A 65,059-nucleotide genomic window follows, 5' to 3' on the forward strand; every position below is an offset into this window, starting at 1 on the left:
AGATAGGATGAGCCTGAGCCACAGTGCACCAGGAGAAACCGGGGAGAAAAAAAGGGAGCCAAACAAAAGCATAGTTTGACAGCAAAGTGGGCAGTCTCATTTCAGTTGTATCCCAGCAGTGTGGAGGCGAAGGGCTCGAGTCGCTGTGGCAGCCCGTCGAGGAGCGCCCGGAGCTGCCGTCTCGTCCCCAGGGCTGCCACCTCACAGCCCACCTCCTGCCCCGGCGCCGTCTAGCCCAGCCGCCTGCTCCCGGAAATACCCTTGAGGGGAAGAGGCGGCAAGGGATGGAGGTGGTGGTCCTCAGGCGTGAGGCAGGCTTCAGGGCTGTGGTACGGGGGTGTGAAGGGACTGTTGGGGGTTTGTCATGAGAGGCCGGTGGCTTGGGCGGGCAGGTAGGCTGTGGAGCAGGCCAGGGTGAAGGGGAGGACGAGTAAGAGGACAAGGAGGTTACAAGGTGGAGGGTACAAGGAAGGTATTGCTGCTACCTTTTCTCTGCCCAGTGCTAGTGTGGTTGCTTGGCTCAGCCAAGCCACGTGCATTGAGGGAGCAGTACCGAGTCCTACCCCTGGCCTGCAAAGGAAGCCAAGAAGCGTCCCTGCTCCTCCAGTGAGAGGAGAAATCGGGGGCAAGAGGGGAGTCTGCTCCTCAGTTCCTGTGCTCACTCACTGGGTTTTTTTATACATTTATGCAGGGAAAAGAAGGTCAAGTGCAAATCTTAGGAATGCTGTATTTCTGATAACCAGAATGAGGCAGTTCCATGCAAGGATTGGGAAGTTGTGTCCATGACCCTGCTCCCACACAGGGGTACCTGCTAATAGTGCCTGGGGGAGAGTTTCATCAAACCAAAGACCCAAATCCTCCCATCTCTGTATCCCCCTACCCTATTTCTACCTATTCCTCAAGCCTCCCAAAGCCTTTTAGCCTTTGAGCTTGCTCTTTCATCCCACCCCTAATCCTGCCTCTCCGGCCAAAAGCCGTGTCTTGCAAGCTCGCCTCAGCCTTGCTACATCCCTAACTGTTGTTGGGCTACCTCCGCCCTGCCTGCCCCCTCCTTTCTGTCTCCTTCGACATTCCTTACCTTAGGGCTAAACCCACTGGCTCTCACTGTACAAGCAAAGATGGACACCCTCTCCAGCTGGGCTTTTGGAAACCTGAGTGCTATGTTAAATCATTTTTAGGGGAAGAGGCAGTGTTGAGTTCAAACTCTGTTTTGCCAAGGAAGAAATCTAATCCAATTTTTCTTTTCCTGCATAGCTGTTCTAATCACTGGGTTTGGCTATAAAAATCAATGTTCTTGAATCTATCTTTGAATGTCTGAGTTTACTTTTTTTTCCCAAAGAAAACTCAGCAAATTTGACAATATTTAGTGAAACTGAGTGTATGACACTTGGAGTTCAAAAGTAATCTTCAAAATTAAAGAATCAAAAGTACAGGTGGGAGAAAGTATACTTAAGCTTAAAGGTAGTAAATCCATTTCTAGTTTCCTTGCCTTATAAATTCTTCAGAAATATTGATATTTAACATTATTAGGCCCAGTTAACCTGAAAAATAACATGCTTTTAAAGCAAAAATTTTCTTTTTGTGAAAGGCAGAACCAGTATTTTTTGTTTATTTCTCTTTCTTGGTAGCTTTTCTTCATTCTTTCAGGTTCATTTTATGTACTGATTAATATTTGTAAAATAATAATTTCTGAGCGCTTGTTTTGTGGATTTCCCTCCCTGTGAATGCTTCCCTAAGCATACCTTTTTTTTCTGCTTTGCCTCCCTGTTGAAGGTAGAATTTTAAGAAGTTTAATTTTTGTGTAAGTAAGTGCATTCAAACATTTGTCACATTGTTCTACTTGTGTATTTTTACTTTGCTTTAGTTTGGTGATGTTTTTTAAACTTTTATATAAAGAGCCAGTAGCTGAGTTATAAGAGACTGTCAGAGTAATGGTCTGTTAAGTGCTCCCTTGAAAATTAAGGCATTATAATAATTCTCTTCTTTAAACTTTACTTTGCCTGTGATTACTTGAAGGAGCACAAAATGAAACTGGTAATTAGGTGCTTATACGCCTTTAAAAATTACAGTTCAGAGTGCCACCGTAGAGCTGTGACTAAGGCTCTTAAAAACAATGCAGAGAGCCCAGTACAGAAAACAAATTTTATCACTGCAAGAGGCTAAAGAAGGTGAAATTTGCCCTTTTGAATACTTGGGATATTTTGGGTGATAAAGCATTACTTTTACGAGACAGAGAAGTTTTGCAACATCTGCCATTTGCACAATTTTAATCATATTATTTACCAAATCTTCTTGAACAGGGATATCTATTGTTCCCTGACTAGGTGGAGCTGTTTCCATGGAACTGAAGATTCATTTATTTATTTAGCCACAAAAGGAAGACAGGAAGCAATTGTGGTCAAGCTCCATGTCTGTTATCTTGCCAATAGCCCACACACCTACAACATTCATGTTAATTCAAATATACCAAATGCCATTGCAGTGATCTTACTAATTTGATTGACATTCCAGCTTTTTCGTCATGAAAATATCAAATACAAAGACAAATCCTGTGTTTCTGGGTGCTCCCCCTCTTCCTGATCTTTCTGTGTCTTTCTGCAGTCCTTCTGTCTTTGTACAATATTGTTGATGGGACAAAGAAGTGGATGTCAAGAAAGAAGCAAGAAACTAGAGCTGGCACTAAGCGAGCCCATGATGGCAGAAATAGATGCACAAAATAATGAAGAGGAAGCTGAAGAGCGGAAGGCCAAAGACCAGAGGCTAACATCAGTCTTTGGTGTGGCAGACTTAAAAAATGGTAATAATGTTTTATCTATTCTTTACTCTCATTTTCTGTTTCTAACATCTGCTGTTCCATTCTCTGTCCTTCAGCTTCATTTTCTCCTATTCTTTACCTCTTTGTTGAGGAATATACAGATGATTCTCGTTTTGCTCTGCCAAGTGGCAAACCATTTTGTTTTTTTGGGCAGGGGTTACATGAGGATCTTGGAGCTTTTTCTCCTTTTAAGTCCTCAACTTGGCCATTGCAGCTGAAAAGGTCTAGATGCTGGCCCTGTCTCTTTCCAAATATAGCCAGCATTGCTTCTGGATTTGGTAAACTGTGGACTAGGTCCTAGTTATTCTGCTGCATCGCTAGACTGGCCTCTCAAAAACTGTCGGTCATCAGTCTTTCAGGTGTACATACTGTTCTATCCCAGCTATTGCCCACCCTTACCACTGACTGTATACATTTCAGAGTTGTTCTGAGTTTTCGTTCCATGTCCTTTCTCCCTTTGGTGATGACTTCAGAAGAAAACCTAATTTCTGACCACAATTACTTATACCCCTTTGGGTCACAGAATATGCCGTCTTTTTACATGCAGTGTGAACAGCTGTGACTTGCTTTTTCCACTTCTCTCAGGCTAGTTCCTTTCTTTGAAACTGAGACAAAGAATACCAGAGGCAGGCTGAAGGGGAAATTTAAAGCCTATCTGGTAGACAGCTAGCACGTGGTCCCACATGTAGCTCTTCATTTTGTTATTAGGCCTGGATGTGTAAAAGGCTGAATAAAAATCCTCATAGAGGCAGCCTTTGACTTCTGTTCTTTAATTTTATTTTATGTTTAGATGTGTTACAACAGGAATGGAAATAGAGGAACAGGGAGACATTTGAGTATCATAATCCAGGCTTACTTGGATTTTTTCTGTTGGTTGCCAAAGACAAATAAATGTTATTTGCTTGAGGAACATAAGAATAGATTGAACACTTTCTCAGATCTGACGAAGATGCTGGGCCTATGCACTGAATGGCTGAATATGTGCAATAGGATTTTGCCACTTCCAAATCATTTTCACTTTCTTTTCTTGTACCTCTCTCCAGGCATTACTTCCTCTTTTTTTTTGTGCCTCCAGGAGCTATTGGACTGTACAACATCGGACAGAGCTGCTGTCTGAACTCTGTGCTCCAAGTGTTCCTCATGAATATACACTTCACTGGGATACTTCGAAGGTACCACCTCTTTGAACTATCTGAGAGACTTCCATTGTTGCTCTGTCTTCACTCTTTTTTTTTTTTTTTTTTAATATGGGATGTACATTTGAAGGCTTGGATCATCAAGATGCTAGCAAGGTGCTTTCAGCTCACTCAGCAAGATATCTGCCTTGTTGTGTCTGTCATATACAGACTAGTGCCTGCAAAGGTAGAAGTTGCAGTTTTCTGACAACAAGTCAGAAGTCATCTCTGATTCATGTGCCGGTTGTATGCTGGTAAGCTGCAATCCTGAACACTGAGTCTTTATGACTTGTATCTCTCTTTTCTATAACAGGATATGATTTTATTCCAGGTATGCTCATAGCCCTTTTTAACTAAAGGTTGTGTCGTGTGTAACCGTATCCACTATTAAGTTTGTAACATGAAGCGTATAAGCATATTGGTGATCCATAGTATCTGGCCCCCAGTTGTCCTGGCTAACACTTGATAGAGAAGAGTAAGTGTTGTTGCAGAGAGCAAATATATAGTGTTATTTTGTTTTGCATGACTGTGCTGTCTACTTGTTTGTGAGGAGGATTTGGGCTTCTGCATTCTTATCAACCACACTAATAACTGGTTTGATTTGTTTTCAGTTTGCTAGGTTCACTGCAGCTTTAATCATCTAAGTGGATCATTCCTGTTCAGTCCTTCTTTCTCCAAATTTCTTAACACTCTCACCAGTGTGCAGAGGGGGAAGAGGACAAGTTACAGGCATGCAGAGATGACAATTGTCATAAATGGGTAAAGCTAAATAATGTAGACAGTCTACTATTGAGGAAAGACTTAGAGAAACCTGTGGACTGCAATAAATTTAGGGAGGATAAAGAGCTTTCCACTTGGCATAAAGTTTAAATACAAGCATTATATTTGCATTTAAATGCCCATGAAATTATGAGGGTATGTTGAGAATGAAGGCGTGAACAGGTGGGAGGCAAGAACAGCTCTGAAACTGGCTGTAAGTAATGTTGTTTCTAGAGCCCAGAAGGCATTTCAGGTCCTGCTTGGTTTGCCAAGGAACAGACCAACTTAAAATTGTGGCCTTTTACTTTAGAACTCTCAGCCAGCACTGTGGGATAAACTAGTATAGGTGTCTGCTTCCCCCTTTTCCTTCTTTTTCTGAAAACATGCCCATTCTGGTTCCTCTTGAGTTGCTATCTGTGCTATCCACCTCTGCTCCTCCAGGTGTCATGTCATATTTCTCTGTTGTACAGAGTGATTACCATTCATGTTGCTGCTTCTCTTTGTAGGATCACAGTGCCACCATGTGCTGCGTGGAAGAGGAAGAATGTCCCATACCAAATGCTCCTGCTGTTGGAGGAGATGCAGCGTGGCAAGCAGAAAGCTGTTTCTCCCATAGACCTTGCTAGCTGTCTTTCAGCATACAGAGTGAAATGTAAGCAGCACCACCTCATGCCCACCTCTGTCTGCAGACCAGGGATGTTAATTATCAAGCACTAACAAGCAGTGCAGACTCTGACACCTCTTGCAGAGACTCAGAAATGTGAGGAATTAGGTGCACAATGACATAGTACTCTTTATAGCTGCCTCCCAGTTGTGAGTGAGATGCTGTGTCTCACTTGTGAAGAGGTGATAAAAAGCCCCTGCCAGATATCCTTGCTGATGTCCAAAGGGTGAGAAGACTATCAGACTGCTAGAAGACTCAGCTGCTGATACTGGCCAGAGGAAAGGGCTGTGCAGGGCAGAGAGAGGACAGCTTATAGATTGATTTGTCTTGCTATACCAGCATGATAATAGTGAAACAGCTGCTATTTCTTACTAGAAGGAAGGGTTTGGGTGGAGAAGATACTGAGTTCGCCCAGATCCCCAAGGATAGAAACTATATCCTTCTTGTTCCTTGTTACAAGGGCAGAGAGAAGAATTTGCTCGGTTAACCTCCCACCTGGGCAGGGTCCCAAAGGACAGAGATTGTTAAATGCATGGGTGATGGGTGACAATGGTCTGCTAAAAGTATTATCCAAAAGCTTTTAGAAAATGCCAGAAAGACTGTTCGATGTGTGTTTTTAACCTTTATATAAAGGGCATGCTGTGCCAAAATTGCTTTTTATTACCTTAACCAACATTACCCACAAGAATATAGTAAAATGAACAATGAAACATTCTGGAACATTTTCTAAAACTGCATAAAATTAAAGTTCTCAGGACTGCACTACCGTGACACCATGTTTATAATCACCCTGAATATGTTGAGAGTCAGTTTATGTGTACAAATACACACAGTATATCCAAATGCCCTATCATATAAAAGCCAAAACGGGACAGCACTGAAAAGGACAGATGGTAGCCAGCCCAGACCTATATTAAGGAGGAACATGAGATAACCTGAATATTTCTGTTTGCATCGTTTTTCCATCTGAGACTGAATGGCTCTGCATTCTGCCTTCTCTCTTCCAATTAAAGAGAGATGCCCAAAGAAAGTCTGTAAAGCTTGACAGTTTCCCATCTTGTCCTTCTGCTTTAAAATTCAGGTGTAGTTCATAAAGTCCTATATCCCAGCAAGTGATGCTTTACCTGGATCGTAGATATGCTATTAGACATGAGGAAAGGTGTATTTTTCTGAGCTTCATTTAATCAGGGATATCTGTAATCATAGTAGAACTCAGTTGAAATCAGTACCTGCAGACTTGCAGGGAAGTTGAAAGCGCTGCCACCTCAGGGTGTTGGATTATTCCACAAAATTTGTTTCATCTATGATCAAGCATAGAGGTAGTCCAGAAATATCAAGGTTTTGCTAAACTATGTGTAGTTTTTGTCCAGTTCCTAAATCTTGAGTTCATCATGGGCTGAGAACATTAGTTCTTCACATTCAAGGACATGGATTCCCCCCTTCTGCCCCCACTACATTCAATCTTGAAGCAGTTCTCTGCTGAGCCATTCTAAGCAAGCTGTGCATTGAGCTGTATCCCACCATCTTAGGTTTCTTAATATGCCAGTTTAGCCAGAGTGGAAAACCAAAGCATAATGTTACTACATCATCCTTGGCTTCCTGTGCTGAAACTATGTGCTTTTTCCCTGGGTAGGGATCAAGGGGTTTATACCATTTTGTGGATGAGACATATGGATAGGCCTCCCTATCGTTTTTATCTCAGGAATGGTATAGCCTTAAAGAGCGGATGGGGGAGACAAGTCTGTGGAGTAACAAAGGTGAAAAAGAGAGCAGAATCTTCCCTGTATTGTTTTTAAGGACTCAAATAAATGCAACCCTCAACTCAATGAGACATCTGAGCCCTGGTAGTTATTGGGTATACTCTTGGCCCTGCATCCGGTGACGAGGACATGACTTTTGCACTGGGTTGCGCAATGGGGCCACTCAAGCCCTCCCATCTTTTCCTTCTGCCTGCTGCAGGTCACATGGAGACACTGCAGCTTGTCTCCAGCCTAAGCTCTGTCCGTGGTTGCGAGTGGCAAGGGAGCAAGAGACTGGATCTAATTGGGGACCATAAATCTCCCTTTGCCATCTTCGGGAAATCTGTGCATGGTGCTGTTCATAATACTGATGGGGTTGTGTTTTCTGTTTGTCCAGTGTTTGTGCAGCATGATGCTGCCCAGCTCTTTCTGACTCTCTGGAACTTGATAAAGAGGCAGATGAAAAAGCCAGAGCTGGTAAGGACAGTCACTGAAATGAACACCAGGTACTTTGGGCCTTGTCATGTGTGGTTTCCTCTGCTTCTTGAAGAGGAATTCTGTTCACTGACAATTGTCCTAAATTAAATTCTTAAAGTTATGCCCTATTTGGATCTTTCCTCCTGTCTTTCAAATGGGAGAGGGAATCTTGATTTCATAGGCTTGAACACTTTGAATCACAGCTAACCTTTGTTCACCCTGCTTTTAGGACATGTCATGGTCTTCATTCTAATGGGAGAGCTGATGGATTAATAACAAAAAGATTGGTCTTTTTGCAACACTGAATTTAGTTACCTAATTTCTGTAAGCATTTATTGGCATGTCTTGACACAGCTCCTCTGTTCTTGGAAGTCAGCCACGTGCATTTTATTATTAGTCACTGTTACTATGTTATGTATATGACAGTTCAACCTGGGGAGCTATGTAAGGTAAGAGAAAACTGACTCTTCCCTCACCCACTGTCATAGTTTCATTCATATAGAAGACAGGCTCTTCTGGAACTGTTGCAGTTCCAAACAAAACAATACAGTTCAGCATCAAAGCAAACATTTAACTGTCTGATCTTGTTATACGCTCTGTCTTTCCCCTTTGCTTGGGGACGAGGGAAAGGAGTTGTTCTCCTTTAAATAGTGGGAAGTGCCCTGTCCACATAAGTCAATGTCAGATGTGGGTTCAAGCCTTAAAGCAGTAACATTGCATAAAGTAACGTGTCCACATGGGGTTTCCCACCCACAGAGGGAAATACTTCACCTGTGTTCTTCATAAACATTGTTTTGGCCTATTTTTACCCTTCCAGGTTGAAGACCTGAGTTGTTTGTACACTATCTGTGTACAGGAGCACCTGGCCTGCCAGAAATGCTCTTTTGAAACAAAAAGGAACAGCAGCATGTTAACCCTTCCACTCCCAGTGTTGGATTCCAATTCTCACATGCTGAAGAGTCTGGTAAGTTTAGTGGCAGCACTGTTTCCTTAGGAAGAAGATTGCCCTTTGCTCACAGTGAAAGCCTTCTCCTTAAAGCACTGGTGTCTCCTGGGACTCATGTAGAATCTCTGCAAGAATCTTTGCAGGGTGTCTGGGGCTTTGAGGTGATCTTTTCTCATTCAGACTTCTTTGTGTGAGGGGTTCTAAATTTCTTAGAAAAAATGTTTGATTTGGGGGTGGAAAATAAAATCCTTGGATTGCCCTTCTAAAAAAGTGTTGACTAAATACTCTGTAAGACTCATACTACACAGTGATGTGTACCTGTGAGACATTAGATACCACAGTGAGATGCCCTAGGTAACTTGTAATCTGTGGCCGGGCACACTATATTTGCCCAGAGCAGTGTTCATTTACTGTTAAATCAGTACTGCTGTTTGATATCCAGAGACAGCAGTGATGGTGGCTATGTAGGTGCTGCCTGCATGACAGTGGATTTTTCAGGTGACACTGAACCACTGGACCTTATTTATTCTCTGACCACTTTATACTGTTTCAGCCTAAAGGAACCTCTTTCAAAACCTCAGAGGCTTTGAAGTGGGTATAAAAGACACTTATGCATCAACATCTTTTTTTTCTGGAAAATGTGGTACTCTGTTTTTTTCAACTAATGTAATCACAGCAGCAGTTAGGAAAAAGGGGGTACCTTTTTTTAGACTGACAGGCAATCTTTTGTCCTTTGAATAAAACATGCCTTCTGTAGCTTTGCTGTTTGCATGCACCCTGTACAAGTAGAAATAGAAATCCAGCTTGAAGGAATTCAGTTGAAAGAAATCTCTGTCTTCTTAGGAGGATTGTCTGCAATACTTTTTCCATCCAGAAGAGTTGACTGATCACAACATGTGTTTCTGTGAACAGTGTGGAAGGAAAACACCTTTTTTGCAGGTAATCAGAGAATTATTTCCCATTATGTCTCTTATACTCAGAGCACCCCTTATGACTGGGAAGGGTAGGGAAAGGACTTAACCATATCAGTTTAAGAGATCATCAACTCAAAGACTTGTCAGCACAGCAATGTATGCTAGGTATAAACCACATGCATCTTTCCTGTTAGGTGTAGATATAGCAACAAAAGAGTGCTTTCCTGGCTTTTAATGTAAGTCACCGGGGGATGTAGCATTTCTGTACCAGCAGAAAAGCTGCTGGTACCAACACAATGTTGACTTATGTTGTGTTTCCGCTGTGGGACTTCACACCACTGTGTAGCTTCAGGGGTAGACAAGAATATGTTACTGGAGCTGTGCATACACACATATAAAGGTAGGCTACTGTAGGGTGATTTCCTTTCTTCCTTGCTCTCCACCGGGCTCTGCATTTTTTACAGTATTGGTCTCTGCCAGCCAGTGAATTAGCTGTTTTGTGAAGAGGCAAGTACATTGAAGAAAGAGGTGTGCAAGGGAGACTGCCTCAGCTCAAGGCTTGGAGGAGACTTTCCACATCATTTTCACCAGTGGGCCACCTCTGATGCCACAATGCATCCGTATGTCCTGGTGGCAACCATGGCAGCAGCACTAATATCAACAAAGTCTGTGCTGGAAAGAATGAGCTGTCAGCTTGGCATCCTCCATGGAGCTCTAGTGGCCACATGTCACAAGGAAGTTGGCTTGCCTTTCCTCACCAAGCTAGTACTACCAACCTAGGGTTAAGAAAGTAGATGAGAAACGAAGCAGCCCATGAGACACCCAACGCTGGGTGCTGATCACGCTCAAGTTGAGAAACTTGGTTATCACAGCTCTGTATGTGTCTCGTGTGCAGATGACCTACAAAGGTTTGGGCTTCTGCTGTCTGGTGGAATTGGCAATCATTCACTGTAGCACTGACTGCTGTCCATGCTACATTCACTGGGTGGCAATGGCTGTTTGTTTCCACCCCACCTCCCCAAGGGTTTATTCCTTAGTTTTTAATCGCAGTATTTATTGCTTTACAGAGCATGAAGTTAGTCCATCTGCCACAGACTCTGACCATACACCTAAAGCGCTTCTGCTTCGAAAAATCAGCCTACATACACAAGCTTAGTCACTATCTGCCATTCCCACAAGACCTTGATTTCAGTGCAGTCTTGACAGAAAATCAGTGCCAACCAGGTGACAATGAAAAGGTGAGATACTCCTAACACCCTGTTTAAAAAGGGCAGATTTTATTCTCCCCTCTGCTCAAGTCTTATAAAAATATAAGAGGTTGCACCAGTACTTTCTTCAGTTCAAAGCACCTGTCTTAAAAGTGTATGTCTCAGCCTTTAACTGTGCCTGGTGTTGTCTCACATCCCATGGTTTTAACAAGTTCAGGTATTCAACTTTCTGTGCTCAGATTAAATCACCAAAGGCATCATAACTGGAGCTTTCTGCCATAAGAACAAAAACCAGGCTTTAAAAAAAACACAACCAACCAATCCCTTTTTTTCTGAGAGTGTTTATCACAATTTTTTCTTCGATTTCTAAATGTACTAAAGAAAAGATGAAGACATAGTTCATTTGGATGACCAAATCCAGACATTGTAAACAGTGCCTTAGAGGCAACTTCTGTCCTGTGGTTCAGCCTCCAGGGCAAGATGGCCTCAGTAAGCAGCAGAGCTACTGCTTTGAGGAGGTTGCTAGTCCAAGACAGGGGAACTCCATTCTTGGCAGTTTCCCATGCAGTGTTGTTTGCCACAGATCTGAGGTTAGCAGGAAGACAACAGCTTTGCCAGGCAGCTGAGAGTGATCCACCGCAATGTGGATCTGTTCCCCTTACTGAGAAATAACAAGGGAAAGTGTGGCAACAGCAAAACCTTACTGGTGCAGTGTTACCCCTTTGCTGCCCCTTTGCCATCTTAACTGCCTTTTTCACATTCCTGTGACCTCTAGGGAGGCTGCCAGCCTGTTGCTGGCAGGCAAAATTCTGAGGATAAGAGTCAGGATCCTCAAGGCCAATCTAATCTTTCTCCTTTTTCCTTATGAAATGAAAATTCTTGCTGTCCTGGCTGCTGCTTCTCTTCAGCCAGTGGCAAATGAGAATTGCTGCACTGAAAGTTACTCTTTGTGGCTCTTCACAGGCTGCCTGGCAGTATGAGCTTTTTGCCGTTGTTGCTCATTCAGGATCAACTAGCTGTGGACACTACTGTGCCTATATTCGCAGTCTTACAGAATGTAAATGGTATTGCTTCAATGACTCTGAGGTTCGCCAGGTGAGGACACAAATCCATGTTTCTCTTGTAGCTTCCTAGACACTCCTCCAGATCTCATTCAGTCTGACTGATTGCTGATTAAAGAGAACCAGGAAAGAAAACTGAAGCTGCAGAGCTTTGTGCACCTCATTCCTCTGCCATGGCATACTCTGAGCTGAGGGCAAAGCAGCTCTGGCTTCTGTACCAAACAAGGCCTTAGGTTCTGCTTTGCAATTTGCAGAAGGAACCATCTGCTGTATACCCTACTTTATGTACTTCTGCTTAGTGTATGTGCTCAAAAGAGGCAAAGGAACTGGTTTTCCTTGAAGGGTAAAAGTAATAAACTGATTTATTAATAGGTGTTTAGCTCCTGGAAGTACCTCTTATACCACTCTTATGAGAATTGCTGTGCTAGTATCACAGTATGTCCATCTCTTAAGAGTTTCTACCAGCCTCCCCTTGCGTGTTTTTCTTCTCTAGGTATCATGGGATGATGTTAAATGCACCTACGGACATTCCAAGCTCCACTGGTAAGCAAACACAACTCTGTTTTTACCTAGTGATGCTCTGGGGTTTGGAATGAGCATAGCAAAGAGAGGGAAGGTGAATGATTTGAACTGCATGTCGCCTGGGATATACTGGGGATGCAGGAGAGTAGAAGAGGTATCCTTGTATTCTGGTTAGTCTGATGTGACTGTATATGACAGTACCGGGACCCTGCAGAATTACTGAGTAGTCGCAGAGGGGGCTGCGAGAGTGGTCTTGTTTACTCATGATTGCCACTTGGACCCTACATCCTGACTGAAGTTAGATACATCAGTCAGGATTCCTCCATGTTTTTTGTTTTGATGCATCGTAAGAAAATGAGCCGTGGAGAGAGAGAATCCGTCTTACAAGCTATAGCGCTGCCAAGGGGTCAGCTTTATATGCTGCCTCAGGAACATTGGAGAGGGCCAGTTCAGTTGACCTAAACCTCAAAAAGTTGAGCAGGAGCAAACCTGGGAGGTTACTTGCAATGTAGATCTTCAGACATACATCTTGTTTTGCTATTTCTTTGCTTCCACAGGGGAGAAACAGCATATCTCTTGATTTACATGAAAAAACATCCTCAGTAGCCTTATCCAGGAGTATGAGAATGTCTTGGGAAGCTGTGTGTTGTCCATGGAGCTCAGCACCTCTGTGCCAGTGTGGACCTGTACAAATGTTCCACAAGAAAGACGTTCTGCAGTCAGTCAGTGACCTCTGCCTTCACATTTATTTACGAAAAAAGTGCAGGAGATGATACTCAGCTAGAGAAAGAATCTAAGATCTGTGGCACCTAGAAACTTTTTCTTTCATATGTTTTTGATATTGTCGTGGTTTAACCCCAGCTGGCAACTAAGCCCCACACAGGTGCTTGCTCAATTTCCCCACCCCCAGTGGGTTGGGGAAGAGGAACTGGAAAAAGAGGTAAAACTTGTGGGTTGAGATAAAGACAGTTTAATAGAATAAAAAGGAAGGAAGGACTATAATAATAATGATAAAAGAATATACAAAAAAAGTGACGTATAGCACAATTGCTCACCACCTGCTGACCGATGCCCAGCCAGTTCCTGAGCCATGGTGCCCCTCACCAACCTCCCACCCCCTCAGTTTATATACTGAGCATGATGTCATATGGTATGGAATATCCCTTTGGCCAGTTTGGGGCAGCTGTCCTGGCTGTGTCTCCTCCCAGCTTCTCGCTGGCAGGGCATGAGAAGCTGAAAAGTCCTTGACTAGTGTAGGCACTACTTAGCAACAACTAAAACATCAGTGTGTTATCAACATTATTCTCACCCTAAATCCAAAACACAGCACTATACCAGCTACTAGGAAGAAAATTAACTATCCCAGCTGAAACCAGGACAGATATTTATGTGATTCTATATATTAATTTCCTCTTAAAAGATAGTTAAAGTTAGTCCTTGTCTCTGCTGACTTACCACTTTCTTTAACGCTGATACCTAGATTCCAGTACAGGGGAAGTGTTTGGCCTGAAAGCCTGCGTGGTGTTCCAGGGAGACACGTGGTATGGCTGGAGGGCTGTGATAGCCATACCTAGCTAGTAAGACCGTAAGAGCTCACTCTGCCCTTTTAGCACCATGTTAGATGGTGGCAAGCTGGGCAGGGGACCCCCAAAGTCTTGAGAAACAGCTGGAACCAGAACCCTTATGACACATGTACCAGTGATGTTTGTTTACTCCTTAAAACCTTCCTGAAAATTAATCACTGCAGGGGTTTAGATGTGTTTGAAAGTTGGTGTCAGCGTAAAGAGGTGTTTTTAAATCAGGAGCTATTGTAGTAGTTCTGATTTACAAGATGGTTTGATATATATTTATGCAGTTGGTTATTGTTTTAGCATGCCTATCAGGCATTTATATGCATTTTCTTTCCTGTATAGAGGAAAATAGTCAAAGCAACAGAGATTCTGAAGCTAGCTAGTGATTTTGCACAATACAGTCCATATACTTTGATAAGAGAAGTGAGATGCTTTGATGTGCTTGAACTTTTGGGATTTTCCTTTAGTACTCTTCAGGTGGTTGCCAGCTGGAATTTTCTTGCTCTCTCCCTTCCTTCACTGCCCATGAGTGGAGATGTCCCTCAAGCACAAAGTGATCTGGAGAGAACAATTCTATAAATACAGTGAGTAATTTTAAAATCTCCTGTTGAGTCCTGTCACTCTGTGCTGTTGGTTCAGCCTGTGCTCCCATGGCAAGACTGCACAGCTGGAGGGGAAATGTAGAGAGAGCTAGAAACGAAGGCTGGTAATGTGACAATCAGAAGAAGAGTGTTCTAAAAGCTCATCAGAGACTGAGCTGTGAGAAAAATTACTAACTTTGATTGTGATGCTTTTAAAGCACTCATTGTGGTAAGTCTTGACATACCACCGTCTGTGAAAGGATCAGTGATTCCAGTAGTTTCAGATCTAAAAGTACGTTCTAGCCTAACATATTCTTTGACTGTATCTTGACAAGGGTGCTATTTTTGTGTGACTGAGGACATATTTTAAAATTACTAATATAATAGCAGCTATATATAACTTAATTTTATTTTGATAATGATGATGACGTTCCCAAATCGTGTCCATTTTCTGTTGGTATGTACATGGAAGGTGAATTGAGAAATCTTGGAGCATAGCTGTGAAATTACGTTTTTATGAACTATCAGGTACTTATGTTACTGAACTAGCAAGGCCCATTATTCTGTTCAACTCTCTCGTATTTGTACTGTTCATTCTGCATTAAAAAAAATAAATCCCAGTGTATTTTTTGTCAGCAGGATGAGGAATTTTCAGCCTATTTCTCTTCGGGGCTGTGTTACATGCTTTCTAAAGAACCTTGCAATGGGTGAGCAAGAAAACCAAGTTCCTGTCTGCTTTATTCAGCACTTTGCATATGTGAAGTAGCTGAAAGACAGTGCATTTCCAGCAATTCATAAGCTAATGAGTTAAGAGACTGAAAGGACATAACTAATTTGATATAACCTGAAATTTAAAACCAAGCTATGCTTATGAAAAATGCCTCAAATGTGTCATAAATCTTCCAGGTATCATCAAGATTCCATCACCCATCAAGAACACAAGTACTGAGATATATTAAGAATCTTTTCAGTCAGTGTCTCAATGAACAGTAGTCGAATTTTTTTGAATAAAATAATATGGGATAAATTTCCTAGAAATTAAGTCTTGTGGATTATTCTTGGTCTGTTTTTCTTAGACACCATAAAAGTGTGGTGTGGGAGGTGGGAGGCTACAGGCCACGTGCACAGAGGTTGTATGCTCAGATTAATTATTCAGGCTAGAGCTACTGCTAATGTTTAGTTTCAACAGCTGAGGAAATGAGGCTAAAACTTACCAGGGCACTTTGCCCTCGTGCTGCAGACACAATGGGTTTACTGTCAGCTTTGCTCTCCTGTGAAAGCTCATACTGCTTCCAGATCCAGACGGGCTGTAGGAGGAACGGGAGGTGTGTGAACCGGCTGGCGTATAGATTTAAAAACTCTGCCTAACCTGAGCTGCTTTTGCAAAAAGTCACCTTGGCTGCCTCTGTCCACAGCAAAGTTCAGTTGTGTGCTGGATGAACTGCCTGAAGATGACTTTTAGCCAAGTGCAAGGGATTCAGCGCTAGTGTGTCGATACACAGTTATAACGCGGAGTTCACCTTGCCCAGGGGCTGGCTACAGAAAAGCACTGAAAAGCACCACCTGCATGTCTGCCAGAAAAAAATTCTCTGCCGTAGAGCCACCACAAAGGACTTACTTGGGATTATTTGTCCTGTGTTTGAGCCGCTGTGCGAATGGAGCCTAGCACAGGTAGCAAGCGCTTTGAGAAGCTAGATAAAGCCAGGACTATGTCTGTGGAGAGATCATTGTAGGTTCTGGTAACTCTTCCTTTCCTTTTTTTGTTTGTTTTGGGATTACCATGTTTTTAAGGGAAGGAGCAGTAGCAAAATACACAACCTCTGCTTCATCTCTGACAGGCTGCCCCTCAGATGCAGATATTCCCCACCTTCAAGAAACACGAAGAAAAATAGAAAAAAGTAAATATACACTATATGTATAAAAAATATATATATCACACATGTATAATCTTTAAAACTTCAATGTGTTGTAAATCCCAAAATTATACATGAAAGTAATAATTTTTTTGATACTTCCAGTATAATTTTAATTTACAAGAGTCACTTATCAACTATTATCATTGGTATTTACACAAAAATGCTGCACATGAGATCTACATTTAAAAAAGACCTTCATAAAGGACCTATTCTAATAGGGATTAAAAAACATGGGTTGGTAAGACTGTAGTTACTCTAAACTACAATGAAATGTGTAAATCATATTAGGACTTAGCATTACTAGTAATTTTAATAATAATGTCTTTACTGGTAATTTTGTGGATCACAATAATCTGTTGTGTCTGATAGATTCCAATAGCGAATCCTGTGATGATATTCCTGCAGGGGAACAGCAGTAGTTTTAAGTCATCAAAGGCATCTTCTTCCAATGGGTTTAACCTTTGCTAAGCAGATCCTCTCACCGGCAGTCACTACCTTTTTGTCCTGATGGACACGTCTCGGTCTTGACTCAGCAGCCTGGGGTTCAAACGGTGCCTGCAGCAGCTCCCTGGGGACAGCTTCAGGTTTTGCCCTCTTGGAAGCCTTCTGATAACACAGCTTGGGGCTTGAAGCTGTGAGCGGAGAGCAGCACTTTCCTAACAAGTGCAAACAGAAACCTCAAACAACCTTTCAAAGTTATTTTTACGAAGCAATTAGTTTTTAGAAGGGAGCTATTTAGCTCTGACTCCGTGCTGTTTCCCACGTGGCTGGCTTATATTTTACCAGCTTCAAGTTGACAGGCTCAGCGCTGTTTGCACCTTCCTGTGGAAATGTGCCCAGGAGTCACCAACACTTCAGAGAGCTTGATAGATTAAAAAATAAATTCTGGCATATATGAAGTCGAGAAACTGGAAGAGAAATGCTTCTGAGTTAAATCTACCTGAATTAAAAAGAAAGTCATAAGTGCTGTGAAAAACTGAGCAAGGACTTAAAAATAAAGGCAAAGTGAACGAAGACCTTCACACAGGCTTAAGAAAGGGTGCTCTGACCTAATGCTTGTTTTGCTAAAACAGACTAATGACTGAAGTTTCAGCAGTTTGATTCAGTATGAAGACGTGCTTTGAGGGATAGCGGGAGCGCCAAGGGGGACAACCCGCCCTGTGTTTGCCTTGGTGATGGGCAGAGTGGAGGTTGAGGAACTGGGAGAGTCCCTCTCATCAGGGAGGCAGCTACTTGTCACTGAAGGACAGGGGACATGACAGCTGTCCTGGAAAGCCATCCTGTTGTTAATCTACATCAATTTCTGCAATGAGCTGAAGTGAATTTCTTCCCATCCTTGGTTGCAGATCAGCCATACAGGTACTTCGGCAGTCTCTGTGACCAGGACATCAGGTGGATGATTGAGAGTGTCATGGTCATTGTATATCTTTCCTCTACATAACCCATTTTTCTCACAGATAAGGAGAAAAACACGTAAGTGCATCAAATCTCCACATAGCAGCACTGAGCAGTACAACTGGTGGTTACACCTTGCGTTCATTGCAGAATTCAGGTGGAAGAGGACTGGTCTTTTTTGACCTCAGACATAAAATTAAAAGGGTTCTCCTTTGGCTTGTCCTAAGGAGACAAGATCCTTGGATGCAGGATTGGGGTGTCCCTGGCCAAGGCCGGCTCCGGCTCTGACTGCTGGGGAAAGGCCAGGCTGTAGGATGGAGCAGCAAGAAGGTCCGTGGCGTTACAGCCGTGCGGGAAAGGTGAGGCTGCAGGCAGAGGCGGCTGCTGCTCGTTGAGACGGGCAAGAGCAACGACTTGAGGACGCAAGAGGAAAACTACCCAACCTGAAAAGATACAAAATCCTAAAGGAAATCTGGTGCTGGAGGACAAGGGTTTGGTACCACTGGGGACTTGTTGTAGGGAGCAGCAGGGTGGACTGATGTCCACCTGAGTGATGCTTGCTGGCCCGCGGGGCGTCTTTGTGTGTCTGCCCTGGGAGTGCTGAGCGTGCTCATGCTCAGCCTCATGGCCTGTCAGGCTTTGTCAGCTTTTATCTGTGTCAACTTCAAAACACCAGCTTTACGCTTTCAGGTTGAGCATATTCGGCATGCGAGGTCTGCACGCGGTAAAAAGTGCCTGAACGAAGCGACCTGCCGCGGGTCGCTGGGCATTCGAGACGCTGCGTCTTGAAATGCGCTGTTACCCTGGAGCTGGTTTTGCTTGTAACAGGCAAAGAAATGACAGGGAAGGAAAAGTTCCCTAATGGCTGGATAAACAATAAATGCTTAGTACTCATACCTTTAAAATGAGTTCTTGCAAAATTTGGGTCAGGGTTCTGAAAACAGGTAGCATGCCAGCTCCTTCTGGCAGGACACAGCTGGGCTCAAACCCACTCTGCATAAAAACAAGAGGTTTGGGATTTTCCAGAATAGGCTGCTATTCCTACAGAGCCTTGTAAAACTGTTTTTTTCGGTTTATGCAGAAGTAGTTTTTTAGTTGTGAACTGTAAAACAATCTAATGTAGGACTGCATGCAAACAGAAGAGGCCATAAAGCAACACTAACACAGCATCAACGGACAAGACACCCGAAGATGTCCTGAGAAGTGGGTAAGTATAGAAAATGACACAGCGGCCACTCCAGGAAACACAAAAGTGCCACAGTGGGTTGTTAATTTTCATCAGTCTTGCAGATTAGGTAGTTTTGATTTTGAAGAGTCACAAAAGAACCAACACAGTGGATCTTGGGGGAAAAAAAAAAAAGCTTTATTTATTTCTTAACTCCTCTCTCAAGTCAGGTGAACCCGTCCTTGCAAGGACCACGTTGTCCCTGTGTCCCCGCAGCTCACGAGTGTGAGCCATAGGCTGCAATGGGGGTAGGGGAGGGGATGTATATAATATGGGTGCCCAGTGCTGCGGGGATGAAGCGCTACTGGGAATTTTTTTAATAGTGATCCCTCCTGTGGGCAGATCTGTGCTTCCTCCTGAGACAAACAGCTTTGTGGCTTCCTCTGGTGATGTGTTCAGGAGCAGAGAGCCGAGACGAGAAATGGTAGACTTTTTCAGCAATCTCCTCTTCAGGTCAGGAAAATGCAGCAAATCCTCTGTGCAGCATTTCTTGCCTTTTGAAGTATTTCAGGTATTGCAGGTATTTACACCTGTCCTTCAGGAAGTTTTATTAAGTTGAGTAGGTAGTGATGACAACGAGCTTTTTCTTTATATTTCTTTATATTCTACAAAAGTAAAAATTTCTGCCTAGTCTGTTTTTAGTTTTGCTTTTGGCACTGGGTATTAATATCCCAGCATGTTGTGTAGGTGTCATCGTTGGTGAGTGCATGTAGATATAGGAACTTCAGCGGCAGTGAGTGGATCTGGAAATGGGAATTTACATTAACTCGTAGAGACTGGGGATAACTTATTTGTATGGCAGCAGATGAGTATACAGCACTTTGCAGGAAAATAGTTTGGGTAGGTCTTTGCCTGCAGATGTTATGTAATGGACTTTTGTTAAGAGGGATGATTTAAAGATATCCTGAATTATAAATGTAAAAGGAGACTGAAAGTTAACTGAAAATTTTAAGAAAGAAAAAAAATTGTGGATTGTCCCCTGGATTTGAGACTGGAAACTAAGTATGTTGAATTGCAAGCTGCCAAGTCTATGCCACGCTGTGCAGTCAGCATAAAAGTATCTTAATTTCTTCTTGCTGTATTCTTTAGTCAGCTGCTGCTAATCATCACATAACATGCACATATGGGGCTGAGTTTGTTTAACCCTTTCAATCTTGATTGGTCTGATGACAGAAGGCACTGAGAAGCCTAAAATAACTATGTAGACCTTAAAAAAACAGCGTGCTCGTGTGGGGCCTCTTAGGGCAGTGAGGCTGTGACGGATGAGCTCTCTGAAGGAACCTGTTAGGGCACCGACAGCAACTGGTCAGGACTAAAAAGATGGAAAATTTTGGACACGTGATCCCTGCCACCACACAAACCTCTTGTGTTAACGCACGGAAAAGATGGCCCAAACCCCCTGCGATTACTTAATGACAGCTATTAGATCGCAAGGTTCCCACAGTGGCTGGCGACGCGACTCCCTGTGTTCCGGTGCGGCGACGGGGCCTCTCCGTCACCCAGTCACTCAGCCTTGAAGTCCTGCTCGGTGAGCAGCGTGTACAAGGAAGCAATGGATTATTTTCTCTGAAAAACCTCTCGCGTTACGGGGTTTTGGGTAAAGAAAATCGTCACCTTTGTGACTCCTCCTCCACTCGAGGGCGATGCCGATCGCTCCTTGCGGTGGGGTTTTTTCCCCAGGGAGCGTCGGCTCCCGCGCGGCAGCTTTCCCACGTTGCGGCAGCACCCAGAGATAACGCCCGGCGCTCGGCCGGTGCCGCCGCCAGCCTCCTTTCCCACGCTGCCCTCGGAGCGGCAAGCGTTTACACCTTGGGAGGGACGGGATGGGGAAAGGGGCCGCAGAAAGGAAAACCTGTAAAACTTTAAATTGGCTACTCGGTTACGTGTAGCCTGGTGGAAAAAAACCCGCTGCGGTTTCTCTGTGGTTGTTTTAAATTTAGGTGAAGCAACTACGCACCCTTCGATGGGAAATACTTGGAGTACAGAAGTCATTAAAAAGAATATGATGGGTGGGGATGTAATGAAGTTGAATTTCGGAGGTGGTCGCAGTTTTGAATCATGTTTCTGTTTGAAGTGCCATTTTCCAGAATCAGTATCCAGTCATCAAACAACTCTTCAGTGTTTCCAAGCCAAGAATCTGAAGGGATTTATTTTGCTGTTAAACACCAGGCTGTGTATTTTACCCAGGAGGTGGCACTGTCTGTGGTGTTTCTGCTGTCCTCTCACCTCCCTTGTCCCGTGTCAACAGGAGCCGGCTGGTTTGCGTGCAGGGCCAGCAGGCTTTCCAGGGGTGATTCATTTCCTCATGCTGCCAGTATCTCATACTAAAATTGCTTTTAATATCTGGGCAAATTAGAACTTATTTTGACATAGCCTGGTGTCTGAATGGGAATGTTCAATCCTTAGAAAGGGGCAGATCAGCTCAGGCAACTCATCAGTGACTTCCATGGCCAGTTCCAAAGGGCTCATTTTATTTCAGAAAACTAACGAAAGCAAGATCCAGACTGGGACACCGCATTATTTGGGGGCTTAAAGTTTCCAGATTTGGAGAACAACAAACTTCTTTTTCTGCTATTTACCGAATTACTCACTTTTCTTCTTGTTTCAGTCTCTCCAAGGAACAGCGAGAGATGCAGCAAAGTTTGCTATCGACGTTGGGTACCACCACCTTGATGGTGCCTTCCTGTACCAGAACGAGATTGAGATTGGGGATGCGCTACGAGAAAAAATTGAGGGGGGTGTTGTGAGGCAAGAAGACCTCTTTATTGTCAGTAAGGTATGTCCTTGGATAACTTGTGTTACACGAGGCCAGCTCTCGGGAGGAGAGACAAAGTCCCAACCTGCAAAGTGCCAGGGGATAAAGCTGGTTTGGGAATTACCTCCTTTCTGTCAGGGCAAAGCGTTCTGTGGATGGAGGGAAGGAAGAGGTCAACTCTTGAAACAAAAAAAAATGGCTTGATTTGAGAGGGATTTTTTTGTAGTCCATATCCATTGTCAGCCATGGAGACAGGAACTGAAGCCGTGCTCTCCGCTGCCTCCGAGATAGGAAGCATGGCTATTGTATTCGTGGTCACTCCCGCTGCGCTGCCGGCCTCAGCCTGTTAACTCCCATATGTTATGCTTTGTTCTGTTTTTTCCCCCAACAACAATGGTAGGAAAAATAAAGTAACTTCTATCTGCTGGAAGCTGGCGGGTTGATTTTCACCAGTTTTGCTTTTTTTCTTCATTTTGTTTAATTGTTGTATGAATGGTTGGAAGTTTAGCACATCTCATTCTCATCTCACTTAACTGACAGCACCGCCAACAAAATAAGGTGCACAAAAGTGGTGCTTCCTCAAGACAAGAAGACGTGCCATACGGTGAGCTGCCTCTCTGCGCCCTGTGCTTCCCTGCCAGGGGTGCTCCGCGGCCATGAGGCTAGGAGAGCAGCTCCCAGGCTCTGCGTTACCCCTGCAGCTGTGGTCCACGCTCCATGAGAGACCCATGGTGAAGGAGGCACACCAGAAAACACTTGCTGCCCTCCAACTGGATTATTTGGATCTTTACCTGATGCACTGGCCCATAGGATTCCTCTGTCAGAGCTCTGCCACTGCTTTTTCCTTTGGGGCTGCACATGCCCTTAGTCTTCTCTAATGAGGAGTGTTGTTAAACCTCATTAGGACATAATGACAAACCTCTGTAGGGAGTGCTCAGGAGGAAAGGGGAAGTCATGGCTGCTTAAATTAGGTCTTGTAGTACAAAAATCACCTTATTTTACTCTGTTCAGCATTTCCATGTCATGGATCAAAATACCATCCAGATCACGTTCCTCTTAAAGCCTGGGATTTGGCTGTCACTGGCTTATCCAGGATCAAACAGTTGTGAATTACTTAGTTCCTATTTTTCTCTTCTCTCTCTACCCCCAGGTTAAATCAATCCTCATTTCCCTGTCCTGTCACATCCCTGACCTTCCCTCAACCTGACCGAGGCACTTAAAGGTCTCTGCCCTTCCTCTGCCTGCAGGGCAGGTTCTCAAGAGGCAGATTTTTTTTGACATTTCTCTGTTGCTGCAGGTTACTGGTTTTGGCCACCTCTCTCCCTAACACAAACATAAGCCAAAGTATCCAGCGTGTCTCCAGCTCCACTCACTTACAGAATTTCTAAGTGATTTCTTTAACTACTTATGATTCAGCCTGCCTTAAACCTGCTGTTCTTTTGCGATGCAGGAGAGGAGCTACTTCCTGCAGATGGAAATGGCATGATCACTCCCAGCAACACAGATTTTTCTGGATACATGGGAGGTATGTTCATTGACAGGCTGAAAAATTCTTGCTAGCTGAAAATAACAGCCTGAAAACTTTAAGCCTTCCACTTTGGGAATTGTTTTGAGAGAATTTCCAATGTGAAGTATCCCAGATTGCTGATTTCTCTGCGCCCATGGGCTCCTTTTTGTGTTACTTTGCCAAAATTGAGGTATTTTCATGCCTACTGCCTACGAAAGTGGCTGGGTGGGTACAGCAAGAGGAAACCTTTGACTGTGTGTGTACCCTGCAGTGGCTTGGGCTGATGTACGCCATCGCTTCAGTCCCCATGCCACACTCCAGGCATTTATCAGTGGCTTTAGCTGTAGCCATGCTCATCCCTAGTTGCACTTGAGCTGTCCAGACCACAGCAAAGCCAACATGCCTGTGCCGATGTACCAAGAGCATCCCAATTTCCCCCTCTGGAAAGTACCGGAACTCACCCAAAGTCCTTCGCTAAAGCTGTGTGTGCAACGCAAACAGCCACGAGCACAGGCTGTCTGGGCGTCAAGCCTTGGGCCCAAGTTCAACTGTATCTTCTTGGCTGATGGTTTGGGCTTCCTTTCTCCTCCACCCCACAGGTGCTGAGCGTAGCCAGGTTGAAAGAGGACAAGAGACTCACCAGAGTCAGAAGAATTTGCTGATGCTTTTTCCCTTCTGTCAGATGAAGAATAAGGCACATTTTTGTTGCTCATTTGAAGGAAGAAAGTGGACATTTCAGGCTGATGCTTATGATAGCAACTTCCAAAGCAGAAATAATTTATATTTGAAGAGGTGTATCTTCTGCTGTAACTGCTGGTAGTAGATTATTTTCTCCTATTTCTTCTATGCTGGAGGTGACAATCTAATTAGGGCTGTCTAGCTGTTTGATTGCTTGCTAGTGTGAAAGAAAATAAGTGGTGGTGGGGGGGAACACAGCACTGCTTATACTACACTGCCACTGCTAAATGGTACATCTCCCTTGGGAAATTAATCCATGTTGTTGATCAGGTATCCTGCCCCAACCTTCTCAGAACAGCTCCTTGTCGAGCTGTTCCAAATGACAAGCTTTTTATTATAATTATTTTGTTAGCTGAGGAATTATCCTAAAAAAACCTCTTTTCTTCTAGAGCAGAAGGTCTGCTTGGGGACAATATTTCAAAATAGTTCTTTTCTACTGAAATAATCATAGCGCAATAATTGTTAATCTTGAATAATGCTGTTATTTATTTTATGATGATACGTGATGTGAGAGCCTGAGTCTTTGACCAGGGTCCCACCATTCAATGTGCTGTACATCAGAAAAGGATTCCAGCCATGATGATTTTTACCACCAAAGTCTTTGCACAAGCATTTTTTCCATATGAAAAAAGATCTTAATTCAACAGCATGTCTGATTCTGTAGTGTTTCTAGGCTGTGGAAGAGCTGGTGGATGCGGGAATGGTGAAGGCCATTGGAGTCTCCAACTGCAAACAGATAGATTGGTTCCTGAGCAAACCAGACTTAAAACACAAACCTGCAAATAATCAGGTAAATTGTTCTCAAACTCATCAGTACTGACATCACACCTGTCTGGGGTGTTGCATTTGATGGAACTGAGCTCATCCAGGCTGAGCGCTGAGCTCTCCAACGGAGAAGGTGGCAGAGCTTACGTTTCTCCTTTCCTACAGACCCAGTGCCTGTCCCAGGAGCCAAGGAAAAAGAGGCTGTGTGACTAGATAGGACCAGAGCCAGGCTACACTGCTGGGGTGGATAGGTGGGACTGGATGATGTGAGACGGGTGTTTCAGCTGGATGTAGACAACTGGACCTTGGAGCCCCTTCATATGGGGACTGTGAGAAATCATGAAAAATGAGGCAGGCAGCTGGAAAGAGAAACCAATGTGTGAAGATTGGGCCTTGTTGGAGGCAGGGTTGGGAAGAAGAGGAAACAATCTGAAATAGTGGCTGACTCTCTTAAAAACCCCAAAGCTGTAAAAAGAGCAACCTTTACAAAGCCGATGTGGGGCCTGGTAAGGTCACCATACTGATGCTAAACCTTGAAGTATCTTTTGCTTCCAAAGAAACCTAGTATTTTTGTTTGAAGATTGAGAGCCACCCCTATCTTCCTCAGGAAGCGCTGATTAAGTTTTGCTAATCTCCAGGGATCTCTGTCACTGCATATTGTCCCCTTGGAGAGCCCAACTTGCCATGGTAAGAATGCTTTGTGAGACTTCTTTCTTAGACACAGATCGGAGCCAATACAATAAACCAGTCTTGGGATGCAGATAAACACTCACAGAGTAAAACTGATGTAATTAGAAAAATATTTACAAATTTGTTAAAAATTATAAATACATAGAAAACTCTCTCACACTTACTGTGATATTCAGTCCACTAATACCTGTGCCATTATGGGAATTTCATATTTAGGAGAAAAAGGATCAATTGGTTGGTGAAATAAATAGTGAAGATAATTCCTAATTGAACTTGGGTGAGCTTATTAAACATGTAAGAGAATCACAGAATCATTAAGGTTGGAAAAGACCTTTAAGATCATCAAGTCCAACCATCAACCCAACACCACCATGCCCACTAAACCATGTCCTGAAGTGCCACATCTACACATTTTTTGAACACTTCCAGTGATAGTGACTCCACCACCTCCCTGGGCAGCCTGTGCCAATGTCAGAAATTTTTCCTAATAAATAGTCTAAACCTCCCCTGGTGCAACTTGAGGCCATTTCCTCTCGTTCTATCACTAGTTACTTGGGAGAAGAGACCAAACTTCTGAACTGAAAAACCCAAACAAACAACCCAAAACAAAGCAGCACATGCTTATGAAAAATGCAACTTTGCAGTCCTGCTGAGTGCGTGAGACGATGCTTTCTTGTAATTTAAGTAACATTCTTATACTACAGTGCTTGAGGGAGAAGATAGTGGGCCATCCAAGTGCTGAAGCCTGCTTTTTATTTTCACAGGTCCTAAGTTCAGAGAACCGTCGCCGGAGACCGGCACGGACCTGGGCTGAAACCTCTGCCTTGAGGATCAGCCCTTCACCTGTTAAGAAATGCAAAGGCATTTAACGTCAGTACTTCACGGAACTCTAGGGGAACATTTTAGCAGGTACCTTTGTGTGTGTATATATGTGTGTATATATATATTTCTTCATAGATGTCCTCTTACATATATATCTCTATATCTACATCTGTGTGTATGTAATTAGAGAACTTTATTGAGTTCTTAAGTTGTTAAGCTTTATTGGCAAATTATATAATCTAACATTGTGATGTGCCTTAATAGTAAATTTTAAATTGCTGTCATTTTATATTAGATTTATATTTAGATTGTTGCCATTCTAAAGTAAGTCATACAAAACACAAACTCATATGTTGAATCACCACACCAAGATCCCTGCGCTTAATCGCTTTAGTCATAAAATGTTCACCAAGTCTGGGACTAGGACTGGATTCAGTGGCCCCTAGTCTCTTCTGAATAGGAGTTTAGAAAGCAAGGAGGTCCACTCTTCCTCATGACTCAACGGGAAGGTCTCCCTCACTTTCTTTCCCTAGTCCACATATAAGTCATACCAAGCCAGTTCGATTTCCCTGACTCCATAAAAATAATTTCCCCTGATTCATGTGTAAATCATTCTAGCCCAATTCTAATCAGTTTTCTGTTTGTATGCTTTTTCCATGTTGAATAAGGAATAGGGTGGACCTTGCCATTGAATTCTGTTAAGTCATGCTTTTTACAAATACTAATATTACATATTAAAATAATTGTATTTTTTAAATATTTCCAGCGGTGATTCTTTAAGCTGCCTAAACCACTCATTTGTGACAGTAACCCAGCTGTTTGGGACCTTCATTTAGGTGTTTGACTTTGAATTGGCTAAAGAGGAGACAGAAACCTTCCTTGCATTCAAGAAGAGGTACTGCATCTGTGCATTAAGCAAATGAGTACCTCCTCCTCCATGATTTAGCAAGATTGGGTTATCATTGGATATCCTCTTAACAGACAGCATTTGATAGCCCCACCTAAAAAAAGAGAGGGAACCTTAGCCAACACCTGGTCAGCTCCGTACCTGCTGGAATCCAGCACTAGGATTTATTAGAGCATTGCCCATCTCGTACAGGTTGGTAGCACTGGGAATTTTGCAGGTATGTATGTTGTGTGTTAAGATATCCCTTAATGGATGCATACCAAACTGTTGTCTGAAACAAAATTGGCTGGAAACTCCAAAATAAATAGGCGGCTTTTTTTTGTTTGTTTGTTTTCTTTGGCTACCTTATATGAGACAGTCAGTCTGTCTCTTATATAAACAAACTCAATTTTAAGAATAAGATAAGTTTTTTTGAAGTGAAAAGCTGTGCCTGTGTATTTATGCCAATGCTATTAAGGCAGCATCTAGATAATAGAATGGTTAGATACAGACTTACCAAGCTCTGCAATTTATTCTCTTTTCCCAGGTTACCCACTTATGAAATAGCATACTGCAGACTTACAAGTTCATAGGAGAGTAGTTTAATACCCCAGGGAAGTTTGGCAATTTCAACTAAGCAAAAGGTAACTACCTTTTGAGAACGAGGTCATTGATATATGCAAAGGGTACAGAGCATGAACTTCCACTGCCCTGTGTAAACTAAGCTGACTCATGTTAGTGTTTTTATTGTACTTTACAGTTTTAGTTCTGCAGAGCTTCTGTCAGGGGAAAAAAGCTGCTGCTTCTTACTTAGCCTTAAGACTACCTCCTTAACTTGTTTTAATCATACTCTCTTTTTCTAGATGCAAAAATCACAAGGACTATCCTGTTTTGGAACACTAACATAGGTAGGCACCATCTTCAGATTCTCCAGGGATCAGAACTGTATTTCATTGTTTCCAGTGATTTGTAATACTTCATGTGTATTAAACCACAGCATAAGTAGAATAAGTATTACAAGATGGGACAAAGGTAGCATTCTGAAGAGTAAGCTTTGAGCACGCATGAGTTCGCTTCCTTTATAACCAACCAGTTATGTCAGTCCTTTATCTGTATCTTTGCGTTGCAAAAAGTAATGATAGTTAAAGTAGTTCAATAAACCTGAATTTTTAGGACTTGTGAAAAGCAGCCTTTGTCATAAATCCTAACACATTTTTAAAGAAATTCAGATTCTCCTAGTGGCTGTATTTTTAGACAAAAAGTAAAAATATATGCTAACTATCTTTTAGTTGTTAATACAAGACAAGCCATGTAATATCAGAAGATCTTTATGAGAGAAGACAGTATGCTGCTTGAGATCCTTAGTTCAGTAATTTCAGCATAACAGACTGAATGCTCTTTAGAGGACACTGCTGAATTATGTTTCAGGAGCTGTTTTCTTAATGAGGTTTCCTATTTATGAACTGCTAAAAACTAATAAACTGGTAGGAGATTTGTATGTTTGGTTTATCATATCTACAAGAGTATATAAATACTGCCTTTATCAGTAGAATGGCTGCAGTTAAGGCTGTGAATCTCTCCCAGCAAATCCAAACTCTGATAAAGGAGACACTGAGGAATTATTTTGCTTGGCAACTGTCTTATTTAACAAGCAGAAAAGCTGGGCAGCTTCATAGAAGCCAACGGTAGATTTTCACTCTCTTGTACTGCTCCCTAGATACTGTCTCCTTGTGTTTTGACTCAAAGGATGTCACTGGATGTTTTCTCTGGTAAAAGAAGTCAGTGCTACTGCAGCCCATGCATCTGCTGGAGTTTTAATGAGGTGTCTGTCAATCAAGACTTCTTGCTCTTGAACTCTAACACATGACTCAAAACTCCTGTAATTGCTTTAGGCTCTTCCAGCCCAGTAGAAAAACAATGTGGATCAGCACTGCCTGCAGAGAGGAAGGATGATTGTGTAATTAAGGTTCAGAGCTAGGATACACACTTCATGGATATCCTTTTCCAACTGATTTTCTTTGTAGTTGGGGTTTTTAAGTCCCTAAAGGAAATGATGACATACCTTTCAGCTACTTGAGACTTTTGTAAGATGTTTAGCTAACAGGTGCCCTACAAATGGCAAAGCAATTCCGTGAAATTTTATTTCCTACAGCACCTCTTCTGAAGAAAGAGGTCTGAAAAGCCTATCAGCAATTGATACCAAACAGTTATAGTACAGTGGTATGGAGAGGAAGGTGCCTGTTGTAGGTGCTCTTTTTTTCTCTCCCTGAACATGCTAAATTGAAAAGATCAGTTATGGGATATTATCATAGCTGCAGTTAGAAAATGAGCTACATGGAAGGTGCTGTGCTTCCAGGCATTCAGACTGTGGTCAGGTTGCGTCCATCTACAGCAGGCTGTGGTGTACAGCCTATCTTGAAATATTCTCTACTTCACAGGAATTTTCTAACAACATTCCAATTTAATCACAGCTATCAGACTTGAAGTTATTTACAGGATGTTTATAGACTGCAGTAGGCAGGAAGCTGGACTAGATGATCACAGTAGCCATATAATAGTAAAAAATTCAAAACAAGGTAGAAGCCAGAGATTGTGGGTTTGTTTAGACACAATGGATTTTTTTCATCTGCAGCAACTTTAGCAAAGGTAAAAAGAGAAAAGCTCGGATGATGGCAGTTACTGCAAAATGAAGTGCCTTCTATTCTGCAGCAGAGCCAGAGGCATATGACTTAAGACAGTTTTTGCCTTTCTAGCAGACCACTGCTGCCTCAGAGCAAATCACAGCAGCCTACAATGGCAGTAAGCATGCTTCTCAAGCAGCTTATAGCAGCAAGCTTCCATAGCTTTACCACATCATCCACCCCACACATGTGCTGCAAGGGCACTGCTCTAATTATATCTATCTATAGATGAGAAACTACTAAGCATGATTTCCCCTGTATTCAAGTTTTGAGGATTTAAAAAAGTCTTTTAACATCTTTTGTAGGTTTATTTTTGGATTTCCACCCTCCTCCAAGGTCAGATGTGGCTTTACAAGAAAACAAAAATTGCCATGAGAGGCTAGGGTAAAGACTTGGGCATGTTTTACTGCTATTGTAAATTCAGGTGACTAAAGAAGAGCAAGAGAAGAATAGACAAGCTGCAACTGTCTTCTAAATAGTTTTATTTGTTCTGTCAGTGTGGTGACCTGCAGCAGAGGTATTGCCTCTCACTGAGAGGTGGTGGAAATTTTCTAATTTCATCTGAACCCTGTGTTAATAAGGAAGTGTATATTGATGGCCATTTTCTGCAGTTATGACTAATTCAACTGCATGGTGCTATCAGGGTAGCCTCAAGTGACAGTTGCAGATGCAGTGACAGTCTGTATCTGCATAATTTCAGTGGCCCATGGAACATTTGTTGGTTACTAATCCCCAGGCTGGATGGATGTCTAGCACAAGAAGCAAATATGCAAGAGGCCACAGGTCTAGCATGTCATAGACCTGACAAAACCAAGGCCTCTCAAAGCCAGGAGAGAGCATGCCATGCTACAAACAACATGCTTCAAGAAAAGAACATGGGTATTCTCTCAGTGTCAGACGCAGCATAAACAGACTCAAGTCACCATGACCAGCTCTAGGGAGTGGAGGAAGTTTCTTGAAGGACTAGCAGTTTCTTTTCCTGTGTGCCTACTTCCTCAGCAGCATAATTGACTTTCTCTTGGAACTACAGAAAAAGGTTTGTTATATACAAATAATTTTCAAATTTTTTTGAAAATAGTTTTCATCACCTATGTAACAGTGGTCTTAATCCAAACCCACAGATACATCCTTTCCTAGTCAGCAGTGATATTATCTATGCCACTGGGCTGAACCCAGTAAATGGAAAACACCTTAGCTTAGCATTTTGCCTTTGTATCACATGTTGTCCCATGACTTGAGCTTTTATTGTGCAGTTTGTCCATTCTGGTATAGTCAGACTTCATTAAGTTCCAAAGGGGCTGGGTGAAAAAAAAAAAAATGAAGTGTTATGCCCATGTTTTAGAGCAAAACCAGGATAACATAGGTAATGAACAATAGCTAAGATTCAAAACTTTTTGGTGATCATTGCTACTCAGGTTTTTCATCTATTATAATTCCAAGCTTTCTCATATTGAGGTCAATATAATTCAAAAGCAAACAGAATGACAAACAAAAGAAACAGTAAGATAGTGACACATTCTATGAACTTTTTGCATTCAGTCCTGCACAAGGAGTTCTGGTCCATGCCTTCCTCTGTATCCTAAAAAAGATTTATAAGAGATTGACTAGGATGATCAACAGCATAAGAATAATTTCTAGAGGCAGCAGTTAAGAAGGCTAAGATTTTCCTTGATCAGACATGACTGTAGGGAGCTAGGCCAGAAGTTTATCAAATCTGGAGCAGCTTGGAAAGCATGACTGGAAATAGACCAGTTGCCTTCCCCTCCACTGTAAAAACCAGGAGCATGAAATGAATCTAGCAGAAGACAAGGCCAAAACAAAGAGGTAGCGATTCTTCACAAGATGTGTGTTTATAGAAAATAATTCCCTTGGAATGCAACAGACTCTGAAGATAACTGAACAAGAAAGAGTTAACTGATGGCTGTTAAACACAAAAGACCTTATACTGCTGCCAGAATGTTTAAAGAACACACTACTGCAATGCTCAACTTGCTCATCTTCAACAACTTGTTTGGGCCACAACTAGAGACAGGGTGCTGCAGAAGGTACAGCATTTAGTCTGATCTGGTTCAGCTGTTCTTATGAGCAACTATCAGCTGGCTTGTAATCAGACTTATTTTAGTTCAGATAAGCTAGATTGTATATTCACCTTGATTTTTTTTTTTTGGCTTAAGAATTTGGAAAAGAGATGTAGTTTTACAGAAGTTTGTACTAATGGTCCTGTACCATGCACTTTAACAAAATAAAATGCAGGAGCAACATGACCTATAAAAGAATTATAAGAGCTGCCTCTCAGCTTAAATGAACAAGATCCTGACAAAATAAGGCTGGCCTCTGTACTTTTTAAGTGACCAAGGACAAGGCAGAGGGAGGGATGACAAACTAAGGGAGTATTAAGTGATTAAAAAGAAAAAAATAATTTGTCCCGAGTAAAGCGTTCTGTGCCCCAATTAAGCAATAGACTCCAGATTTCTAGTCAGATCTTCAACATTGTTAATACCGATTAAAAATCCAAATACAAGGTTTTCTTTTCCTGTTTTGAATAACAGTTTCCTGTGCCCCAGATTTCACAACTCTGCGCAAGTGTTACAGTATGCACTTGTGTCAGTCTCGTGAGCTCATCAAGGGGAAAGATCCTGCCTCCCCTTCTCCAGAGAAGAATAAAGACCAACTTACAGAGGATCATATAAGAAGTAAATACACAAGCCTGCCTGCCTGGCATCATGTTTCATTATCAGAAGTCAAGCCATTTTCTCCCAAAGGAACATCAACTGCAACCTGAAACATACTGTGCCTGTAAGACTATTTGTTGCATCCTACCTCCAACCAGCAAGATGCCAATTCCAGCTGCTTCATGCTTCCTCCTCTACTACAGAAAAAAATTCTCAGAGAAGGTCTCTTGCCTTCTCCAGCAAGCTAACTGCCAATTTTCTCTACCTGTTTTCCCCAATAAATCTATTCACCATCATTCTTTGCTACTATGGAAATTAATCTGTCAGAGCTGTTTTCTGTTAACATTAAAAAAGGCCTGCTAATCTGGTATCATTTGAGGAAGTAAGAGTGCAGCTGGAAGTGAAACAAATTTTGACTGCAAGTACCAATTCTACAGCTCCTGAGAATGTGATTTTTTTACTTTCCTGCTCTTAATTTTTCCTGTAGGCTGGACTCTTTCTAGGGTGTGCTACAGTATCCCACTAGCTTAACTGCTGTAGCAAAGTCCTGAGAAAGTCTAGTAAGAGAGGCCAACAAGGTGGAGCTGAACTACAAGTTCTTAAATAAAACACACAAAACAAAACCAACCACTTCTCATTGGAAAAGCTACAAGATTATATTTGTCCTTAAAAAGTTTCTTTGATCAGAAACCCAGAGAACTGTCAAATCACAATACAAAAACAAATGCTGTGAACAGCTATAGCAGGAAGAGCTCAGTTAGCAGGAATGCTAGGCTCCGGATATATAATTCTTTGATCTTTCCACTTTACCTTTTAGGAGATGAAAGGAATCTCTACCCTTGTAGAGAGAGAGTGTGGCACAAGTATGGGAATACAACAGCCATTTATCTTACTGTCACAATCCCCAGATCAACCTAGACTAAATGAAGACTTGGCTGCAATCTAGACCACTAACTCAGCCTTATTTAATTATATCCGGCCTTGAAGAAGCAGTCCAAAAATCATTACGGGTGACAGGGTTTTCTACCGCTCCCTTCCCACACCTCATCCTTTCTGACAACAGCCTGCTTTCTGTTCAAGCTTTTGTATCGTTGCCTCTTCCCTCAGGTGCTTCTTTGTTTTTCCTCTATTCCCACTCTCATATTTCACCAAGCATCCAAGCTCACTGCTGGTTAAGTGCTGCACTGTATCCCAGAACAACTCTCTCCAAATTCTTTCCCACTAAGTCATCCCACAAAATACAGAGAGAGCCTGTTACAATACCACTCCACCCTGAGTGCTAGCTAGTCTTCCTTCTGCTATGGAGCAGTCTGTCTGAAAGTCATCTTCAGTAAAATTCCTACGCAGAATGGAAAATTTCAGGCACACACTTTCATAAAGTTACAGTGAAATGAAAACAGAGGAAATTAACAGAACTTGATGTACTGTTTTGGAAACCCTGACTATCAATGTAACTTCTTGACAGAAAACACTTCCCACAAAAATGTTATTTCCAAGCAAGTCAACATTACCCCAAACAGTTTTCTATCACAGCTCAGACTAATCTAAGAATATTAGCCATCCTGCTTCTTTTAGATGCCTTTGGGCTTTTATTTATTGCATTATATATACACATAAACACTTGCAAAGCTGAAACTTTTTGTATTTGCTTTTAAGCCCAGAATTTAAAGTGATTATAATCAATTTATGTTAGGAGAATCAGCATTAGAAGAGAATATTGCTTAGAGTCAGACACCGTTTCTCCCCACCCTCCTCCTCGTGTTGTAGGTTAACTCAATCTTGTCTGTTCAACCTATCGCAAATTATTCTGAGCAAAAACATGTTGCATGTAAAGTCTGGCCTCAGCGACAGTGGAAAGATTTAAAAGCAGCATTTGAAGATAAAAATCTGTTTTCTCAATAATGGTTAGTATTTATCAGGAAGAAAAATTTTAAGTTAGGGCAGCTCCTTATTACCTTTTTATCAGTACCAGGAAACAAACCACAAACAAGCTATTTCACAAACAGTTTGAGAACAACTGCATTGTGCATTTTAAGCTAGCTCAGTTCCCTTTAAGGTATGCTGTGCTTTGCAGTTATGGAATCAGAATCCTACCTTACATTTACCATTTAGGGTTGGTTATTGCATTAACAGTTCTGGTGTCTCCTTTCTTTCACCTGTTCAGAAAGAAACCTCTTTCTGCCAGGCCTGCACAGCCTCCTTCAGGGGACAGTTCACACTCTAGACCAACTCAGGCCTTGGGAAAAGAAAAAAATTTACAACAACACAACAAAAGTCACCCCAGCACTAGCCACTGTTTTTCCCAGTGTCCAAATGCATTTTCTGAAGAGTCTTAAGCAGCTCTCAGAAGCCAACAACTTTAAAACCATTACCTGCAAGTATTGTCAATACTATAAAAAAACCAAGGGACAAACATGTCACATGTCAAAATTTGGGTATAAGCCTACTTCTCTGTCCTCCCAGAACAGCACAGTAAGTTTCTGATCTGCTAGCTCATGACACAGAAGGTTCCTGGAAACCCATTTTTACTGTATTTGCAAATGGTTGCTTGTACCTTTTTTTCTTCTTTCCTGCATCATGTGCTGCCTGCCCGGAAAGGACAAGTTTTCTACTGTTTACTTATTAAACAATCCCATAGGATTCTGTGCAGGCTTAATGTCTTCAGTGGAATAATAAGCCAAAATATACTATCACTTCAGTAAAACAAAGACAGATTTAAACATTAGTATATTAGCTGTCAGACATATCAACACAGCTCTATTTTAAAAAGGAGGCTCAGGTAAACTAATCAATGGCCACAGATTCACACTCAGGTGTTCTACATGTGCACTAGCATGAGAACAGCAGATAACTAGCAGGAAAAACATAAGCAGCTAACATCAACACCAGATGATTTCTTGGGGGACAGTAATTCTCCTTGCTTTTGTGTGATGTATAGAGACAGCTGATATAATACAGCTACTCCAGCATTACTATCATCAGAGCATTGCTGAAATAACCATCTCATTACACACAGTAATGAAATTATTTTATTATAAGCAAAAACAGCTTTTATATCACCAAGGAACCAGGACCTAAACACTTTTCAAAGAGCTATCCATGTAGAAACTGCTGTAGTTAGAAATCAACTTGTACTTCCAATAGAGAAAAAAGCATGGAGTGTTTACAAGAAGAAACAAATCCAAACCCAAAAATAATCAGAAAAAAGCAGACCTCACATTAATTATGTAAAATCTGCCATATCCTGGTCCTTCCAGACAACAATAGTCACTAGCTCCAACTCACAGTATTCCAAAATAAAAGTGACTGCTAGTTCAAACTTTCTCAATATTTTCTGCTTACCAATTCCATGTAGTCTGGCAAAGACATTCTAGTAGTCCCCACAGTGTGCTCTGCAGAAACATTTTTGCATTTCCTTCTTCCAAAAAACAAAACAACACAAAGTCACCAAGTACAGATACCGCATCTTTGGGGGGCGAGGAGGAGGCAGGAAGGGCCTCTGATGCAGTGAGAAAGCTACATAGGCAACTCATAGGCAACAGCAGAAGCATATCTGAGAAGTCTGGAGAGAGGCAGGAAACCATCTTCAGTATTCTGCATTGAAAGGGTAGTCCTTGTGAGTTTTGCACCTGAAGGAAATCAAAGAGTAAAGATTATCACATGTCTAAAAAAATACTATATGCAGCTGTAACCACTGCAAAGAGCCACCAAGGGAAGAGCTGAGCTGTATAAAAGCAGAGTCAATTTGCTTCTGTTTTCCTTGGTGATGTGCTGCATTTGTAAACTGAAAGGTTCTTGAGTGTCTTTCATTGTTCAGGCTCTGAGCATTTCAGGTGATGCAACCTAGGTGCTTTGTAGACAACTAATTCAAGGTTTTACTGTTTACTGCCCGGAAGACCTTTTTAGCAGCCTTCCAACAAAGATTTCATATCTGGCTTTAGCCTTCTAAGCTACAACTCCTCATATTAAATTTTCAATGTCCACCCACTTTCCCAACCGACCCTGAAGAACATACAGTCAGTTTTTATAGTATACCTAAAGGTCATGACAGAAAGACAAAGTTCCACAAGCAAAGTTAATCAAGAATTTTAGTCTGCATCATGCTCGTTTCTCCAATATGGTCAAAATAGAAATTACTAATATGGAGCTGCCTGTAGGAATTCCAGCTACAAAATGTCTCTTGGAGACTGAACTCAAAATGAATGTGAAGTTTGCTTTATGCTCATCATGATTTTGTTCATAACATGAAAATTGAAAATCTTACTCTGAAGAGTTATTCTGAGGACGACCCCTTTGGAAATTGAGTATATCCTGAATTTTAACCAAAACTAGTTACACATACTGATAACTTAACTTGAAAAAAAACCAACCCCAAACAAACCACTACCACTTACGTGCTCATTGCACACACTCTCCAGTTTCTATTAAAGCTGAGGATAGCCACCATCTCCTCTTTAGTCAATTCAAAGTCAAACACCTAACAACAGAAATAGCTGGAAGTCACCTCTTTGAACAAATCAGAGAATGTAAGCAAAATTCACAAAATTGAAGACCAAGTCCACAGTGTGGGCAGACAAGGGTGTTAGAGAGGAAATGACTGCTTCACAAAGGAGGGAAAGGAAAAATACATCTCTCTGGATTTCTGAGACTCCACTAGTTGGAGTGGGGAAGGAGGTAAGAGGGGAGAGGGAGGAATTTAAAAAAAAGTCTCAAGTTGGTGTTACATATGCCAGTTGTTTTAAGAAGCTTGGAGAGCACCTAGTGTTGCAGAACACCCCCATTCTCCATTTGTGACAGATGCATCTTTCTGTCCTCTTCCAAAGGAGTATCTACAAGACTTTCATATTCTACCTAACAGCAACTAAATGTCTGCCAAAATCCTAATATTGGTTTCAGTCAAGGACCATTGAATCAAGAGCAGCGACATGGTTTATGGACACCAGGACTACTTTCTTAATAGTACTTGCTCTACATAAGCTTTTTGTGGCCTGTTACTGAACTTGGGCCCCAAGCAAGCTCTATCAGCTTCTTCATCCACGTGACATAGAAAAGGAAACATCACATAATATGACTGCTAAGATTATCAGCATACTCTTTCCAAAAGCTTTGTTTACTCCTGCTCTCCAGCTGTAACCTTAAGTTTAGCACTCAGTAGATCATAAGTAAACATACAGAGAAAAAAGCACAGGCCTCTTGCCTGAGGAAGACTTAGGAAGGATTGTTGCTTGCTCTGTAGGGGGAAGCCATGCACCCACATCACTCCTAATGATTCACCTTGAAGTTCTCCACAATGCGCTGTGGTGTGACAGACTTGGGAATCACAATCACATTTCTCTGGATGTGGAACCGAATCAGAACCTGCAAGAGGCATATCACTGAGTCAGAGAGATGACAGCTTTTGTTTTATGATAGGGTGAGCCTGTTCCAACAGCTGTTTACTGTAAACTGTACAATTCTGCAGAATTAATTTATTTCTGCAGAGCTACATTTCAGATCATATCTGGATTCTAAGCAGCACTTTCTCAAGTGCAAATACAGAAGTGGTGGAGCCCCACATAGAAGGTCTCCTTTCCCATTCAGTTTCGTGATACTCAGTTCGTTTCTTTCCCACCTAGATTTTTAGGAGGCTATACGAGGGTTCACTTCTCTGCAACAGGACTTGAGATGGGAAGACTGAAACATGACAGCATCTGAAGACAGGTCAAGAAAATGTTTCTTGTTGACAGTCAAAGAGTCCTTGCAAGCATGCATTGAAGGTCACATAGCAAACAAACCTGCATTAATACTTAACATCACAGAAGAGCATCACAGTTTACAGGGAGTGAAAAGCCAGCCTGTCCCTTATGTAGTCATTAGCTGTCCTGCGTTACAAGAAGGTGTACCCATTGTCCAGCACCTACGTACCTGTGCTGGTGTTTTGTTGTGCTTGGCTGCAATCTCTTTGATCTTGGGGTCATCCAGAAGGGAAGGATCCTCTGGCTTAGCCCTACACAGAGGGAAGATGATCAGTGGGAAGAAGCCTCTACAGATCCAACCTAGCAGAAATCTCTACCTAGATGAATAATTGTTGGTGCACTTGTAGTCTCAAGGTTCCAAGCATAACCCGTACCAGCTGCCTTGCAAATTCCAAAGCAATCTTACCATGGCCTGTCAGGAGAGCCAAGTGGACTGTATGCTGTCACAGCAATCCCTTTGGATTGGCAATACTTGATCAGCTTCTCCTGGGTAAGGTATGGATGACATTCTATCTGCCAACATAAGAGTACAAAGATTGACAGTGGTTTAACTGCTTTTAACATGTTCCAGGGATTAGTTTTTAATCAAAGGCTGATTTCTGTTCTAACTTAGAGTCTCTGTACGATATTACGCAGCCTTTGTTTTCTGTATGCCCCCACACTCTTTCTGCTATTTGTGGCAGCTGTCCTTGCAGTGAAGGGTCCAAGGACTGTAACACCAGTCTTTAAAACTTTGCTGATCCGTTTAGTCTCCAACATATGGGATCACTCGCTACATAATTGCTTAAATGGGACAGTTCAGTAAAATGCACACGCAAGAGAACTGTAAAATCATAACAATAGGATAGCAGACCAGTAAGTACAAAGTTGTCTTTTCATTCCTAATTAAACATGCCATAATGTGGTGTTTATTAACTACCACCATACTGACTTCAATACCAGTATTTGTTTAATTCATTATTTGCTTCGTGTCACTCACGCTGAATACCTCCAGTCTGCAAACAATGAGAATGGCTACCAATACCTATTTTAGACCATCAGCTTACTGTCCATTATAGACCTTTTTTTATAAATACAGTGTGCTTACCATGTATTTCTATAAGAGCATCTACATAACAGAATACAGACTTAACAGCAGCTCTGTATTCTTGCAAGCTAATGCACTGATACAGAGTATGGAACAGAAATTATTCATGGGGTCAGGAGGCAGTGAATGAACATGAGTATTTGATACTTTCAAATACTTGATAGTTCCACACCAGGGAGCACTACTTTTCTTTCAGCAGGCAACATCAAGAACCTTTTTGACTGCACTGTCATTCAAGCCTTCTGCAGCCTGCTGCTGCATTTGAGGGAAGCCCCTGGAAACTTGTGCTACTGGCAGGTGGAGCAAGAGACAGTGCAGAACATGGGATCAGTTTACAGCCTCAAGTGCTTTATTTGTGGTTCTAGCTGCTTGCTGTTACCAGAAGCCTGCACGGCTGTTTACCTTCTGGGGAAGGTCAGAATATTGGACAACAGGACATATTACTCAGTTTTTGGGACAGACTATACATGTTTATTTTGCTTTAGGAGCTTTAGAAACAGAGCTTACTCAAGAGCAACAAAGTATCTGGTACAATTGCTTGTTTTCTCAACTATTCAGTAAATAGAATTCAAACGATATAAGCAAGGCAAAGTCATCCCTACCTGTCCACTCAAGTTGAAAAACTTCTGAGCTACATTATCTAGTCTTATGTTTGGACCAGGGTGAAAAGTCTATGATGTACATTTAAACAATTATCTGAAGCTATTGCAATCCAGACTGTGTGATAACAACCATGTACTTGAGTCAAATTTCCTTACTGAACTAAGTAGTGGTATCATTGTAATGTAATTACCACCTGCCAAATTAATTTCTCACCATGAATGAAACTGATGTGCCTGCGGACTGCATTCAAATTAAGAATGGGAATGACACCAAATATATGCTATTACTGGACTACACATGAAACATCTGCACAGAGAAAGTGTTTGCAGGAAGCACTATCACTATTAGGCCAAATGGTGTTAACAGACAAGCTTTCAGGCTTGCAAGCATTTCTTCGGAAACAGTAATTTTTGAAGGACAGACTCATAGCTCTGAGCTTAACTTGATTATAGTAATCACAGAGATTGAGAACATTTGCAAATGAGACAAGGGTAATTATCAGCTACAGTGATAGTGGCAATGAGGTGTGGCAGATGTTGAAAGGCATCATAAGACTTCTATGAACTATCCTCAAAAGCACATTGGGACTGATAATGAAGACATACAACAGAGAATTATGAATTTTGCACTTGTCACTATGTTTCAGTTTTACATTGAACAGCCTTCCAGAGAAAAAAAACATATCAGTCTTCTGAAAAAAAGGTGTTAAAAATCACTTAAGTACATATGCTCAAGCTACCACAATAAATTAACCAGTTCTTGTAATCCAGTATCAATAATTGACTGCAGTCCTTCAAATATCATATCAATCCAGAACAACTCTAGATAGACCCCACAGGGGTCTATCACAGGACCTGTCCTCCTTGACAACTTGTGCCAGGCTATAACCTTGTCAAGTTTGTAGGTGATGCCAAAGTGGGAGAGGATGCTCAAGGGCAGGGCTGCCACTTCAGAGGTACTCACTCAGGCAGGAAGAGCAAGCTAATAAAGTACCTTATGAAATTCAACAAGGCTGCACACAAAGCCCTGCACCTGGGAAGGAAAAGCCCCAGGCAATAACACAGGCTGAAGCCTGACAGCCTGCAAAGCAACTCTGCTAGAAAAGACCTGGGGACCACAGTAGGCTGAGCTGAACATGAGCCAGTAGCAAGACCTGGCAGCAGGTAACAGAGCTAGTAAGTTGTGGGACATGATCTTCTCCCTCCACTCAGCACTTGTCAGACCACCTTTATAATACTGTGTCCAGTTCTCCCCCTCCCCAGCTCCCTCACTAAAAGAAAGATTGACAAACTGGCATGAATTCAGCAGAAGGCCACCAGGATAGCTGGGGAACCTGCTCTATTGGGAGAGGCTGACAGAGCTGGGCTTGTTCAGCTTGGAGAAGGGAAGGTTTCACGGCTCCTAGTAAGCAGCTTTTCAATACCGAAGAGAAGGACATCCACAGACAAGCCAAACTCATTGGTGGTGCATGGTGGGAGGACAAGAGACAACAGGTATAAGTTGAAAGAAGAGAGGTTGAGACTGGATATAGGAAAACTCCCTCCCCCACATCTCCCAAGGTGTGGGTCAGTTAGTGGAGCACACTGACTAGAGAGGCTGTGCAGTCTACATCCCTGCAGGTTTTCAAGATGGATAAAGCCCTGGGCAACCTGGTCTGATCTCACAGCTGATGGTGCTGAGCTGTATATTATAGCAGATAGCAGGAGACCTTGGAAGACAATCTGAATTTTCCTAAGGTTTTATTCAAGTGATGTCTATATACCTGGATAGTCTATGGCCTACCTTGCAACTCCATTGCTTCCTTCCTGCTAACCCTCATTAAATCTGTAATCAGTCCACAAAGCATGTTCCTGTTCAGTTCATTAAAGTTCAGTCCATCAGCAACAGGAACTGGCCTCTCCACAGAAGAGTTGCAAAAATGTCATCCAGTTCTCTGTTAGGTCCTTTCTCTCACCCCCCCCCCCCCCTCAAGTCTTACTCCACTGCAAGGCAATTTTAAGGCTCATCTAAGTTGGCCCCACCCCCTCCCAAAAAAAAAAAAGATTCTGGAACTGAAAAGGATTCTGGAACTGCTCTTTGCCAGATTTCCAAGCAGCAGTGCAGAAAGTTCATAAACCACCAGCACCTTGTGCATCCAGTAGCTAAAGGATAGGATTGAGAAAACATGCTGTGTCTACTCCATTCTCTTTCCATAATATTATTTCATAACAGGATCTCAGTAGTCCTTGAAAAAAAACAAACAAAAAAACCCCAAGCCCAAACATTCATCTATTGTCATTTTAGAGCTTACCTGGTTATTTGCAGGCTTGTATTTCAGCCCTGGCTTGTTCAAGATTCTTTCAATCTGCTCGTGGTTAAAGTTGGAGATACCAATGGCTTTTACCAGACCAGCATCCACCAGCTCTTCCATGGCCTAACAGAAAGAAAAGCAAAGTCAATATCTAGTGTACACAACAGGGCCTGAAGAACATGTTCTTGACATGACTTATTTCCCTCATAAGAAGCACAAAGTAAGCATTTAGACTTTCAGAGTTCGAGTCTGAGTTAAAAACCAACAAAACAGAGCACTATTATATTTGTGCCCCATGTCCCATTTCACCAAAACTCAGACAAGTTCTGTGAGACTGTGCAAATTCACCGCAAGTTAGAAGTGGAAAATAACAATAGCCAACAACCCACTATTGCACCAGTGACTCTTTCCAAGTAGTTCTGCATACATGAGCACTTAGACTGCTGAAGGTAATGAAAACATGGAAAAGACTGCCAAGGACAGAAAACATGGATCTCCCGCTGTGGCTGAACTTACCTCCCATGTGTGTAGAATATCTGTGTTGCTGGGTATTGACATCCCTTTGTCATCTGTGGGAAACAGCTCCTCTCCTGCCTGTCAGAGACAGAGAAAACGCTTGAAACACTCTTCAGTGGAAAGCTAGGTTAATACCAGTTGAAGACCACGATACCATAAACTCCTAGTGTAGGACACTTATCTACATATGTATTAGATAATACTAACACTTATTACCTATATTCTTCAGTCTTTTCTTTTGCTTTCACCTGGGATTATGGCATTTTTGCCAGCAGCCATCCTGATAAGGACAGGTACTTCTGCTGGACATAACAATGTCCTCTGGCTCACCAAAATTCCTATGGGGAAACGTAACTCTCCATTTGTAGAATTATAGCCAGTTTACAAGTTTACTTTCCATATTACAACAATACATAGTTCTTATATGGATATAATGGAGTGCTTTATTAAAATATGTAATAAGGAACCACTTAGGACCTGGAACATGTTCAGTCTATATCAAACCAGATCTGCTGACAGGTCTTTCACAGGCAGACTCATTGTTTAAGTTGCTGGCATAGGGAATGTTAAAACAGCCTGTGTCCCAGTTAGGACTCCATGCCATGTATCAACTTTGTTCAAAACCAGCTGTTTTTTACTGATACGTGATTACACCACACATTTTCACTTTGTTAGTTCTTTCCGTATTAAACTAATTTAAAAAATACACATGCTATGAAACGCAGTTCATCTCGGAAGTAACAAGTAGAAAGAAGACTTTGATCAGGCTCTAACTAAGCTTAGAAATAGTCAAACTGAGACATCAGTTCCTTTGCATATAATCAGTAAGAGTTAGGAATTAAAAAAGCTTCACCTTTTGAAATCCAAGGTCTGTGGAACACTAAGGCTCCTACAGCAAAGGTCAGCTCAATCTGTACTGTATTAAGGACTCAGTGATTAAAGACAGAAATGGAAGACAGAAACATTCTCTTGTTCTGTGATTCTGTAACATGCGGAGGAAAGAATTTCTGTGAGGTAGAAAAGCACAGCCCTCCTTCCCACAGAGAGGGAACCACATCATTGTCAGCTGAGCATACTTTGGATTTGTAGAAGACAACACATAGGCAGTAAACAAAAGGAGAGCAATATAACTTATGCTTGCAGCAGCGAAACCCACCCCTAGTTCAAGGCCTACCTCTTCCATAATCAAAAAAGCAGAGTATGCTGTGCAAACAGGAACCTCAGAGGTAGGTATCAACAGTGTGGCTCCCATGGCCAGAGGGAAGCTGAGCACCAGAGCAGTGCTAGTACGCAACAGACACATGATGATCTGTGTCGGCTGGAGCAATTACTGGGCTGTAAAGCTATATAGCTCTTCAAAACTGCCAGTCACAACAGACAAAGCCAAGGGCATTGCTGTTACTGTACCTTAAAACCAAGAGGCCAGTGGATGAGGTAGAGATCCAGGTAATCCAGTTTCAGGGCAGCAAGAGTCTTCTGGCAGGCTCCCTTCACCAGAGGCTTGTCATGAAATGTGCACCATAGCTAGAGACAAAAAGACAAGGCACACTGTGACCTCCTGGGTTAAAACTTTTGAAACCTTTCTGTTCTGTTCAGGAGAGTGCCTGTCCCCTTTGGAAGGCAATGTGGAACTAGGTCATCCTGCTGATCTTCGAACACAGCTTGCTCTGTGAGCAAGGCAGGCCTATGATACTGAGGACAATATGTACAGTGGTGGCACATGCAACTATTCATGTCAGACAGCAGATGTAGTCTGGTTCCATTAGTGAAGACTTCATTTAAAAAACACCAATTAGAAGATCAGATACTGCATGAATGAAAGAGGACAACATAATTTTACGCCAGGAAAAGTTCAAAGCATCGCTCATGTCAGTGGTACATACCCAGCATAAATTCCCATACAGGATGAGGCAAAATAGGAAGCTTGTCTCAGGAGTGGCCTAAGTGATGCTCTGAATTGTTCTGTGCTCTACCACAGAGTAGGAAAGTAAAGAACTGGGAAGTTGCTATAAAAACACAGGTGTCTTCTAGGATCCTATTATCATCAGATCCATACCTTACTGACAATGAAGAGGTCCTCTCGTTTCACAGCACCTTCCTTGATTTTTTGCTGGATCCCATCCCCAACTTCATTTTCATTTTGATACACATAGGCACAATCAAAGTGACGGTATCCAGCATCAATAGCAGTCATCACTGCAGCTGTTACTTTCCCCGGTGGGGACTGAAAAAAATAGTATCCAAGACATTCTAATCAATATATATCAAAGACTTTTTTCCTAGCAAAATAAAATTAAGAAAGCCACCCCACCCAAAGCAATCCTCCAATTAACGTAAAGCAAAAGACACCAACAGCAACAAAAAGCCCCCCGAGTTTTCCCTATAGCATTTTTAGGTCTGCCTACATCTTGAATACTGGCTCCTGAGTGTAAAGCCAGCCTCCAGCTGCGCCCCTGCTGCTCCACTCCCAGGCAGGGCTCTACAGAGCCTCTGCAGAGCTGAAGCCCTAACACCAGGGCCGTTCTCCAGAGACGGGCCAAGGCCTCCTCACCGCCCCACGCCGCTTCTCAAAGGAGAAGCCCCTGGCAGCTTCAGGGGGGTCTGGCCCAGCCGGAGCCCCTCAGCCCAGACCTGGGCGACCCGCGCCCCTGGGCCGCGCCCGGCAGCGGCGCTGGAGCCCGGGCTGCTGCCCGGGGGCAGGGAGGGGCCCTCGGCACCAAACGCCGCAGCGGCATCGCCGTACCGAGCGGGGAGCCCCGGCGACGGCCCGGCCGGGATGTCGGTGGCACCGGCAGCGCTGCCCTAGGCTCGGGATAGCGATAGGGACGAGCCCCGAGCCGGGCCGAGATCCGGCCCCGGGGGCCTGGCCTTCCCTTCCCAGTGCGGGGCCGAGGAAAGGGAACCCGTCCCGCACGGACGGTAACAGGCAGGGCCGGGCACAGCCACCCTCCCGCCGCGAGCCCCGTTACCTTCCATGTGCCCAGCCCCAGGATGGGCATCTTAGCCCCGGTGTTCAGCTGCACGTAGGTCACCATGGCGCCGGACACCACCCAAGAGCAGCAGCAGCACCGCAGCAGCAGCAGCTGCCGGCCTAGCGCCTTTAATAACGGCCGGGCCCGCCCCGCCCCGGCGCGGGGGGATGGCGGGGCGGTGCCGGCACCAGACCCCGGAGCGCAGCGGCGGGGCCGACGCTTGGGCCTTGTGCAGCTCACGGCGGGGGCTCGGGGCGGCGGCTGAGGGCTGACGGAGGCCGCGTCTGTGAGCCCCAGCGCCGGGCTGAGCGTCACGCAGCGACCCGGATTGTGTCAGACGGTGCTTAATAAACCGGGGCTGCGCTAACTTGAGGTGAAAGGCGTTCGGTGTCCCGTGTTCGGTCAGCCGGCCGGTTGCCCCTTCCCGCAGCGCCTCGGTCCCATGATGTCACACCTCGGCCGTCCCCGGGATGGGGGTGATAGAGGGGACGTGAGGTGTTTCCCTGTGCCCTAAGAGCCGTTTGCGGGTTGTGAGCCTATAGGCCAGGAAAGGGTTGAGCCCTTTGGCCAGAGCAGTGTGTCCCCACAACGGGGCTGGTGGCCAGGGCTGGTGGTCGCCTGCAGTGGAGCCTTGTGACTCTGCGTGCAGGTACAGTGAGATGGCTAGACAAACCTCGGCCTGGCTGGCTGGCAAGAGTGGGGAGTGCTCCATTCCCCGCTCCAGATGAGACACATGCAGCTTCCACTTAAGGAGAAAGTGAGCTGTGGCTTATGAGTAATTTAGCATAGAGTGAGTTTAAAAAAAATGAACTTTATTTTGAATGTTGGGAGAGGTTTTTTTTAAAGTGTTTTGAAAGTTGCAGAAGAGGAACAGTGACTTTTTAATGGGTGACATAATGACCAAATTGTCCCTCCAACTCTAGGGAGGTGCTGAGGGCATTTCAGAATAAAATGCGTGATTGTAATCACACGTGGTAGGTAGCCAGTAATCTCACATCAGGAACTGTCTTTGAAATTTTTGCAGACAAGCATACGCTGTTCTGCTGAAGAGGTTGCAGCGCAGTGGAAAAACACAGGCTTGCCCGGGAGGCTTTGCTGCTTACTCACACGTGGAGAAGTTTCTTCAGGTGTGAGCGTTTGCTCTGGGTGCCTCTCCCAGGACAGAGGCCCCTGTTCTCTGCAGCTTGGTATTTATTTGCTCCATTTAACTAAGGGCGGGCAAGGTAATTTGCCTTCCTCTTTAATGTTCCTCCTGTTTTGTGTCAGTGCCATCAGCCGTCCCCGGCAGGATGTGATGTGTTTTCACTTGGATCACAAAACCGTTATATAACTCTGTGCTTATCTCTTAGTGTTTGGGTTCGGTTTTCCCTGGCCGTTTCTTGTCAGAGAGATGTCTCCATCTTGTCACAAGAGGCTTCAGGCAGAAGTTCCTTACGTTGGTTTTGCTGTTGGCTCTTGCAAGTGGGGGACTTTCCCCTCACAGCTGCAAGGCAAGTGGGCTTTCTGCTGTTTACCTCTCCCGATGGCCTGGTGGGGGCTGTCACATGGCGGCAGGGCCTTGGGGGAAGAAGTACTGCATGTATCACTGGGTGACAGCCAGCCTGGTAAATCTTGTGCGCCGTGTCCTTGATAATGTGGCTTGCTGTTCCTTTACAGTAAGTGCTGGCAATGAGGAACTGTGTGGGGGAGGAAGGGTTGTTTGTTTGTTTTTTTTTATCTTGATCCATGAGCAAGGTTTTGCACTGAAACAGGATGCATAGTATCATGAGTTTTTCGGTTTGTTTTGATGACTTTGCATTTAATAACTGTAATTTCACCATAAGTTGTGACTCTGGAGACCAGCAGCGTTTGGTATCTGAGAAGAACAGGGCCCAAAATAATAGAAGTGGGTATGTCCTTGTGGAGACAGTCTTTACTGGCAGACACCCTGTGCCCCGCTGAAAAAGCGTGAAGGAAAAGCAAGGAGGTGCGAGTCGCAAGGTGCGATTGCCTCAACTCGTAAGGGGGAGAGCTGCAGGGGTCTCCAGCTTTATGGGTACTGACAGATGCAAGCATAGCTAAAGCCAGTGTTTTGAGGTGAGGGCACTTGGGTTTCAAGCTCAAATCCCAGGGAAGGGAACTTCTGCCTTGCCTTTAAAAGAGGAGGTCTATCTTGCTCGGTGGCATGCTCCAGTTCAACCTCCGAGTGCAGGGAGGCAGATCTGAGGGTCTTGGCTACACCTCGCTGTTGAAGACCTCAGCTTCTTTCTCCCTCTGAGCTCAGGTTAAGGTAGGAGCATATCTTGGTGGACCTCCTGTCTTCTCAGAGTTGATGATGCTTTTTGTCTTCTCACTACTACTTGTCTGTTAATCACATCTGCTTAAAAAACACACCCCAGGCCCAGCCCAGCACTGGGGAAGCACTCCCGCCGCCTGTGGCGGTCACTGGGTGGGAAGGGCAAGTTTAGCCCGGCAGGGTAGGCCAGGGCAGGAGGAAACCACGGACTGCCCCGGGGCCGGTCAGAACCGGTTCCGGCCAGCTCTGAAACTGGTGCTGCTGCCCCCGGGTGACTGACCTCCAGCTGTGGGGAGAGCCCGCGTGGCCGCCCCGATCCCTCTGCCAGACGGGAAGGAGGGTGGCCCCTCACACTTGAAGGGTCTGGCTGCTGAGGGGCCTGTGGCCTGCGCCACCCCCGCCTGGCAGCGGCAGCCCTGGGGACAGCAGCCTGGGAGCACCAGGCGGAGCGGAGCAGTAAAGAGAAGCATCGGGCACCCAGACCCACCCTCAGAGCTGCCCTCACCTCAGGACAGGGACTGGGATGGACTGGGTGTAGTCTGTGGTAAAAATGGGGGGTGTGGAGATGAGGGCAGGGAGGGGATTAGTGTTTGTCTTAGACAGAGGCCGGGGAAGAGAAAGGCAGGCATTTACTAAAGTTTGTTCTTCTGTGTTCTTTTTCTCCCCCTCAGTACCTGAATTGGTGAAATGAAGTTTGTGTTAATTGGTGATAAATCAGCTTGGATGGCCCTGAGATGAGGCTGTTTTGCATGGGATGGTAGCTGTTGGAGAATGCGTGGGATGCCCAGCCCTGTCATGGCACAGAACTGGAGTAATGAAAGGTGCCATGATCCTGGTCCTTGGAATATGTGGTGGTGGAAATGGTGCAGCCAGTGTGTGAACAGCTGGAGAAAGGAGGGACCTGGGGAAACCATTGCTGGGTGGGAAGGTGATTGGGAAGAGGTGGACAGGTGCTTCCTCCAAGCCTGTGCCCTGGCAGCCTGGTACAGTGCTGTTTCCACATGTAGGATCCAAAAGCACCAGCCAGGGAGCTGCAGGGGGGGTGGCTGTAAAACGTGGGGACACAGGTGTGCTTCTGCGAGGCAGCTGTACACTGAGGCTTGCTGTGTGCTGCTTCAGAGAGACCAGGACTGCTTAGCAGGGCGGGGGAGTCAGGCTGATGAGCTTTGTTGGGGTACTGTGCACTAACAAGTGCAGAGGGTGAAGGGGAGGCCCTTGATCAGAAGCGAGCAATAGTGCTGAATTGCTCAGATGGAAAGCTGTGCGCCAGGTAGACCAGGCTGCAGCTGTGGGAGCAGTGGGTGATCTTAAAGCGATTGCCTTAAAGGGAAACCTGGTACCTCTGAGCGGAAACCGAGGACTGACGGCAAAGCAAAAACAAAGCCCTTTCAGGCAGCCTGAGTTGCAAGGTTAAGCAGGAAGCAGGCCTGAGGAGGTGTGAGTGCTGGTCCACAGAGCGTGAGCACTGTCTTGACAGTCCTTTGCTCAGAGGGAAATTACAGAAATGCTGAGCATTTGCAGCAACTGGTGTCCCTGCAGTGGCTGTGGTGGGAAGCCGGAGCAAATGAGATACAGCTTTTGTCTTGGAAGAGCAGAGTTCTGGGGAGTTCGGGCTCTATGCTACTTGCAAGCACTGCCCTGCAGAAGGGACAAAGGCTTTAGGATCCGCTATTGAAGGGCTGTGTGGAACAGTGGCCCGATCCTGCTGATCCCACGGATGAGACACCCCCTGCAGAGGGACTGGGAAGAAGGAGGTAATTGACTGCAGTTGCTTGAACTGCTGGATTGTGTTTACAGGCAAGGGACCCTGAAAAAGTGATCGCTGATGCTGTGGCCTGAAAACTCCAAGGTCTGAGCACAGTTACTACCATCCCTCTGGTATCGCCTGATAAGCTGGTGGAACATTAAGGAGTGACTTACATGTATTGTACTGGAGGGAGCATGCCAGAAGACAGGCAGGAGGTTAGTGGCATGGCTAAGGATAATGCTGGGAGTCCAGTAGTATGATTGACCTTGGAAAAAGTTTCAGAAGGGATTGGAAAGTTTATGTTCAGATTGCTGCAATGTTGATCCTGATAATTTTGTCTGCTGGGGAAGGGGTCGGTTTATGATGCATGCTGTGTTACTGATGAGATGTTAACTACACTAGTCTGGTCTGCTGGGACAAGGGAAAGAGTTCATAATGAATATACATTAAGATTGTGTTGATGTTAAAGGTAAAGTTTATATAAGGGTGAAACAATTCTTAATGTATCTTTCAGTGAGGTGGAGGGTGGAATGTAAGGGACATAAATTGAAGTGGGTATCAGGGGATGGCAGTGGTGACCCATGTGGAGACCATGAACTGCTCAGTCCCAGCCAGACACAATTCTAGCTAGCTCCAAAACCAATCTAAACACCCTTTCTCATGACAAAATTTAAGCTCACAGTGCTCTGGCTCAGATACGCTGTTGGAAACCTAGGTGCACTCTTTGAAGGGAAGGCCCATGCTGAAAGGGCTTACTTCTGAGGGGACTGCAGCTGGTGAATGAGCCATGCTGGAGTAAGGGAACCCTTGAAGGCATCGGTGGGCATTGGGTGGCCCTTGGTGGAGAAGGTACACCACTGCGAAGGCAGTGGTCTAAACCTTTGGCTCTCCCTGCACCATAGCAAATACACATTTTTATAGAATAATAAACATACAGTATTGGTCAGAGCAGAGCTGTTTCACCTCAGCCTGGGGCTTACTGAGGGTTTTATGGGTTGCTTCTTTCAGGAAGCTGCAAAACAAATGTTCTTGGATTACATGTTCATGAACTGAAAGTGGAAATTTTGGAAAGAAGGTCCTAAGGTGCCTCTTTTCTTGAGCAAAGGTTTTACTGTTTTCCCGTGAAACCAAATGTGTAACTTTATGCAGTAGGAGGAAACAGAAAGGTGACACAGCCACAAAAGCAAATTCGTTCTCATTTCACCTGGTGTTGTTAAAGGAACTTTTGTTGTTTTGATGGCTTGAGTTTGAGTGTCAGGTGAGAAGGAGGTTTGAGGATTCATTCCCCAAGACCTACCCCTGCACATCTCCCCTGTGCCAGGTATGTTTCAGAGTGGGTGTCTGTGGGTGCAGGGGTGCATGGGGAGCTCAGGCGCCTGGCTCTGCTGGGTTGCTGGGACTTGTATCTCCACACTGTGCCCTCTGGGGCGAGGTGCTTCTGGAGAGGTTGAAAGAGTTGGTGGGTGCAGGCCCTGCTGCTGCCCTGTGGGGTGAGCGAGCCCCCACTGCTGCAGTGGTGTGGGAGGGCTGGGGGCGGGGGGGGGAAGACCCCAGCTGCAGTCCTGGGGCTGTGGGCCAGGGCAGTGGTGGGAGGGGGCGGCTGGGTTGAAGGGGGCTGCCAGAGGAGATGGTTGGAGCGGGATGGGCCATCATCCCTGAGCGCCTGACAGGGGCGGAGCGCCCTCGGGCTCAGAGCATTTGGTGCTGCCCGGGGAATCGGCCCCCGAGGCTGGCAGGGCCCGTAGGGAGGCCGGCGGTTTGGGCGCAGCACCGAGGGGCTGAGCTTCCCCTGACCGGGGGGCAGACACCCGCGTTGTGTGGCGTCTGAAAGGCCCCCCAGCACCGCTGGGGACCGTGGCCGGAGCTCGGGGGCTGGTGGCCGGCGGGGAGGGGGCAACCGGCTCTCCTCTGAGGGCTGGCTGCCCTCTGGTGTCCGCAGGGCAAAGTGCCGAGGGGCTTCGCTGTCCCGGGGAGGATGCCTGTCCCCAAAGTGCAGGTGACTGCAGCCCCCATGTGTGTACTTCACGGAAGAGAGGGTGCATGAGGTCTAGAGAGCCTAAAAAGAGCAAGTTGGGTCTGAACCAAGGGCAGCTCCCACCATGGGTGTAACGGATCGTGCTGAAGGATGCTGTCTTGTTCAGCCCAAATTGCCCCTGGCTGTGACTGGAGCTTAGAAGTTGTCCCTGAGGTGGGTACCTAAAGTTAGGGGAGATGATTCCCTAAAAGAGAGACTTCAGCAGCTGCCTGTGATGTAGATGCAGAGCCCAAGGACAGCTGTGCAGAGTGTGTCTGAAATACAAAGCATATCTTAAAAACAAAACAGCAAGCAAATTCTCATTTCTTTTGTTTGTCTGCAATAGGCTGATATCTATTAGTAATTTTAGTGCTTCTGCACAGAACTTGTACTGCATCCCTCTGCTACATTTTGTTCCTGGCCCAGGGGCTTGTGTATTACCTTCTTTTGGAAGTTTTAGTCTGAAAAAAAAGTAACAGTTTTATCTATAACAAGCAGAATATCGAACTAAAAAAAACAACAGAGCTAGTAAAGAATGAACTCAGTTCCTAAAATCAAATGGTATTGGGGGTCCAGCATCCTGTCCTAACTATAAGGTCTCGGCAGGGGCATAAACACTCACACTTTCAAAGCAAGAGATCTTTTTGATCAGGCAGGAATCTTCTTTTTCATTGCTACATTTAAAGACCAGTTTTTCTCAAAGATGGACATTTGAATAAAATGGCAGGTACAAGTTCTGGGTTTGTTTTTTTTTCTTGTTAACAATTTTCCACATAAGGATAGAATTTCACAACTAGCAATAATCTGAAGCACATGTTGAAATTGTGTTGTATCCAAAACCCATCATGCTGTTGTATTCTGACACACAGGAGAAAGTCTTTGTAAAAATACTGCTGAGCATGCACCTGTATGTTTTCTGCATATGGATTTTTTTTTTTTAAAGAAAGGGGTAAGTAGGAAAAACCCCCACCTTTCTCAGTTAGTTCTGGAGTAGTAAAACTCCTGTTTGTCTCATTCATCCTAAGGAAGTTAGTCTTTAGTTCACATTTCTCAGAGATTTTTCTCCAGTGCTCACAACTGCTGACTGTCCTTAGCCTGTTGTGTTGATGCAAGATAGAGTATAAATGTGAATGTGTTGTTCAAAGTTTTCTCCTTTGAACAAGGAGAGAACTTTGAACACGGGAGAACTTTGTTCTCCCTGTTTTCTCCTTAATAATTCTCTGCCAAAACGTGGAATCATTGCAGCCCACATTTCATTCTTTATTTTAATAAATTTCAATTCTTTCAATTTTAATCTATCCTTCTTTAAAAAAAGAAACAACAGAAAAAATAATCACCAAATACACATCCTATGATTTAATTTGCTGCAGGAGGAGTGATGCAGTAAGAAAGCCAGATAAATTGATAGAAAGAATATCAGACCAAGCTCTGGAGGAGGGCAGGCTATGACCATCTTCAGTTTTCTGCATTGAAAGGGTACTCCGTGTAAGTTTTGCACCTGAAGGGAATAAAAAACTTCATTTCAGCCATCAGGTTTTTTTTTTTAATAAATCAAGTTCTAGTGGGTGCTTAGAGGAGCCACCAAGGCAGGATCTGAACAACATAATTGTAGAATGGATTTTTAGATTTGTTCCATATTTGTTTTCTTGGATAGCATGTGCTGATTGTACACTGGGAACATTCAAGTCACTTTGTCATTCAGGCTCCCAGCATTCTAGGCAATGTTTAGATGCAAAATCTCTGTATATATAGTATTGGTAACTTAAGGGTTTGGAAAAAACAAATACTGAATGCTACCACTTACTTACATGCTTGTTGTACAGGCTCTCCAGTTTTTGTTAAAGGTGAAAATAGTTGCCATCTCCTCTTTAGTCAATTTGAAGTCAAACACCTAACAAGAGAAACAGCTGGAAGCCACCTCTCTGAATAAATCAGACTGTAAATAAAACCCATAAAGTTAAAGAATAAGTCTACAAGGGAGGGGAGCTGGTTAGAAGAAAGTCTTGCTTCATGAAGGAGGCAAAGGCATCTCTCTCTATTTCCAAGAGCTCGTTGGCAGAGGGAACAAAGAAGAATACCCAAAGTTGCAGTTACACATGCCAGCTGTTGCAAGATGCTTGGTCAGCACTTAGCATTGCATCCGCCACTTGTGAAGGATGCATCTTTCTGTCCTATTCCAAAGGAACATCTACAAGACACTCATATTTCACTTAATTGAGCTAAGTCTTTTGAAATCCTGATGACCAGTTTCAATCAAGGACCACCAAATTAACAATGGAGCAACAAGGCTTATGGATACCAGGACTATTTTCTTAACAGTGCTTGCTCTACATAAGCCTTTTGTGGTGGGCTACTGCACTGGGGTGCCAGTCAAGCACCATGTGCCAGTTCATCTGCAATCTGCAGAATAGGCAACACCATGTAAGGTGACTGCTAAGATTATCAGCATACAGTTTCCAAAAAACTTTGTTCACTTCAGCTCACAGACTGTAATCTTAACTTTAGCCCTTAGGAGAGTGTAGGTAAATAGAGAGAAAAAGCCCAGTCCTCTGGCCTGAGGAGGACCTGGGAAGGGTGAGAAAGGATCACCGCTTGCTGCGCAGGGGGAAGGCATGCCATCCCTGAAAGGCAGCACCCAGGTCACTCGTACTCACCTTGAAGTTCTCCACAATGCGCTGTGGTGTGACAGACTTGGGAATTGCAGTCACATTTCTCTGGATCTGAAAGCAAAGGAGAATCTGCAAGAACAGACCATGGTGAACACACCATTTGTCCTGTTCTGGAGGAAGCAGAGCCTGTTCCAACAGCTGTTTTCCCTAAGCTAGACCCACTTCTGCAGAGCTGTATTTCAAATCATACCCGTCCCTGTGGCCTAGGTAGTGCTTCCTGAAGAGCAAAGAGGGAAAGGGTGGAGCCTCCCATGGAAGGCCTCCTTTCCCATCCAGCTTTGGGACAATCAAGTCTTTTCCTTCCCACCTGGACTTCCATCAAGGTTTCATTCTCTGCAACAGGACTTTAGATGGGAAGGCTGAAACATGACAGCATCTGAAGACGGGTCAAGAAAATGTTTCTTGTTGACAGTCAAAGAGCCCTTGCAAGCATGCATTGAAGGCCACATAGAAAACAAACCTGCATTGCTACTTAACACTGCAGAAGAGCACTGCAGTTTACAGGGAATGAAAAGCCAGCCTGTCCCTTATGTTGTCGTTAGCTGTCCTGCGTTATAAGAAGGTGTACCCACTGTCCAGCACCTACGTACCTGTGCTATCATTTTGTTGTGCTGGGCTGCAATCTCTTTGATCTCTTGGGGTCATCCAGGTCCTCTGGCTTAGCCCTACACAGAGGAAAGATAGCAACAGAAATCTGTATTTAGATGAGTGATGAATGGTGCACTTGCTGTCTCAGTGACTCTTCAAGCATAATCCATGCCAGCTCCCTCTCAAATTGCAAGGCAGCCTTACCATGGCCTTTGATGAGAGCCAAGGGGACTGTATGCTGTCATGGCAGCCCCTTTGCAGTGACAGTACTTGATCAGCTTCTCCTGGGCAAGGTATGGGTTATATTTGACCTGACAACACAGGAGTAACAGAGATTGATAGTAATACAACTGCTGTAACTCGCTCCAGGGATTATCTCCTAATGCACTTACAGGTCAATTTTTGCTCTAATGGGGCAGTCTTTGCAAAGTATTATTCAGCCTTAGTTTTGCATAGCGCTTGCTTTTACAGTAAAGCTTCTTGCATCTCTGGGCCTTTGCTCTGGGGAAAGAGCGTTTCATAAAGCTCATCTTTGGTTTCTTTGGTCTCTGAGAAGGTATGTTCTGAGGTGCTTCTCTGAGATTTCTAAGCAGTAGTTTAGCAAATATTGAAAACCCCAGAGCCTTGTATATTCAGTAATAATGTGGCGTGGGATTAGAAGGACAAGCTGCATCTGCTCTGTTCTCCCTTCTTCTCTGTTCTTGTTATAAAAGCCCCATCTTGTGAGTTTATGTGAAGGGGTTCTGTAGATATCTGTAGTTTTGGATGTAGATGCATTTTTTTCTTTTAGCCTGCTCTTTTTTTTGTTAACTACACACAGAGAAAGTGTTGAAGTACCCTTAGGACTGATAAGCTCTGGAGGCTAGTACTCGTAGTGAACCTACAAGAACTACTGAATTCAGAACTCTAAGAGATGCCTGAATCTGTACAAAGCCACTTGGAGAAATAAGCATCTACAGCATGTTATGTAGCTACTGCATACAAAAGGGTGGTGGCTGCTAGGTGCAGACAGACTAGGTAATTTTTTTTGTGTATGTGTGTATACACACACTGTATTTTTATTTTATATAAATAAAAAATCTTCAGGGCAGATACCAGGAAGCCACTGGTGTGCCAATACATGCTCTGCTTCTGCATATACAGTTAGAACTGACCTGCCATTTCCAACTGGGTGACTGAGTGAATTGTGCGTGCATATGTGCATTGCGTGAGTGAGAAGAAATGCATGTGTTGTGTGAACAGTTATCTGCTATTAATAGTAGATTGATGCTATTACTAATAACAGAACAAGTAAAGTATTTTAAGAAGTTATGGTTGTAATTTGTGTACTACAACTTCATGCCCTGTCAGGATATGGGAGATCTACAACATCCTCATGTGTACCCAGAAATAATCATAGGGTGTTAACATGCTGTTATCTGCTTTGTTCTCCCTTTTTCCAGCCTGTCCTTCAACTGCAATCAGATCTTCATAATCCCTGGAAACTATTCACCTGTAGTCACTTAGCAGCTTACCTGGTTATTTGCAGGCTTCTGTTTCAGCCCCAGCTTGTTCAAGATTCTTTCAGTCTGCTCATGGTTAAGTCTGAGATTCCAATGGCTTTTACCAGACCACAGTCCATCAACTCTTCCATGGCCCAACAGAAAGAGGAGCAAAGTCAGCATTCAGTGTACAAGACAGGGCCTGAAGATGTTCTTCCTGGTATGGCTTGTTTCCTTTCATGGGAAGGGAAGGACAACTGTTTGGACATGCAAAATTTGTCTCTTGGGGAAAAGTGTGCACTGCTGTATTTGTGCCATGTCTTCCATCTCACCCAAAACCCAAAGGCTCATTTCTCGAGATGGCAGAAATTCACACGAAGTTATTTACACGTGGAAAATAATGATAATCAATAATGTTTTGTCAGGCCAGCACTGGAAGGCTGTACTCCAGGCTGTAGGCAAGATCACTATCTAAAATATATTTATTCCTGCAAAGTGTATTTGAGCAGTTTAAGAACTGTGGTGAAGACAATTCTGTAGTTGTTGTGGTCAAGCAATCTGGTCTGCAGCTCCACTGAAGACATCAGCTCGACTAAGCATGTATGTTTTGAAAAGCTATATTGTATCCTGTACGATAAATATACAACAACTTTATGACTGCTGAAGGTAATGAAAGCATGGAAAAGATTGCCAAGGGCAGAAGATATGATTCTCCCACTGTGGCTGAACTTAACCTCCTATGGGTATTGACATGCCTTTGTCATCTGTGGGAAACAGCTCCTCTCCTGCCTCTCAGTGACAAAGTGCTTAAAACACTCTTTGGTTGGAAGTTAATACCAAAACAACTGAGGACCATGATAGCTTTAACTTCTAGTACAGAAAATACTAATACTTGTCTACATCATTCATGCAGGTTTACAGTGTTTTGCCAGCAACCATTCCTAGTAGGAGGAACAGGTCTATCTCCTGGACCCAGCAAAGTGGTGAGTCACCAAAACACATGCAGATAAACAAGTCACATCACTTGTGGAACAAACAAGCTTGCTGTACTCCTCTGTCATGCCTATTAAGAGAGAACAAGAATGAGGTTTTTTTGAAGTTTTTTTTTTCAAGAGCATAAGGACCTGTTTAGGTGCCAAGAACACTTAAGTTAGGTCTAGGGTGAGCCACATCTGCTGAACAACGTATTATGTACACATAGAGGTCTCTTGTGAGGGGAGCCTCAGTTTAAGTTGGTGGCACTAGGAAAATCAGAACATTTCAGGCATACAGGAACAGAGAGAGATTCTTGCATCTCCATATTGCTCTACACTTAGTGTGTTGTGCTGATGTCAGAGTATCATTGACACTTTTACTCAAGGGCTTTGTTCACATAAAACTAACCATGACAGCTTTGAAAGTATGACAAACAGTTGACAAGCTCAAAAGCAACAGATAGGATGGAGGTCTTACCCTGTCTGTAGCAGAAAGGAAAAGCTAAGACTAGAAATAGACTGAGACATCTGTTCCTTTGAAGTACATGAATTATGAAACCTGGATGTCAGAAAGCCTCACCTTTTGAAATCCAAGGTCTGTGGAACAACACTAAGGCTCCTGGACCAAAGGTCAGCTCAATCTGTACTGTATTAAGGAGTCGGTGTTTAAAGTCAGAAATGGAAAACAGAAGCATTTTCTTTTGTTCCATGATTCTGTAACACACAGAGGAAAGAATTTCTGTCAGGCAGCAAAGTACAGCCCTCCTTTCCACAAAGTAGGAGGCTAAGTCATTGGTAATTAGTATATTTTGGATTTGTAGAAGACCATGCATAATCAGAAGTAAAGCAGCACAACTCAAACTTGCAGGTGGGAGGCCTGATCTTAGTATCAAAAGGGCAGAGGACGCTGTGCAAGCAGCAGTCTCATGGGCAGAGATCAAGATCCTGGGTCATCTGGCCAGAGTAAAGCTGAATGAGCAGCACCGGAGCAGTGCTGGTGCACACAAGAGACACATGGTCTTCCTGGACTGGAGCAGCAGTAGCGCTGCAAATGTTACTGGCAGTTATTAATACATAATTTGAACAGTCTCATGAAAATGGAGAATGTGGAGCATCTCTTAGATAAGTCTTTATAAATTAAGGTGACAAAAAGAAGCTTCCATTGGTATTGACCTGAACTATGCTCTGAATTACCCCATACTATAGCACACAGCCTTTCCCCACCACTCTGAATTTCCTCCTGTGAACGTGTTCTACACAAAGCAGGCCTTCGTCTGGATCCTAGGTCAGCAGATCCTTAGCCTACTGATGATGAAGAGGTCATCTTGTTCCACAACGCCTTCCTTGATTTTCTGTCTGATCCCTTCCGCGACTTCACTCTCATTCTGGTACACGTAGGCACAATCAAAGTGGTGGTACGCAGCATCGATGGCAGCCATCACTGCAGCTGCTACTTTCCCAGCTGGGGACTGAAAAAAGAAGGTTAAGATCCCAAATCAAAACATACAGGCCATTTCCTTGTTATCTAGAAATTAAAGAAACACATACAAAGGGGTTTTGAGTTCTTCCATGCAGTGATCTTAAGGGTATATTCATCTTACAAATGCAGGCTCCTGGGCTCAAAGCCAGCCTCCAGCTGTTAGCCCCACTCCCACGCAGGCTCAGCCCAACAGCCAGGTGGAGCAGAGCCCCAGACACCAGGATGGTTCTCCAGAGCTGGACCAGGGGGAACCGAGCTTTGGTCCAGAGAGCTCAGCAGTGCTTCTCGCCCAGCACTCCTTGCTTCCCAGTGCTGTGCCTACACCTTAGTCATCCATGTCACCATGCAGTGCTGTACCATGCTCCAGCCCAGCTCATCCCGTGGGCACATCCTGCCTGTCATTTGAAGGTTCTGTCAGCTGCTTCCTTCAGAGATGGGAGGTACACGTGTTTCTATATCCTGAAAAGGTGTGTAAGAGCTGTGCACAAAGAAAACTTAGCATATCTTGTTAGGACAAATCCGGTAATGTGTGTTTTCAGGCATTGTACCTGAAACATTGATCGTTTTTTTTTTGCAGTCATCGTAACAGTGGTGCAAGTTTCTTTGTCAGAACTTGCTTGAAACGCGCGAATTGTCTTCTGAAGCCGTACCTTATTGCCAGGTGACTGACGGTAACCTCGCCCTGGGTGTAAGCTACTCCGCAGAGCGGCGGCTGGCAGGCCAGGAGGGACGGCGAGCGGCGGGCGCGGCGCCCGGGAGGCGGCTGCGGTCGCCGGAGCCCGCCTCCCACGGACCAGAGAGGCCCAAGGGTCGCCTCTCCCCTGCCCGCGGGGGCGGCAGGAAGGAGGGCGGGCACGCCAAGGGAAACGGCCGAAAAGCAGCGCGGGGCTCCGCCTGCGGGCGCCACCGGCCCCAGAATGCAACCCAGGCGGCGGGCCGCCCCCGCTCACAGTCCCTCCCCGGTCCGGAGCGCTCTGGAACGGCCCGCGGCCCGGCCGGGGCCGGGGGGAGGTGGCAGCGGGGCTAAGTGCCGACCCAAGCCCCCTCCGGGAGCCGAGATCTCCGTTACCTCCCATGTGCCCAGCCCCAGGGCGGGTCGCTCTGCCACGGTGTCGATCCGCACGCAGGCCGCCGCCGCCCCGCAGGGTACTGCCCGCCGAGCCTCTGCAATAGCAGCCGGGCCGGGCCCGGGACAGCCACCGCCTTACCGCAGCCGGCCCAGGTGACACTGAGCTGGTGTGCGTTAGCGCTGGTTCCACCCGTGTCCTCGGAGCTGCTCTCTCTGCGGCGGTGGGTTGTGAGTGTCGCGCTGAGGAAGGGCTCTGAGCCCTTCAGCTGGAGCAGCGTGTCCCCAGCGATGGTGGCCCAGGCTCTTGCTGAGCTCCAGTGGTGCCAGTGGCCTATGTGAATTTGGGAGCTTTCAGCCTTCAGTGCCCCTCTGAAGGTGGAATGAACATAGCCTCTGCTTGTGATAATAGGAGAGGAAAAGAGAACTGTTTTGTAAGAAGTAGTTTAGAAAGCAGTGATTTTAAAGAATGTTATTTTTAGTCTTGGGAGAAGTTTCCTTTAAAGTTTTTTGAAAGCTGTAGAAGAATGGTGAGTTTTTAATGAGTGTCATGATGATCACATTGTCCCTCTGTCTTTAGGGAGGTGTGGACCATATTTCAGAATAAAATATAGAAGTGTAGAAATAAATGGTAGGTGGTCTGTAATTTCACATTACAAACTGGCTTTGAAATTTTGCAGATAAGAGCATGCTGTTTTGTTGAAGTTGTCACAGCACAGTGGGGGAAAAAACCCCAGACTTCCAGGATCCCCTAGATGGTCCAGGATGTTAGGTAAGGACCATCTGGGAAGCTGTGCTGCTTGCTCATGCTTGGAGAATTTATTCAAGTGCAAGCATTAGTTGGGAGTATAGTGGTGCATTTTTCTTTGGGTGCCTCTCCCGCAGCAGATGCCCAGCTTCTTTGTAGCTTTGTACTTTTTGCTCCGCTTACCTGACGGCAGACAAGGTAATTGGTTGTCTCTCTAATCTTCCTCCTGTTTTGTGTCAATACCATCAGCCATCCTCAGCAGGATGTGATGTTTCAGTTATATCATGGAGAATTTGCCTTTTACCTTTTTCTGGATTCCTTCTCCGTAAATCCGCTCTGAGTGTACTCAGTCTCTTGGGGTTTGGTTCAGGGATGGGTGAAATTAGGGGAAAGACTGAGTAACCTGAGCCCGTTCCTCAGTTCTGTTGACAGTACTAAAAGGAAGCTGTTTGCATGAGAGGCCTCCCATCATCCCAGTCGAGGGGTTTTCACACCTCTTTTTTTCCTTCCCACTGTCCCTCCCTCAGTTCAGGAAACAGATGCTGGCTGTCTGAAGAGCTGTAGGAAATTTCCCTGTGACAGTCAAGGCATTGTGCCTGGTGGGCATTCTTGCCAAGTGCTGCTGACAGTGGATGAGGGACCGGAGCTAAGGTTAACAGGTGCAGAGGTTGTGTACAGGGTCAGTATCGTGGGGGAGGTGGACTGCATGGTGTGAACTGGACTCAAGGAGAACCGTTTTCCATGCCTGACCTCTGTCTTGGTCTTAATTATTAACAGAAGTCATGTGGAGACTTGTCCTGGCAAAGATTGTCTCCCTCCAGAGAAGCCACCCTATTTTGAAACATCAAAAATGATCATCTGCACTGTTAATAGGCTGTGCCCTTTTTCCTGATGACTACTAATTTTTATGCAAGATGCACTTTGCAATTTTTTTTCCAAAACAAAATGTTGTGCGATGCCTGTGATTTGCTTTCTCAGGGCAGCATGAAGACCAGGTGAAGTGCCACTTTGCGTCAGCGGTTCTTTGTATTTCCTGGATGCTTGAGTTACTGGTGTTTTGCTGATGGTTTATTAATATCACAGTGTTGTGCTTTGTCTCCAGATGTTGGAGGTCTTGGTGTAGGGACTGCCAGAAATAGTCAGATTTTATCCTGGAGCAGCACCAAGGTGAACTGGTGGCATCAGAGACTTGTGCTCCGCAAGTCTGTGGAAGCTTGCAAAGCCCGTCTGTTTGGTCAATAAGGTGGGATCTCCTAGGAGAAAGGGCGGAAAGCCCTGCGGTGGTTGCTTTGATCCTGTCTTTTTGGGGAGAGGTTTCAAAGCCTTGTGTTCCTGTGGCAAGGGGCTGGGTAGAGTGTGTGATGACAGATAATGAGACTCGGAGAGCACGGCTGAGAAATGCAATTTGTCCTTCCTCTCATTTTCTTCTGAGATTTTTGTGTTGCTTCCTCTGCAGCCTGTTCATGTTCTCCTGCGAAGGTCGGTGCTTGGTTTTCCGTAATGGCGCCTGGAATAAGAGATGTGTTGGTCTTTGAACAGAGGATTTTGGGCAGAAGGTTTGCATTTGCTGCTTACACCTGTTGGTGTGAGACTTTCCTCAGATCATGCCAAGACATGGCAGCTGCCAGTTGTTTCTGTGTCCTGAAGGTGTGGCTGGGGTTGTCAGATGATGGTAAGGTCTTTGGGAAACGAGTACCACATGCGTCAGTGGATGACAGCTAGCCTGAGAAGCTTTGCAAACTGTGCACTTGATAAAATGCCTGAGGGTTCCTTGTAGTGTGTGCTGGAGATGAGTAACTCTGCATGTGTGTGTGAGGAAGAGTCTTATTTGATCTGTGTGCAAGGTTTTGCACTGAAGTAGGATGCTAGTGCCTTTCAGGTTTGTTGTGTTGGTATTTGCATTTGGTAATTCTAATTCACTAAAAATCATAGCCTCAAGAGATGAGCAGCATTTAGCATCTGAGAAGATGACCCAAAATTATGAAAGTGGTTGGGTCCTGATAGAACCACTCTTTACCAGCAGGAAGCCTGCCTGGTTTGCTCCTGGCCTGCAAGGACAGAGAAATGCAAGTCTCCTCTGAGGAGAGGGCTGGCTGCCCTCTGATGCCTGTAGGGAAAAGCACCACATGGTTTTATTGGTGGGAATTGTCCCAGGGAGGGATCATGTCCATTAAGTGCAGGTGACTGCAGCTGACTTCACCTCTGCTCACAGGAGAGGGAGAGAGCTCGTTAGGCCTAGAGAGCACCACAGCGAATGCTGCTGCCTTGTTTTGCCCAAACATCTCTTGGCTGTGACTGGAGCTTGGAGGGTTGGCCCTGAGGTGCGTGCCTGAAACTACACTGTGGACACCTAAAGTTCAGTTGAGATAATTACCCCAGAGAGACTGCTGCATGTGACCTGGGAGAAAAGGACAAGTATGGCCAGTGCAGAGTGTTTCAAATATAGGTGTGCTTAAAAAAAAAAACCCCACCCACAACCCACAAGCACACTAAAAAACAAAGGTGCAAGCACTGCCCCTGGTAAATTCTGATTCTTTTGTTTGCCCCATTAAGTTTTAGCATTAGGATTTGTGCTCCAATATCTCTTCCATATTTTTTTTTTGCCTTATTGTAAGGTTGCATGTTATATTCTTTTGGAAGTTTTGGTTGGAAATACTTGGATGACCTCCATCTGAAAAGCATATTAGATATATTCTAGGGACTTTTTTATATATATATAAAGTTTTAGAATATCTTACGTGATCTGAATATATCAATGTATTGAGAGGAATATTTGCATGTTGTGTTTTTTTTCCTGTTGCTATGAGTAAAAACAAGTACTAACAAGACCTCAAGCTCTAATGTATGTATTCAATGATTGTCAATTGTCCAATCTCTCTACACATAACACTCAAGCCAAAAAGTGCAAGTTTTGTTCACACCTCATTTGAAAGCAAAAGCTTTGGGGTTTTTTTAGTCACATAAGTCTTCTTTTTGCATTTGTCCTGGGGTAAGGGAGCACAGGCAATGTGACAGGGCAAAGTGGAATTCACCAAGTGGAGGTGAATGAAGGAACAGCCCCTCAGGGAGAATGTTACTCATGCACAGAATGAGAGTTAACTGAGACCCTCTCTCATCTACCACTCCAGTGAGTCAGGGTGGTCTCACCTGCAGTGCAAATACAACACTCAACTCTGACCTGTCTCAGTGTCAGGCTCTGGGCAGTGGGTTAGGATCAACACATGACACTTTGTGCCCTCATCATTTTGGATATCTCTGTAATGATGTTTCCCCATAGTCTCTTTTATTGTGAGTTTTTATAGCTAGATGTCAGCACAGACTGGCAGTCAAATCAGTCCACATTATCACCATATAGCTTTCCAGCCCATCCAGGTATTGTTCTCCTGTCACTTCCACATCCAGAGCTCATACATACTGAGACTCCTCACACAATTCCTGTTTGCACTGGCTGGTCAGACATGGTTTGTTATATCTAGTTACTCTAAACTCCTGATCAAGGCAAAAATCTTGACGCTCCTATGACATTCCACCTCTCAGCCTTTCTGCCATCTGTCAAACATCTTTCATACATGCACTCATACTTACAAACAGTGACATACAAGCTTGTGTTAAGTGTATTCGCTTGTTGCACACTAAATTACAATAGAAGAATATGGCACAAACAGTAAGTCAGTGAGCATTGGGTCCTAATAGTATTAACATTTACAAAAGCAGGTTTTTTTGTTAATCATCTTATTCTCAAGGAAGTTTCCAGACCACCCTATTGCTCAACATACAACTCAAACTTCATATGCTTTTGCCAGACACTACAGCTTGATCTAATGTGGATGCTACAGATCAGAATGCAGCAGCAGATGCCCTGTGCCCACCAGCCCAAGGCACATTGCATTTATGGACCCCTGAAGTGCCATGCTGTTGAAACACCTCCTACTTATCTTAGCACTGCCCAACAAGGCTGGCCTGCATCCTCCACCACAAGGGGCAGGCCTTGTCAGGGGAAAGCTTTACTCATACATATAGTTACAGTTAACAGACCTGTCCCAGTTACCACTATCAACCAAATCAGTCCACAGTGATACCAATGTACAGCCTTCCAGTTTCAGGTGTTGGTCTCCTGTTGCTTGTGATCCACAGTCCATAGTAAGGCTTGTCATACTCCACTGTTCTGTCAGCGGTGCTCTGTCAGCCAAAACTTACTATACCAAGTTATTCAACTTTTGATCAAGACAAGATCTTGATCCTCCTCTGACATCATTTAAAATTGAATATGGATGATGGTTTCCAATGACATTGTTGATGCAAGTGGCTTTGTAATTTTTTCATATTAGAC

The 65,059-nt window shown here is 44.1% G+C and overlaps 2 protein-coding genes and 1 pseudogene across 3 annotated transcripts; 2 read left to right on the plus strand and 1 right to left on the minus strand.

The window, feature by feature from the left end:
- Window positions 1–2,628: 2,628 nt before the first annotated feature.
- Window positions 2,629–12,886, plus strand: USP18 (ubiquitin specific peptidase 18; the record flags this gene model as incomplete). The annotated part of the gene is made up of 10 exons (XM_081999176.1): window positions 2,629–2,797; window positions 3,891–3,987; window positions 5,256–5,401; window positions 7,550–7,629; window positions 8,447–8,593; window positions 9,419–9,514; window positions 10,557–10,727; window positions 11,661–11,792; window positions 12,252–12,301; window positions 12,838–12,886. 10 exons carry the CDS (start codon window positions 2,629–2,631, stop codon window positions 12,884–12,886), a joined length of 1,137 nt encoding a protein of 378 aa, XP_081855302.1.
- Window positions 12,887–18,449: 5,563 nt separating this feature from the next.
- LOC309404352 (aldo-keto reductase family 1 member B1-like) lies at window positions 18,450–28,034 on the plus strand (annotated as a pseudogene). Its single transcript has 9 exons — window positions 18,450–18,467; window positions 21,577–21,744; window positions 22,425–22,542; window positions 23,174–23,248; window positions 24,642–24,758; window positions 25,314–25,420; window positions 26,864–26,888; window positions 27,082–27,164; window positions 27,995–28,034. The product of its transcript is annotated as an aldo-keto reductase family 1 member B1-like (transcript).
- Window positions 28,035–36,070: 8,036 nt separating this feature from the next.
- On the minus strand, window positions 36,071–45,750 carry LOC309405844 (aldo-keto reductase family 1 member B1-like; the record flags this gene model as incomplete). The annotated part of the gene is made up of 10 exons (XM_082000761.1): window positions 36,071–36,113; window positions 36,879–36,961; window positions 37,759–37,842; window positions 38,389–38,470; window positions 38,626–38,732; window positions 42,200–42,322; window positions 42,716–42,793; window positions 44,123–44,239; window positions 44,772–44,939; window positions 45,685–45,750. 10 exons carry the CDS (start codon window positions 45,748–45,750, stop codon window positions 36,071–36,073), a joined length of 951 nt encoding a protein of 316 aa, XP_081856887.1.
- Between the last annotated feature and the right edge of the window lie 19,309 nt (window positions 45,751–65,059).

The sequence above is a fragment of the Phaethon aethereus genome, assembly GCF_964289735.1.
Source record: "Phaethon aethereus genome assembly, chromosome: 1".
NCBI classification, from domain to species: Eukaryota; Metazoa; Chordata; class Aves; order Phaethontiformes; family Phaethontidae; genus Phaethon; species Phaethon aethereus.